The sequence below is a fragment of the Arachis hypogaea genome, chromosome 14 (genome assembly GCF_003086295.3).
Source record: "Arachis hypogaea cultivar Tifrunner chromosome 14, arahy.Tifrunner.gnm2.J5K5, whole genome shotgun sequence".
In the NCBI taxonomy this organism is placed as follows: Eukaryota; Viridiplantae; Streptophyta; class Magnoliopsida; order Fabales; family Fabaceae; genus Arachis; species Arachis hypogaea.
In genome coordinates this window covers 118,934,673-119,006,761 of record NC_092049.1, presented here as the reverse complement: position 1 = coordinate 119,006,761, position 72,089 = coordinate 118,934,673, and the positions used below count along the sequence as shown (strand labels likewise).

The following is a 72,089-nucleotide window of genomic DNA, read 5'->3' as shown; positions in this document are numbered from 1 at the left end:
AACCAACCACTTTTGAGTGCATCCCCACTTTCCACAAACCATTCTTTCCCATTTTCTTAGCTTGCCTTCCATTTATGGTCCCTAAGGGTGTGTGCTTCTCATGCCTCTTCCTTGCATGCTTAAACTACCCTTGCACCACACGAAAATAATTTGCCTTGCTCTTCACACATTATCCTAGTTACATGTTGCAGCTGTCATGTAACAAAGATACCCATATTTTATGGCATAACTTTTCATTACATAGAGCTCATGTACCTTCACTTCTTTGAGTTTGATATTTTCACTTTCTTGCTTCCACAGGATGGTCATCAAAAAGGACAACAGGAAAGGCCCCAAGAAGCCAGCTTCCAATAAAGTGCGTCAAGAACTAACGGCCAGGCCCCTCCTGAAGAAGACCAAAGGCCCCGTTGACGTTCTAGAGAAGGACAACCCTCCTAAGGATTCAAACAAGTTTCCCAACCGTTACTGCGAACTTGTTTACTCCAGAATGATTGAAAGGAATTACCATCCGGAACCCCTCCTAGTCTTACCGGCTCACCTCAGTCCGATTGTGATGCCACACATTGACCGGAGGCATTGGAGATTCCTCTTGAGGCAACCAACGGAGGCCAATCTCTCATGGGTGGTGGAATTCTACTCCAACTTCCATTCACCTCATCTCACATCAATATTTGTGCGCCGGAAACAAGTGTCGGTCACCGTGGAAACCATCCGAGAAGTCCTTGGGATTGAACCGTCAACGGATGCATATGACGCCTACCAAGAAGTCTTGGCTACATGCGTTGACTGCGCATTCGATTGGAGTGCGATCCTCCGCGTCATTGCTTTACCCGACGCATATTGGATTCGGGGGACCATAAAGCGAAGACCCAAGGGTTTAGATGTCCGCCACCTCACTCAAGAAGCCACGGCATGGGCCCAAATTCTAGCTCACTACGTGCTCCCAAGCACACATGGGTCATCCATCACCGCCGAGCTTGCCTTATTGATATGGTGCATCTTGACCGAAAAACCAGTCGACGTTCCGCGTGCCATCCGCCAATCCATGGGGCGCATTCATGCCAAGGGAAATCTACCATTCCCCGCTTTAGTGACGGCATTAGTTGCGAAAGCCGGCGTCAACCGGGAGACTAAAGATAGGCGAACCTCAATACCGGTCGATGGTGATATCATTCCGACCAAGAGATGCCTCAAGCCTCCGGAAGTCACCAAGGACATTGAACTGGCCACACCAACTGGCCACGCTACCACTTCATCTACATCACAAAAATCGGCCGCCCAACGCCTTGAGGACCTTCACAACAAATTAGACCGTTATGAGAGGCGTAACCAACGCCGCTATGCTCATGTGAAGAGGCTTCTAAGCATAATCACCACGCCTATGGAGGAACCCGATATCTCCACCTCCACCGCGACTTCAAGCGGAGATAGCAATGGCATTGGAGATGTGGCACACTCGGAGCTCAATCACCCCGTGCGCCTAACCTCTAGCACGGGGGACCGTGCCAAGTTTTAAGTGTGGGGAGGTCGGCCGACCGATCTCCGTAGGTAACATCTGAATAAATCCGAATAAATTAGAATAGGTTGCATGATTAGGTTTTAGTTGACACCATTCGCATGATAAGTCTGCTTGGTTGGAACAATGAAATTCTCTCTTAGGAAACCAACACTTTGGGACGACCATGGCATTGCAAATTTTAAATGCTTTGATGCCAAAGTTGCATGAAGAATTATATTTTGGAACATGGTTTTGAGCTAAGAACACAAGCTTGTGAGATTTGAGCCTAATGGTGTGGTTACATCTTATAACCACTTATTTTTTCTTCTTGTGTGCATTATTCTCTTTCTATGATTGTGATCCTTGATTTGTTTGATTCTTTATGTCCATTATTTGGTGTATTCATGCGTTTATATGATTGAGGCCATCATTTCATTAGCTCACTCTCCCAAATGGCCTTACCCCCTATCTTCCTTTGTTAGCCAAATTTGAGCCTACAATTAACCCACTTTGTTCTTAATTTAGCACATTACAAGCCTTAAAGCGGAAAACAATAAAAGTCCTTATTTGGATCATTGATTAGCTTAGGCTAGTGTGTGTGAGTATCATTCAAGTGTGGGAACCTTGGGACATTGGGTGAATAAGAGGGTACTTTGTATTATTATTGAAAATATTGGGAATTGGGTACATACTCATGTATTGATCAAATGTAAAACCTTATGCATTGACGCTCTTGTATATAGAAAAAAAAATGAGAAAAACAAAAGAACAAAAAAAAAAGGGGAAAAAAAACAATATGGAAAAGGAAAGAAAAAAAATAGAAAAAGAAAGAGGAAAAAATAATGAGAAGGGGACAAAATGCCCCAAAGTGAAGCTCAAGAGGAATCAATGCATAAGTATAGTGAAACGAAAAGAAAATGCATGAGTATGTGGAAAAGTAAGGAATGGGTAGTTAGGTTAGCACTTAATTGTATAGGTCATTATATAGGTTAGGTGGGAAAAGCTCAAGTTAATCAAAGATTCAAATCCTAAGCCCACTAGCCATATACGACCCTACCTTGACCCTAACCCCATTACAACCTAGGAAAAGACCTCATGATAATTGTATGCATGCATTGAATAATTGTTGATTGTTAGATGAAAAACAAATCTTGGAAAGCATGATTAGGGGAGAATTGAGAGAATGAACCCCAAACACTGAGTGATTAGAGTGCAAACACTTCCGACGAGGGTTCGATGCTCAATCCTTTGATTCCCGGCTCTCGCGAGCATTCCTCATGCAAGGTTGCGCATATTGCATTTGACGCTTAGAAAGTGGCGAGTCCTATGCTTTGACCACCATCGTATCCCATGTGCTCGCATATGTCCTAAGAAGGCTAATTTGCTCCCAACCAAGTGGATAGTGGCACTAGTCATAGTTGCATGCATATAAGTAGGTTGCACTTCATGAGTCTTATACTTTTGCAATCCCTCGGTCTTCTTGTTTCTTCGCATTTCTCTAAGCATGAGGACATGCTAGAATCTAAGTGTGGGGAGGTTGACAAACCCCAATTTGAGGGTTTATCTTGTGATGATTTCAGGGGTTTTATCAATGATTCCACACACTTTCTATATGAAAATATAAGATTTTGCATTCCTTTCCTAGTTTCGCCTCATGAATGAAAACATGCTTATTTCGCACTAAAATAGATACATTTATAATCTTCTCTTGATGCCATTCGATGCCGTGACTTGTGTGTTAAGTGGTTTCAGGATATAGAGTAGGAATGGACCGAAAGAGAGGAGGAAGACGGGTACAAAGGAAGGAAGCATGAGGATTAAGCTTTGGAAATTTCCGCATGGGCGCGTGCGCGCACCTTGCGCGCCCGCGCGGATAGGGCAACGTGGAGCCAAAGCCAAGAGCCGGCTTGAGAAGCGGCTAAGCCAGGATCTTCATGGGCGCGCACGCGTACATCACGCCTCCGCGCACATTACAAGACGCTTCAACGGCGCGTGCGCGCCGATTTGCGAATATGATTTTTTTAAGAAGTCACGTGACTTAGGCGTGGAGGCAGTTAAGGATTCCACTCTTGGAGAAACACCTTGGCAGGAAAAGCTTAAGAAGACCAAAGGAACAAGGGTTAAGGACACTTAGTTAGTTCATTTTCTAGATCTAGATATTTTAGGGAGAGAGGAGAGTTAGTTACACTTTTTGGGGAGAAGAAGAGGGAGATTCCAAGCTTCACTAGGGTTCATCCTCATCTAACTTCTGAATTTTCAATGACTTTTTGGTGAGATCCACTACAATTCTCACTCCACTTTGTTCATGTCATAGATGTTCTTCTCCAATTTCAAGTAGTAGATGCAATTGATCAATTCTCATAGATCTAGAATTCAACTTTGTAATTTTGGATTTTGTCTCTATTTTGGACTTTCATTGCTACTCTTTAAGATTTGTTGTTAGATCTTTGTGTTGCAATACTCTCAATTTGACTTTCCTTCTCATTTTACTATGACTTTCCTTATTGCTCATCACATGTTTGATAAAATGACAACACTAGCTATGGAGTAGAATTTTCACACTTGGCATAGGGTTTGGTCCTTGGAAGAAGTTGAATAGTTGTATCAATAGTTGATTTGGAATTAGGGATTGCTAGTTGGCTTGGAGTGCACTAAAGCTAGCTTCCCATGAGGTGAAGCTAGGACTTGTGACTCAAGTTGATTGCTTTCATTTGACCTCCCTCTATACCTAGGGGATAACTAAATGGAGCAAGGCCTAATTGTTGTCAACATTGAATGGACTATAAGGATAGAATTTCTAATGCCAACCCTAAGCCAAATCTTTTGATAATTGAATGTTTGTTTCTCATTACCTTGCTAAAACCTTCAAAGAATTCCAACAAGGCTTACTAAATCAATAAGATGCACACTTTGGCAATTCCTAGGGAGAACGACTCGGGAGACTAGTACTCTCGGATATAGATTGTAGATTTGTTTGATGAAGGATTTTGCGTCGGTCTAGACTATACTACGATTGATCATTTGATAATTTCTATACCGGCAAAAATTCATTTGTCATACCACACGGAGACTTGGGCGTTGGTGGAGCAGTTGCTTAGTGCCAGGCCTCCGATGGCTCCACAACAGGCAGGGCAGAAGAAGGAGTCTTTCAGAATCAAGCTTGTTTAGCTACAGGATCGTGTTAGCCAGATGCCCCTACAGACGACCCGGAGACCCTCCGACAGTACGGTAGGTGCTATATTATGTTACTGATCGGAGGATATCTAATGATGGATAAGTTGAACAACTTGGTCCACATACGTTGGCTTCATCTTCTTCGGGACTTTGGGCAGTGTCGGGCGTTGTCTTGGGGCTCGACCGTGCTGGCCTGGACGTACCAGTCACTGTGTTCGACAGCACAACGGGGCGTCACGGACATCGCCGGCTGCACTCCGCTGTTGATGTCCTGGATCTACCAGAGATTTCCTCAGTGATGTCCACCAGATAGAGGGATCTACCAGTATCCTATCGCTGCGAGGTAAGAAATGTTTATTTCTGTATTCAGTTAAATTAATTTGTAACTTCTTACGACCTGTTACTTAACGAACTGCTTATATTCTCTTGCTTGGTGTCAGGTTGGTTGGATTGCAGTAGCAGAGTAAGGATCAGCATGAGGCTAGGTTGACAAGATCTTCTTTGATGACGCCTTCCAGCTTCACACCGCCGATCCAGCCTCGATGCATCGGATCGCTGAGTTATTCCGGACTGGTAGGGAGCAGGGTATCGAACAGTTCCAACATCCCTCCGCTCCTGTGCAGACCACCTCCTGGATGCCACAGATATCACCGGCTTTTACCTCGTCGTACGAGGCGGGTCTTCGTCCGGGTAGCCAGTATGCGACCCCGCCCTCCTACGACTATGGTATGTTGCTGACGTCATCATAGCCTCAGGTGACCCCTCCATCAGCTCCACCATCTCACCCTCAGGGTCATTTACATCAGTATGCCACATTTCCACCCTCCGGAGGAGTCCAGCCATACCATGCGCAACAGCCCCAGGATCCTGTTGTCCAGCCGATGGCTATGGGAGACCTTCGGCCTCAGCGCCAGGCTCAGACTCCACCGTGTGGTACCTAGCACAGGCGCCACTAACAGGATCCCCGCCACCGATGATGTTTATATGTTTGTACTGAAGTTGTTTTTGTTACTTTGTATTCGGTTCACTTGTTTATTCTTTAGGGTATCTTGGTGCGAACTTCTGCATTGTAAACTACTGTTGTTTATTATGGTGTAGTTTTGTATAACATTATCCTCTGCTTTACGTGCAATCTCTACATAGCGAACTATCATAAAAGTACACAAACAGTTTATACGAATTTAAAACTAAAATATTACAATTACAATAAATCGAAATAGCTACAACTTTTTTGAACTAGTACAATCAAACGATAAAATACACAAACAGGAGCAAAATACATCCATACTAAAAGCACTGTCTACACTAGGCATCTCCACATATTCTTCGTCTGACTCCTCGTCGCCCTCCTCCGCCTTGTCGACTGGAATGGCGACATGAATCAGTGGTGGTGTAAGAGGTCGGTCGTCCTGGACATAGGTCGAGTGGACAGAACTACCATGACCAATATATCCAACCTCGGCAGAAAGCTCCATCACCTGTTCCACCATGATCTTCCCATGGATGTCGAATATGAGTTGAACATGCTCGACCCATAGAAGCCGAAAGAGTCAAAATCGGAAAACACCATTACGGCATTACCCATGGGTGCTAGCAACCTATACCCCACCCTGCCGACCTCCTTTGCTTCTGTACCACCGAGGTTGGTCAATATCAAATTCTTCAACTCCGACAATATACTTACACGCTGAGTGCGCAACAGTATCGAATTCTCACACTCAAATGTCGCCCCATTGTGGCCATTTCTCATACGACAATTGGGATAAACACACACAACTATGTATACGCTGTTACTGGCCATCGTTGCGTTATTTTTGTGAGAAAAACGAGACAGAAAAAGATATGAAATGTGTGTGGAGAATGTCAAAAGTTACACATCCTTTTATAGCAGCTGAAAATTTGTCTTCTTGTATCTCGTTTACACTGTAAACGAGATACGTGCAAAATTATCTCGTTTACAATGTAAACGAGATAGAAGAGGAGTATTTATTTTGATAAATATTTTTTAAATTACTTATTTTCATAATTATTATATTATTTTATTTATTAAAATAAAAAATCCCTTTAAATTTAGGTTTACTAAATATGTTCTTAACTTTTCTATATATATACACACACATTAGGTTAATTTAACGCTGTCTGTCAAAATTAGGACGGACTTTTAGGCTTAATAAGTGCTAGTATTTATGAATATATCAATAAATCATTTATTAAAAGGAATAGCAAATTTATGATCCCCTATGTTAATCTCTCAACTAATTATTATTGCTAAAGTAAAGTAAAATATGTTGAAATGATTAGATTAAAGCAAGTTCGTTGGGTGATCCCGACATTGATTAAAGTAGGAGAATTCTTGTGGCTTATAACAGTCCACTTGTATCTGTATGTCGTAGTCAGCATTTCATATTTTAATATACCGTTAATTTTTGGAATCTCACGTTTGTCACGATCTTCTTTTGTGGCTGCTGCCTAGTGTAGCAAAATATAAAGTAATAATGTTACTGATTAGACAAAGAAAATTACCCTAATTTGGTCTTTATGATATTAAAATTTTTGTAATCTTATCTTAAAACTTTAATACATTTTGTTTATCATGATGTTGATAAATTAATTAATAAAAAATTAATATATTGTTAAATCAACCTTTAATCGACAATCACCAAAAGAAAATGCTCATTAATTAACTGTTACGGATCCGGCCCACGGATCCTACACCCAGAACGGTCCCCGAACCCGGTTACCAGGGTCCGACCCCCTTCGCCCTTCTAGAAGGCCTGGAACCAGCCCACTAGAGTTCCTAACCAACTTTCGAATTCAAACGTCTCCCTTATCTTAGCCAAATAAGATAAGATAATTCAAACGTCCCTTATCTTAGCCAAATAAGATAAGATAAGATATTCACCATCACCTATAAATAGAGGACCCAGGTCCCTCCAGGTATTCATTCATTCCTCACACCTTCTACCTCTTAGATCCATTCTGACTTGAGCATCGGAGTGTCTTTGCAGGTACCACCCCCCATTGCTCCAGGCAAGTGATCTGGCATCTGCCTCAACCCGCAAGTTCTCGATCCATCTCTCAACCCGTACCAGAGACATCTTGTACATTGGCGCCGTCTGTGGGAACTTTGCAACGTTGTGGCGGCATGGCGGATAACCCAGAAGAGCAATCATCAAACTCAAATTTCTTGCGTGTAACTGAGAGCAAAAAGGAATAATGTTTCCTTAACTTGCATCACCTTTGCATGTTTATGCATCCTTTCGCCCTACTCCAACGGCGAAATCCCAAAGGAATAATGTTTCCTTAACTTACATCACCTTTGCAGCGATAACACACCTTCGCCCTATTCCAACGGCGAAATCTCAAAGGAACAATGTTACTTGCAATTACCTTCTTAGTGATAACACTCTTTATGCACCCTCGCCCTACTCCAACGGTGAAATTCCAAATCCTCTGAGCCCAAAGTCTCGCCTCCCTTTAGTGGGATACCTCCACCTCTTGGACCATCTCATTCACCACTCCCTCATCCGTCTCTCCAAGCGCCATGGCCCCATCTTCTCCCTCTACTTCGGCTCCATGCCCACCGAGGTTGCTTCTTCTTTTGAACTCTTCAAGCTCTTCCTCCAAACCCACGAGGTCACCTCTTTCAACATTAGGTTCCAAACCTCTGTCATCCGCCGCCTCACCTGTGACAACTCTGTCGCCATGACATCATGAACGACCTCCTTAAATGCTACCACCATGGCCAAGCTCAGACCTCTCAGGAGCCAATAGATCAAGAAAGTTCTCAAGGTTCTTGCACAGATACGGGGGACAGCCAAATCGTGGCGGCATGACGGAGAACCTCGAGGAGCAATCCTCCACCCGACACCCCAACTCAAACCCACAAAGCCCAACTCCCGAACTCCAAGATAACACTCCTCCCACCCACGGGAGGATAATAAACGCGGCACATCGCCAACCAACCCCAACCCAGCAACAACCAAGAGAGGACAACCGTCCTCCCACTGAAGCCTGGCCACCCGATGGCCTGGGAGAGAAGGCGGTCCAGATAATCCAAGAGTTGTGCCTCAGGGTGCAAAACCTCAAAGGCCGAGTCACACCCAAAGAACGGTACCACCCGGAGCATACAAGCCAAGCGACCTCCAGGACCTAATCTCATCGCGATACCAGGAACACCAGGCCCTCTGAGCAACAACACTGCAAACAGCACGATCGCAGCGTTTCCCTAGACCCGAAACACCGAAGCGGAGAAGACGACCGACGGCACCATCGGGAAGCCAAACGAGCAGGAAACATGCACGTGATAATGGAAGCCATCCCGTTCACAGAAAAATCCTTGAGAGCCAAACTCCTGAAAGACTTCAACAAGCCCACTGACATGAAATAGGATGGGACCAACGATCCCCGGGAACACCTAACGGCCTTCGAGGCCAGGATGAACCTAGAAGGAGCCGCCGACATGATCCGGTTGTAAGGCCTTCTCGATAACCTTAGCTGGCCCTGCGATCAAATGGTTCAACGCCCTCCCCAACGGATCCATAACTGGCTTCCACGATATCTCACGGAAGTTCATGGCCCAATTCACCACCAGAATCACCAAAGCTAAACACCACATCAGCTTATTAGGGGTCACACAGAAACAAGACGAATCCACATGAAAATACCTGGACCGCTTCAATGATGAATGCCTAACGATTGATGGACTCACGGATTCCGTCGCAAGCCTCTGTTTAACCAACTGGCTCATGAACGAAGACTTCCTCAAACACCTCACCACCAAGCCAGTATGGACCATGCACGAGATCCAAAACGTCGCCAGAGACTACATAAATGACGAGGAGGTCAGCCAGGTCGTCGCCGCCAATAAACGACAACACGACAACACCCCACACGGCAACCCGACTTCCCGCCATAATCCGATGCCCAGAGAAAGTCAAAGAGACCAATCCAAACAAACCAACACAAACCGACCACCCAGGATCGGAAAATTCTCAAACTACACTCCCTGACAGCCCCGATTACCGAGATATACCACCAGATAGCGGATCAGGGTATTATCCCGAAAGCCCGACAACTCAGAGAAAGAACGGGCGGCAACAAGACCCTTTACTGCGACTACCACCGAGGTTACGGGCACAGGACACAAGACTGTTTTGACCTTAAAGACGCCCTCAAACAAGCTATAAGAGACGGCAAACCCCCAGAGTTCGCCAAAATCATCAGAGAACTAAAACGCGCGGAAAAAGACAGGTCGCCTGAGAGGGAAGGACGCAACCTAAGAACACAAAAACAACCTCCCAAGGAAAGTCCAGAAGACGACCCGGCCATAGTAGTAAATGTCATCACAGGCAAGGATGTGTCATGCAAGTCAAGATCAACACTAAAAAAGGACCTCAAAGTCTTGGCCGTCAGAGATCAAGCCCCAGCTACCACAGCCGACAAAACGATAACTTTCTTGCCCGAGGATTGCCAGCACAGCACCTCGGCCGAAGACGCACCTTTCGTCATCTCGGCGAGAATCAGAACAGGACTAGTTCGGAGAATATTGGTGGACACCGGCGCAGACTCTAACATCCTCTTCTGAGATGCCTTCGACAAGCTCGGGCTCCGCAACGAAAATCTCCAAACACACCGCAACGGTGTCACGGGACTCGGAGACAACTTCCTCAAGCCAGACGGTTCCATCATTCTTCCCCTTACCATAGGGACGGGAAGCCAGAGGAAGACAATCCTGTCCAAGTTCGTGGTCCTCAAGAACTCCACCGCTTATAACGTCATCCTCAGAAGGAAAACAATCAACGACCTCTCCGCCGTCATCTTTACCAAATACCTTCTAATGAAGTTCACGGAAAAAGATGGCTCCGTCGGAACCATCCATGGAGACCGGGAAACCGCGGTAGAATACGACAACATCAGCCTAGCCCTACGCAAGAGATCCCGAGACGCGGCAGGAATCTTCCTTTCCGATCTCGATGCACACCAAAATCCACGCAGAACCATGGGAGGAAACGACAAAGAAGCAAAGTAGGGCCTTGCAGACAAGGTCAGGAGTATAGCACACTTACGTGAGCTAGTCCTAAAATAGAGAATAAGCCTAAGGTACAATGGCAGCACGGTACGACGAGACTTCAGACCAGGAGACCTCGTCTTATGACAACACAACATCGGTCTACCCACTCCCAATAAAATGGATATCCAAATAACAAAACGGGTATCCAAATAACAAAAATAGCGGCCCGGGGATCGATCACTCCGAGGCCAACAAAATAGATATCCAAATAATAAAACGGATATCCAAATAAGTAAACGGCTACCCGGGAATCGATCACCCCGAGGCCAACAAAACGGATATCCAAATAATAAACCGGATATCCAAATAAGCAAACGGCTACCCGGGAATCGATCATCCCGAAGCCAATAAAATGGATATCCAAATAATAAAACGGATATCCAAATAAGTAAACGGCTACCCGGGAATCGATCACCCCGAGGCCAACAAAACGGATATCCAAAGAATAAACCGGATATCCAAATAAGCAAACGGCTACCCGGGAATCGATCACCCCGAAACCAATAAAATGGATATCCAAATAATAAAACGGATATCCAAATAAGTAAACGGCTACCCGAGAATCGATCACCTCGAGGCCAACAAAACGGATATCCAAATAATAAACCGGATATCCAAATAAAAAAACAGCTACCCGGGAATTGATCACCCCGAAGCCAATAAAACGGATATCCAAATAATAAAACGGATATCCAAATAAGTAAACGGCTACCCGGGAATCAATCACCCCGAAGCCAATAAAACGGATATCCAAATAATAAAACGGATATCCAAATAAGTAAACGGCTACCCGAGAATCGATCACCCCGAGGCCAATAAAACGGATAGCCAAATAATAAACCGGATATCCAAATAAAAAAATGGCTACCCGAGAATCGATCACCCCGAAGCCAATAAAACGGATATCCAAATAAGTAAACGGCTACCCGGGAATCGATCACCCCGAAGCCAATAAAACGGATACCCAAATAATAAAATGGATATCCAAATAAGTAAACGGCTACCTGGGAATCGATCACCCCGAGGCCAACAAAACGGATATCCAAATAATAAAACGGATATCCAAATAAGTAAACGGCTACCCGGAAATCGATCACCCGAGGCCAATAAAACGGATATCCAAATAACAAAACGGATATCCAAATAACAAAAATAGTGACTCGTGAATCGATCACCCGCAAAGCCAACAAAACGGGAATCCAAATAAGCTAAATAAACAAAGTCTTGAAATCAGCCCACCAAGAGGCCTAAAATAAGTTCACAATAACGGCCCAAAAAAGGCCACACAAAACAAGCATGAGCTGACGGTCTTCCAACTCGTAGAAAGCCATATTGACCAACATCCTACCAATTGGTGCATGATGACGTCACGTCTTTTTCAGGCCCCTCACAGTCTCCCGAACTACAGAGAATCGGACTCTCCAATGACTTAACATTGAGACCAAGAAAGCATACTCTCATGCTCCGGGGGCAACTGTTCCAGACCCGATCTCCGGGCCCTTCTTCGGAACGGTCATCAAACCCGGCATGTGATGAGACGCCCAAACAACACGCTCCTGGCCTGACCATGAAACGGCTAGGAACTCCCCAAATCCTCGACCTCGATCGGAAAAACCAAACAACGATCTCCTTGCCAAACCACAATGGCGAGGAAAATGTTTCTCCAGCGATGAGACCGAGCACCCTCACTCTCTCGCTCCGGGGGCAACTGTTACGGATCCGGCCCACGGATCCTACACCCAGAACGGTCCCCGAACCCGGTTACCAGGGTCCGACCCCCTTCGCCCTTCCAGAAGGCATGGAACCAGCCCACTAGAGTTCCTAACCAACTTTCGAATTCAAACGTCTCCCTTATCTTAGCCAAATAAGATAAGATAAGATAAGATAATTCAAACGTCCCTTATCTTAGCCAAATAAGATAAGATAAGATATTCACCATCACCTATAAATAGAGGACCCAGGTCCCTCCAGGTATTCATTCATTCCTCACACCTTCTACCTCTTAGATCCATTCTGACTTGAGCGTCGGAGTGTCTTTGCAGGTACCACCCTCCATTGCTCCAGGCAAGTGATCCGGCATCTGCCTCAATCCGCAAGTTCTCGATCTATCTCTCAACCCGTACCAGAGACATCTTGTACATTAACATAACATAAAATAAATTAATATATCTTTTAAAAATTTAGCTTATGATTTTTTTTTTCAATTCTTTAAGGTCAAATGGACACTTTTTTTTTTTCAAATATTAGACTAGTGTTGGTGTTTTGATCGGGAAATGGCTCTTTTGGTGCTTAATTTGAATTAATGGAAAAAAAGATTCTGGGTCTAAATTGCTGGGTCCAACCTACAAGCCCAAATAACGGGGGCAACTTGGTTATTTGGACGACCAAGTGAGGGTAGCACTGGAATTGGATCGCTCTAAAAGCGGGCCGGCCCGCTCCAACCTGCCCCGTCCTGCCTAAGCCTGTACTATAACGGAACGGGTCGGCCCGCTCCACCAACTAAGGTGGGTTCAAAATGCTAACTCATCCCACTTTATGACGGATTGGTAGACCGGCGAGTTAGCCCGCTTGACTTTTAAAAAAAATATTAAAATTAATAAAAAAAATAATAATTAAAAAATCAAATACAAATAAAAAATAATCAAATTATAATATAATTTTTTTGCTATCTTTTTTTTAATTTTTAACTTCAATAAAATTGTTGAAAATAATATTTGTTAATAGAACTGTCTTTATTTTAAAAAATAAGTCATATAATTTAAACATATATATGAAATTATAAAATAAAATAAATAAAATTAATAAATAAAAGAAGAATAAAAATAAAAAATAAAAAAAATACTTGAAAATTATATAATTATTAATTTTGTAGCAGTAATAATTCTTTTCTTTAATAAAAAATAAAATAAAATAAAAGCCTTTGACCCGGCGGGCCGACCCACCTTGTCCTGCCAAAACCCGCAAATTTGACGGATTTTTTTATTTAGTGGATTTTAAATCCTAGTCCGATCCACCTTTTTTAGCGAGTTCGGCGGGTCAGTCCGACGGGTTCGACATGTTTTGCCATCCTTAACAAAGGGTAGTTTCATTAACTCACCAAGAAGATACTGGAAATGTCTTGTCAGGTGCAGGGGAGAATTCTTTACCCACAAGCCATGTGTCGAATATGCAGTGCGTAGAGTGGTAGAGGGGAGTTTTAAATTTTCGAATGTTGGCTCTCTCTCTCTCTCTCTCTCTCTCTCTCTCTCTCTCTCTCTCTCTCTCTCTCTCTCTCTCTCTCTCTCTCTCTCTCTCTCTCTCTCTCTCTCTCTCTCTCTCTCTCAAAATCCTAGCTCGAGCCACCTTTTTTAGCGAGTTCGGTGGGTCAATCCGACGGGTTCAATCCGTTTTGTCATCCTTAACAAAGGGTAGTTTCATTAACTCACCAAGAAGATATTGGGAATGTCTTGTCAGGTGCAGGGAAGAATTCTTTACCCACAAGCCATTTGTTGAACATGCAGTGCATTGAGTGGTAGATGGGAGTTTTAAATTTTCGAATGTTGGCTCTCTCTCTCTCACACCAAGCACTCTCCTTCCTTGCTTAGTCATTTTCATCTTCACCTTCACTATCACTTTTAATTTAACACAAAGGAGAAAAGTTTCATCTTTAGTGAGGAAGGTTGAGAGAGTTGAGAGTGAAAGTAAAAATAGTGTCACGGGAAGGGGAAGGGAGGCGCGGTAGTGATGTTGAAAAACGTGAGAAACACGACCACCACCACCACCTCTCTGACGACGAGGAGGAACATGAGACGAGGGTGAGGGCCAGGCGCGGTGAAGCGGGGCGAGGGCGAGGGCAACGACGACGGCGGCGAGGGCAAGGGCGATGGTTCCTTCTTTCCTTCTCTCTGCGTCTCTACTTCTCTCTTTTCTAAAGGTGTGAGTGAGAAGAAGGGGTTGTGATGGAGATGATCATATTGAGGGTATAATTGTCTAAATGACGATTTTAATACCAAATGAAACGTTATGAATGATTTTAGATCCAAAATAAAATTAGAGATAATTTTAATTTTGACCTTAAATTTTAGAGACTAAAACAATTCTTATCCAAAAATATTAATTATAATTTTGTATGAAAAAAGTTTTTTTTTTTTAATACAAAGAGTTAGGCATGTTTTTGGTTATGTAAAATATTAAGTACCCTTTTATATATATATATATATATATATATATATATATATATATATATATATATATATATATATACACGCGTGTGTGTGTGTGATGATCATAATAACTAATTTTATTTTTTTTTTAAAAATTGACTAAAGCTACACCAAAAAAATTTAATTAATATTTTTTAATTAAGAAATATCCTTATAAATATCTTGATAGATGCCGTATAAAGTTATAATTAATATTTTTTAAAAGATTTTTCTAATGTTATTAATATGTTTAGAATAATTATAATGATTTTTATATATTTTCATATTGAATTGTAATAATATGTGTATGGATAATTTTTTAATATATGTTATTATGTTAATAATAAATTTGGTGTAGGAAGCATTACCTTACCGAAAAGTAAAAAAATTGTTGTTTTAGAAAAATATAATTAAGTATTATTTTAGTCTTTAATGTTTGTGTCAAATTTTAATTTGGTTCATAGTATTTTAAATGTTCTATTTTTATTTTAAAAAATTTTAAACAGATTTAATATTGTTCTATCATTAAATTTGATACTAATAATTAACGGAATGAGTGATGTGAATATTATTAATGTTACTAGTTAAGTAATATCTTCTTTCATATATTAAAAAAATATAACTAAAACTTTTTTGTAACACTTCTTTTCTTCATTTTTTTTCATTCAAAACTCCAAATCCTAATAATCAATCATTAACGCTTCAAAATTAAAGAAAATTTTTTTATATTAGTGATCCTTGGTGAATCAATTTTATTTATATACTGAAATCGAATGTTATTGATTTTTCAATATGTGAATTGTTTGTATCAAATTTAATGATGCACAACTTTAAATCCGCTTAAAATTTTTTTGAAATTGAATCAGACATTTAAAATGTTAGAGATCAAATTAAGATTCGATCCAAATATTGAGAACCAAAATAATATTTCACCCAAAGTTATATAATTGTTAGTAATGTGCTTAGTTAGTATAATTGTTAAAGTGAGTTTTTGATATTGTATAGTATAAAATTATGTGATTTTGAAATGGTTAGAATTATTTATTTAAATGTTAGTTTCTATTTAGTAATTGTGCAAATGTTCATATTTTATAATATGCTGAAAATTTATTTTTTATTGTATATTTTTTTGTTTAAAATTATTAAAATTCAAATATCTAAACGTGCCAAAAATCTGTGATCTAATTGTTGTTGAACTTATAAATAAAACTGAATTTGGAGACATATTTTTTTTCAAAAGAATACAGGGACATTTGAAAATATTGATAACCTTGGTTGAAAAATAGTACTCCAATAGAATTTTCGTCTATTTTTTGATTGGTAAATGCACCATAATTTTAGAGAATGTAACAATGATTCTAGTTTCTAAAGTGATATATTTTTGTATAGCAACAATGCAATATCAGTCAAGTCTAAACTACTTTTATACCTCTTTAACTACGTTAATTTAATGAAACTTTTTTGATAATTTCTCGTTGTAGGTGCCCTTTTAAATTAATCCATGCACTCTTTCATTAAAAGGGCACCTACAACGAGAAATTATCAAAAAAGTTTCATTAAATTAACGTAGTTAAAGAGGTATAAAAGTAGTTTAGACTTGACTGATATTGCATTGTTGCTATACAAAAATATATCAAAACTCACATTATGTTGCTGTTTGGTATGATTTTATTCGATGATAAATCTGATACTGGAGTCTATTAAAATTTTTTACCATTGTTCCGTGACTTCGATCGCATAAGAGGATTTGATTGAGTTCGGCATGTCTTGCCTATCTATATTAATCACTATGTCGAGACAACGCATTTTGATTATAAAAATATAGATGATCTGTTACTTCTCTTCCAAAAATGAGTTTGGGAGCAGACGTCTTTACTAATTTTGATTTTTCGATCTCTACTGTTAGAATATAATTAGGATCAATTAGAATTATATTCTAACACCTACTATTTTCACTAGATTGTCGGTATTGTTACTTGTGTTATGTGATATACATGCGTTTTAATATTATACTTTTTAGAGTAAATGCTATTTTCGGTCTCTAATTATTTGTTCGATAGACTTTCCACCCCCTAAAAAATTTAAACACCCAAATTGGTCTCTATTTACTTTGATATATGTACGTTCCAGTCCCTAGTTAGTGATCAAAAAAGGCATTTACTCAAAGTAGATACTAGATAAAGACTAGAACGTATATATATCAAAGTAGATAAGATTCGATTTAGGTGTTTAAATTTTTTAGGAGGTGAAAAGTCTATTAAACAAATGATTAGAGACTGAAAATGATATTTACTCTACTTTTTATTTCATTTTTCTAATTTGACATAGTAACTTCGTTACTTGAGTAATGAAATTTGTATGAACAAGTGGGATGATTGGATATCTTTGTTAAATAATTATAGAAATTAGACAATAATACTGTTTAGAGAGATACTGAACACAGTAAAAGATGCTGTCAGAATACGAATTCATATATTAATTATCGCTTAATCTTTATTTACAGTATTTAACTATTTATCATCTTTTGTATTCGTAAGCTTTCTTGAAATATTTTTTTCGTGTTGATATAATTTGTCAGAGATTTATACAATCACGACAAACTATTTCATCATTTGGTTCCGGCCGATGTCCGTAATGATGGACCAATATTAAATATAATAATTTTTTTTTTATCTCATTTGAATGTCTAGAGTCATATCTCACTAATAAAATGACGAGATAATTTAGTATGTAATAAAGCATTTTAAGAGTTATAAAAAATCCTAATGGTGCGCATAACAATATCTTCACAGATTCTAAAATTTAAATTGACTCGCAGTGCATGACAAAATTGTTTTGAAAAAATCATACTGAAATTGTATTGTATTGTATTGTTGTTATGTGCGTGAACGATGCTAAACAAACTAATTGTGAATATTTAAACTTATTTTCAAAGTCACATAAAAAATATTATGTAAAAATATCATACTTATCAATATCAATTGATAAAAAAAAGGGTTAACATTTTTATAAATTGGTAAAGTTAGCAGCCTCCCCGATGCTTTTACTTTTCAAATCTTGTCATTTCTCTTTCATTTCTTTTTTAAAGATAAAATTCATCAATTAAAAACTAAAAAAATAGTTAAATTAATTTCATTTTTTACTTGAAAAAGAAAACACGAAACGTTTTAAAATTTTTATATTAATGCCTCATGTAGGGAAGAACTTTGACATGAAAATTTATTTTTCTAACAGAATAAAATATTAAAAACTATTTAATAATTAAAAGCTATTAAAAATTAAAGGCTTTTTTATTTAAATAAATTGTTTGGCTTTTTATATTACGTTATTCTCCTAAATGGTTTTCGTGAACATAAATTCTCTAAACTATATAATATATAAATTGTCTTAGACTCGTGTGTTTTAATCAATATATAAATCATTGTATCCAGGGACGATTTATACATGAATTGCATAGTTGAAGAAGGCATAAATCGTCCAAACTCCCTGTGTGTTAGAAGAAACAAGTAAATCCTCCTAGGCTAAGACGGTTAATGTCTTTTAACCTAAAATCCTCTACCCTGGCATGATTTACGTGCTGCTTCCTAACCCTCTACCCCCTAGTACGATTTACGTGCGAATCCAATCCCCATAATACCCTACCACGATTTACGTGTAATTTTTTATCCCTCAATACCCTAGGACGAGTTATGTGTTACTATGATAAGACACGTTAGTTTGGGACGATTTACGTGCATAAATACAATATCCGATACCATGAAACGATTTATGTGCTGGAAGAGCCTATAAATACAGGAGAACGATATGTGTCGAGCCATATTTCAGCTGAGGATTGCGGAAAGATGGCTGAGAGTGTGTTTTTGTTAGTTCATCATCGGAAAAAGATCGATGAAAACACAAGGGTGTAACGTTCAGTAGCAAAAAACATGTTGGAGTGTTCATAAATCCATCAACGAGTTTAGATGATTTACGAAATAGGATATTACAGAAGTTAGGTAAGTGCGGTAAAAAGCTTGTGAAGCAGATGTTCTTTAGGATCCCTATCTCACTCAGGCAAGGTTATGTGAAGTTTGGAAAATATGAGATGCTAGGCGATGACGACATTCGTGTTATATTTCACAGTCAATCCAGATTTCCAGATTTGGGGGCAATGGAGTTGTTCGCAAGAATGGCTGACGTGGAGGGTAGCTCCGGTGGATCTGCTCCAAATTCGCCCACCGTCGGGGTAGATGGTGCTTTAAGTGCCATTCCGACCCATCATGACGTCGCCGCCCACATTTCATCTCCGTCATTTGCAGCCGATCTGCCTGTTCATACCGATGATGGAGATTACCTGGGTGATGTGCGTACCTTCGAGGAGCTTGCAGCGGCAATCAGAGGGGGACCGGTATTGAATGGTGCAACTACGTTCATGGAGGTCAGAGATAGAGATCCACTTGCTGAGGCCATGGGCGATGATGAGTCAGATTCGGAACCACCCGTTATTGGTGATGAATCCGATGGTGAGGATGACACAAGACCAGTTGGGAGATTGCAAGGCCAATCAAGTTCTCAGACACTACAGTACCCTCCACACTTCTCTATATTGGATCTTGAGGCGATGAATCAACCAACATTTTCAGGTCGACAAATGCCAACTATTCACAGAGACGAGCATGGTATGCATGAGGCAGAAAAGTTTGAGGTCGGGCAGCGGTTTCAGAGTAAGGAGTAGGCAGTGTTGATGGTGAAGAGTTATAATATTCGTCGTGGTGTTCAGTATAAGGTGTTTGAGTCGGACCAGTTGAAGTATCACGGGAAGTGCGTCCAGTTTGGGAATGGGTGTAATTGGCTAATACGCGTGACTATGCGGCAGCGAAAAGGATACTGGGAAGTCCGGAAATACAATGGGCCTCACATATGTCTTGCAACCGAGCTGTCCACCGACCACAGGCAGCTTGATTATCATGTGATCTGTGCATCAATGTTGTTTCTGGTCAGGGCGGATGCAGCAACCTCGGTGAAAGTATTGCAGAATGCAGTCTCAACGAAATATGGTTTCAAACCCAGCTACCGGAAGGTGTTGATGGCTAAGTAGAAGGCGATTACACAGATTTATGGTGATTGGGAGGAATCTTACAACCTAATTCCGAGGTGGATAATCGGGGTTCAGATGTACATGCCGGGCAGTATTGTAATATTGCGTACTTCACCTGTAAGGTCTGGTAATACGGTTGATGAGTCGAGGGTGTTTTTTCATCGATTGTTTTGGACGTTTCCGCCATGCATTGAGGCCTTTCAAGTATTGCAAGCCACTGATTCTATTGATGGTACCCATCTGCATGGCAAGTACGGCGGTACCTTACTCATGGAGATTGCACAAGATGGAAAGTCGAACATACTCCCAGTTGCGTTCAGACTAGTCGAGGGTGAGAACACGGATTCATGGAAGTTCTTCCTTAGTCACCTTCGCCGGCATGTGACCCCACCTGGGCATTCTAGTTATATCTGACCGCCACAATGCAATCAAGGCCGCGTTAGTTTTTGAAGACGGTGGGTGGCTCCCACTGGCCGCCTACCATGCATATTGTGCTAGGCACATAGCTGCTAATTTTGCGCTTAACTTTAAATCTAAGGATGCACAGAAGATTCTGGTGAATGCAGCCTACGCAAAGTCTGAACAGGAGCATGAATATTACATGGAGATTCAAGCTAAATAATAAACGTTAAAAGTGATTCAAGTCTACCCCACCTGCAAGATTCATCATCGGAGCCATTATACATACGGTAAAAGTGATTCAAGCATTAATAATAAACGTTATGTTTGCAGTTAAAGTATATCAAGCTAAATAATAAGCATTATACTTAGCTCGATGAAAGCGGCCAAAGAATGACATCAACTCCTCTCGGCCTGAATGTGTAACCTCCAAAATATCCACGACTGCAGCAATGCTAGTGGTCCAGCTAAGTTCTTTACATTTCGATTGGAAACTCTGCAGAGACACCTATATAACCAAGACAACGTGGCCGAACCCTAGCTATACTTACCGAGTCCGTTGAGATCCGCAACATACGGGAGCCAGCGTAAGTGAACTCTGGCACCAGACTTGTCGCCAAAAAGCATTGTGGACAACAACATCATGATGTAACCACGCGCATAGACCTGTACCGTCAGCTCTGTAGCATCAGCCATACGACACGGTGAACTCATCGATACAGTCCTCAGGAGGAAGTTCACCGAACAACTCTTCAAACCACTGCCACGCAGGCTTTCTACCCTCGATCAACTGCTCAAAGTCACTAAGACAACCACTAACTTGAAATCCATCAACAGGGAGGCCGAACTGATATGCCACATCCTGTAAAGTAACAGTGCACTCCCCAAATGGCATGTGGAAAGTGTGAGTCTCTGGACGCCATCGCTCAACAAAGGCACTAATCAGTGGCTCATCTAGCTTAAACCAATAATCATTCAGCCTAGCAACATGCAGCAATCCGGCGCTATCTAGGTAAGGCATAATACGGTCATACAATATCATCTTTTGTTGCCTATGGATGCTCCGTACACACCGGGTTGGGTGATAACAGAATAACAAGCATAGTCACAACTCAACATCGCTTAACAATAAAAAACATGTATCAGAAATCAACCTCACCCCTAAACCAAACAAGAACCATACCAATCCTAAGCATGTTAAGCTTAAGGTTTTACAAATTTCTAACACAACAAGCATTTTTTTTTCAATAAAATCACATTATTATGACTAAACACATCAACGTCATTGACTATATCAGTTGTAAACCAAACTAACCACTAACCTCTTCGTCGATAAAACTTGCCACGTGCGCGATGTCGTTCAATTGGTACATGTCACCTTCGTTCCTCGCCATCTTGCACCGCCCCCCAACGCCACCAAACCAACCTTCAACCGCCTCCCTTATCACCTCAATCCTCCGCCGTTGGCCACCGTCAACGTTGCCGTGCACCAGAGGCCACCCCTTCTGCCGCCTAACGAACCCTCCACCGCCGCCAACTTTCCTCCACTACACCCTTCCTTCACTTTTTGGTCGTGGCTCTCCTCCACTCAAGTAAGCTCCTCACCGCTAATGGGGTCTCACGAATGAGACATTACTCGTGGAAAGGTAACTAGGGTTGGGGGGTAATACATGATTCGTCCTAGGCTGTTGACGGGTGTATATATGCACGCAAATCATGCTGGGTTGGTGGGGGTTAGGATTGCACGTAAATCGTACTAGGGGGTAGAGGGTTAGGAAGCAGCACGTAAATCGTGCCAGGATAGAGGATTTTAGGTTAAAAGGCATTAACCATCTTAGCCTAGGACGATTTACTTGTTTCTTCTAACACACTGGGGGCTGAGACAATTTATGCCTTCTTCAGCTATGCAATTCATGCATAAATCGTCTCTGGGTACAATGATTTATATATTGATTAAAACACACGAGCTTAGGACGATTTATATATTATATGATTTAAGAGATTCACGTTCACGAAAACCATTTAGGGGAATCACGTAATATGGAAAGCCAAATAATTTATTTAAATAAAAAAGCCAAAATTAAAATATCCATCAAAATTTTTAGAAACTAATTTGGTATCACTCAAATAGTTTTAAAGCGTTGCTACTACACTAGTCAACAAATCTATATAACAGGTGAATTATATCACTTGGCAATTGGCATTTACAAAATGATAGGTACTTTATTTTATCAATTTCGTTAAGTAGATAATAGAAAATATGAACAATATGAATAATAGACTAAAAATTTGGCCTAATACAAGTAAAAAATAAAAAACACTCTCCAAATTATCTAAATAAAAAATACACTCAATTATTCAAAAAATTTAACCATACTAAACCCTAATTTACCAAACCAATTTACCCAAACTGCTTCTTCTCTCCAAATCCTCTGTCACCCCACCTTTATCAATCATCCCACTTTACCGGCGTCAATCGCACCCTCACCAGCTATCATCCTCGCCCCCTGGGATCATCACGTCGTCGCCACTCAGCAAGTATCCCCCTCTCCCTCGCCGACAGCCAATATCGCCGACGGGCTCCGCCTCCCTGTCGCGCATCCGTCGTGCCCCGTGCGTCTCTCTCTCCCTCGTTGGAAGCCAATCTCGGCGTCGATTTTAACCACCGCAGGAAAGAAGGTCAGCTCCGTGATCCCCCTTGACGCGCTATTTGGCTCACCATCCACCATTACCGCGCAACGCTCACTACTCACCGGAGATACTTGTTGCCGGACTCCTTCTTACATTTGTCGTTAGTTGGCATGGCAGACACCATCATTGGTGTCGCACTCAGCCCACTCGCTACTTCAATAGGTTCGTTGATGGCCAGAGTTTTAATTTTCAAAAAGGTGTTCATGAAATGTATTTGGTTAAGTGAATGGATTTTGCCTCTCCTGTACACAAAACAACCATCCACGTAACACTTAAAATAAACATCCAGCTTCCTAAAGAACTGAACATTCTGCATTCGTTAACTGTTTATACTTAAAACCAAATCCAATAAAATAATCATCCGATTATTCATTAAAACAACCATCCAACAACAACCATCCGATTTTGTATGAAACTAGACATCTGCATCCAACATAAAACTTTAATTCATTACCTACTTGGATTGTTGTCCCTAGTACAACGCACTTGCCATCTGAAAGAATAGAATCATCAATGATTAATTAGGATGGTGCAGTAGAAATTTCTTCATCCATAGTAAACTCCATCCACAATTATGTGAGGAAAATGCAGGGGTCACTATTCACGGCGAGACTACGACGGTGTCGGCGGGTACAGCGAAAAGGGGGAGGTACAGGGTGGCTGCAGAGGGATCCGCCACAATTACAGAAGAACAGCAGCACAACTTGAGGTTCCGATGCTGTCGGCGGGAGCCTGGAGCGGCATTGGCACGGTCGGTGGGGGGAGGGGCTTGTAACAGCGCAAGTGAGACTACGACAGCGAGAGAAAAACCGGAGATGAGGAGGTTATGATGAGATTAGCAATAATCGTACGCAGTGTGAATAAGTTTAATTGCTAATCCTAGTTTTTTAAATTTTAAAATCTAAAATTAAATAATTAATTAACAATCTGATTTTCAATTATAATTTTACTTTTTTTTTTATTTATTATTTACCTTGTTTACAATTGTCATTGTTTCCTATACTTTCTCAATATACATGCTTAAAATGATCAGGCCTTTTCAATAGGTTAAATTATAAATTAATCATATATTATCATATTTACAATGTGAAAATATTAAGTTGGCCCTATTTTAAGAGAATATACATCTTAATTAGCATGCTTAGTTTTTTATTTTGAAAAAACTTTAAACCTTACTCATCTATTAAATTCCCAATAAATTTTGTATAATTACAACTCATTATTTACTTTTTAATAAATAAGAATGTGTTGGCATTTGGCAATGTCTTTTTCCCTAATAATATTTTTTCTTGTAAAATTCTTTTTTTCTTTTGTGCTTAGTAATATTATAAAATAAAATCTACAATCATCTTGGTAGGCAAACACATGCATATCAATATGCTTTTATTTGTCAAAAATACTATTTATACACTAAAATTAGATACTAAAATCAACCACTAATATATTTGTATATAATTATATATGTAATTTAATTTATTTTTAATGCATATTTATATTCTAATATGTATTTTATATTAGTAATTAATTTTAACAACTAATTTTAGTGTACATATACCATAATTATTTATTTATAAATAAAGTTAAAGACATACAAACAAAGCTTTAACTTCAAACATCTACCTTCTACTACTTATCTTATTTCAGATTGAAGTTTATAGTTTAGACCCGTTGAAAAAATCATGATACCAAACTTCCACAATAAGTGTAGGATATTCGCATATATTAATGAAAAAATATTGACAAATTAAAATACATATTGACATGTTACTCTTTCTGACGTAAACTACAAGATTATTTAAATCTAATGGTCAACAACATATATTATCTTAAAAACTACTCTGAAAATTTTCCTAGGGAATGAATGAAAGAATATTACATTTGAACAAACCCCTTTTTTTTTCCTTACCAAATTTTTGTTTGAAAAATAACATTCTAACAATTTCATATCATTTTCAAAGTGATGTCTTCAGCTAACGTCCACAAATGAGTAGAAAAATACAAGCCATGCACCATCCAATGACAAAGACATTAGTCCCTTAAAAAAATTAATAACTGATTTACTGTTAATCATTACACAATAATTAATAATATTTATCAAAACAAAGCAAATGTTCAAAAAAAAGTGTTTTAAACAATTCTATTTCTTTCTTCTTACTCTTTCCAAAAAAAAAGTCTATGAACAACATTCTATTCTATTTTGTGGAGCATGTTACATTCTTTCTAGTTGTCACCTTAGATGGTTACTCATATAAATGCACTAAAATTATATACCATAATACCATTGCAACTTTTTTCAGTTTTCATCTACACCAAAAGGGAGATTATAGGGGGGGGGGGAAGGAAAAAAAAAAAAAAAAGGTTATCACTTGATGTTAGTTTTTGGTCCTCTTTGAAGAAAACAAATGGCGAATAAAAGCGAACTTCCCTCTGTTCCGGGCGGAATACTGAGTAATGGTACCATTACTTGTCGTCGCTTCCTCAGGCTCGATTTCATCAGGCTCTTGCATGGGAGGAGACGGTGGCGAAAGCGTGAAGAGAAATGCATTGAGCATGCGAATGATCTGACTAAAACTCGGTCTCAGGTTAGGATCTTCGACCCAGCATGATTGTATGATAAAGGCAAGATCCGGGGATATATCTTCAGGCATGCTAGGCCTCTCTTGCTGCAACCTCAAACACAAACCATATCAAGATTAGCCAATATATATATTTCACTCAAGCATTTAATATATCATATGTGTAAGGATTTTACCCCGTCAATCCAATCATATATTGTCTTTGTCACATTATTCAAAATATGTGACTCCGGCAATAATTACTTCAAAAAATCATATACACGATGATTTCTAATTGGTTGAGAGACTATCAAAATTACTCTCTTACCTTTATCTTTCAACATCAGCACATATTAGAAATGTTGGAGTAGAGAACTACATGAATAAGGTAAGGGGCAACAATCATATAGAACTCCATATTTCAAATTTAATACCTTAAATGCAGCAGCATAAGCAGCCTGTAAATTCGACATCCCTTCGAAAGGCATGCGGTTTGTTAGTAGCTCCCACAAAACAATACCAAAGCTATACACATCAACCTTGTTGTTGTAGTGCTTTTTCTCTCCCTGGCGCAATGTCACGGTACTATACAACTGCGAAAAGGAGCAGGCAAAATAAAGTAAGAACTATCTATAAGAGAAAAACTCCAAAACAGCTAAAAAATCAACAGCATAGTTTTAACAATCAAAATTTAGCTCCCTAAAGGGTCTTAAATGTGTGGTTTTTATCTGTTCAGTGATTAAAATACCTTGAAATGCTTTTGAGCAATGTCCTTTCATTAGAAGATATTTGAATAAACGGGACGTCAACATGTGACACGGTAGCATTGGATTGAGTAAATTATAACGGTGATGCAATAAACAAAGGTGCTAAACACCAAAAGAAGAGCTAGCCTTATCAGCACTTCCAAGGTTACAACATACCTCTGGTGCCATCCATCGGTAAGTTCCGGTTTCTGCTGTCATCATTTCAGTCACGGATTCTTCTCTTGCGAGACCAAAATCTGCAAGTTTAACAGACTTCTGATTTGCCGTAAGCAACAGATTGTCTGCATTGTCAAAGTTTCAAAAACAAAGTTGAAGAGAACCACACTAACACAACATGGCTTCAATACATCACATATACCTATATTTTTCACTGTAGCATTAATACATAAAATCACTATCATTAAATTTTAATCTATGATTAAATAGTAGACTTTCCTGTTTTGTAACATTTTATACTACCAAATTCACAATGAAGCAAAATAAGACCCGAAATACCTAAGGATACTAAGGCCACAACATCCATGACAGACATCTAATTTCAATAAACCAAATTACAAATAATGATATTAATCAAATTACGCAAAATAGTACCGGGCTTCAGATCTCTATGTATGATCCCGTTGGCATGTAGCCAATCCATGGCCCGAGCAATATCAAGGGCAAAGTTTATAGCAACATGAAGGTCTAGTAACTTCGGACGGATACTTGTTAAGTATTTCCTCAGTGACATCCCAGGCAATAATTCTGTAACGATCACCATCAAAGGATCCTTACAAGCTCCAATAAACTGCAACCACAAAAAGAAAAATAAAAAGAAAAAAACAATCAGTGACAGCATTATCTTCTAAAGAGTGGAAATCATCACTCATACTAGTACCGAGCGAAAGAATATAACATAACTTCTCATTATCACATAAGATACAACAGATCAATACACAGAGAGAAATTATAATAGCTACAATAGAACTCACCTTAACAAGATTCTCATGGTGGACACGAGACATCATATTAACTTCCCGAGCAAACCGATTTTCAAGGGCAGCTCTTTCTTCAGAAGTGCTCCCACGATTTAAAACTTTGATTGCAACAATTCTCTCTCCATACCTGGAAAATCATTAAATCCACACCTACATAACTTGATACACATACAAATAGCTATAACAGTTGGAATGGTACTCCATGAGCAGTTCAATTTTGACCTTTCATTGGAACTTAAAAACAAAAAATCAAGAGTTTGAAGTCAATTGTTCTTAGGTAAACTCAATACCATAGACATGGTCATATTTTATAGTTAATCCTATATAAGTCAAAGCAGTGAACAGGGAAAATCCCAACATTGTTATTGAAATTTGTGACGTTAGATATTCACTGATTAAACCAACCACTTAATCATCCAATTTTTTTTTTTAAATAAAATGATCCATATGAGAAATAAAATTAATTAATTATGAAAAACTAAATTGTAGACATGCATCCCACAACTGCAGGATCAGGGTCTTACATACTTGCCCCATTACATAGAATCAGCTACATGGATTAAAAGGCGCCAAAGTATCCTATCATATAATTCATAAATCACAACTAAACATTATTCAAAACTAAATACTTAAGGCATGAAATACAATTAACATCAAAATTCAAAAGGGTTTTTGTTGCCACTAACCTTCCTTCATAGACTTTACCATGAGCTCCCTCACCAATATTGGACCCTATAAACAGAAGTTTTGGATCAACCAAAAGGCTCTCATCGATTGTTAACTGAGTATCTGTTATGAACCCATTTTGCTTCACTGATTTTGACTCAGTGCTTTCCGGAACCGATTCTTCTCTGAAACTCATGCTGCAACCTTACAAAACTATACACCCCAATTCCTCATTTCAATCATTACCCACATAATAATCAAACAATGAAAATCAAAGTATAAAAAGAAAAAGACTTTACTTTCAAAATACAAAATTCAAGACAAAAACCAACCTCCCAGAATCCTCTCCTTTCTACATGAACATCATCAACAAAATAAAGAACCAAACCCCAATTCTTCTGAGTTATATATGAAATTCAACATCAGGAACAACAAAAAAAGGCATCTAGAGCCCCACAAAGTACAAAGCTTCTTCAAACTTGAGCTCCTTTCGTCTAAAGCCACCAATAACAAAAAAGGGAGGCAAAAATATATATAATAACAACAAATAAAAAAATAGTTTTTTTTTTCTTTCCCCTCTTCTGAGATGAACCTGAAAAGAATCAATGATGTCGTTGTTGTTCTTCTTCTTCCTTCTCCTATACCCTAAAAAGTAGGCATGCCCCTTCACCCCTTTTGTTATTTTCAAACAAGTTCAAGGCTTTTGCTTCAGTGAGAAGCTGAGCTTTCGGTGCAGTTCATCTAAAAGAGGAAGGAAAAGAGAAGTGAGATAAGATAATAAACATTAAATAAAAAAAAAAAGAAAGAGAAAAAGAAGATCAAAAGCAACTTACAACAGAAGTTAAAAAAAATACCAACATTTTTTTCCTCCTTTTCTATTTTAAAACAAAATTAAAATTGTGAACGAGAGAGAGAGAAGTGAAAGTACGAAGGAATTTACTGAGTGAGAAAGTGAGAGAGTAGATGATCAAGTTGATGAGGTTTAGAGGAAGAAGAAGAAGAAGAAGAAGAAGAAGATATTCTGATTTCTGAGTGTGTGTTGGGTTGGGTTGGGACGGAGAGAGAGAAAGGTTTCAACTTTCAACTTCAAAAGTGGGAGGAGAGAGAAAGTGTGTAGTGTGTCAGAGAGGGAAAAAAACAAAATAGAAAAATATCGGAAAACTATTTCTTGTGTATGTTAATATAATTAATTTTTGCATATTAAAAGTCTCTTATAAGAAAATGAATTCGTATTTGGAAATTAGAATTAATTTTTAATTAATTAATATTAAATTCAAATTTATTAGCGTTTGACTTATAGAAATTTTTATTTTTTGAATAATTTATAATTTATAATTTAAACTTTATGATATAAAACTTTAAGATAAAAAATATCACTTTCAAAAAAAATTAGCTAATATTAGTTTAAAAAATTGATTCTTTAATTAAACTCTAAAAAATCATTATTGGTAAATAATGAAGCCTAATGAAAAATAAAAATTGTAGCTAAATGTTTTTAAAAATTTTCTATTGCATTTGCAAAAAAGTAAAATTCTATTATATTTGTATTTGTTATTTTTATTTTCATTATGAAAAAGATCATTTATACTCTTTATTAAAAGTCTTATACTCCATAACATAACCATTGTTATAATTGTTAATAGTATTGAATTTTTCATATGACATAAACAATCAATAAAATTCTACATCTAAGTCATAATTATAATCAAGTCTATCTAAGTATTTTAAATTTATGCACTTTTTTTTTTATCTTTCTACCATCACCTCATTCTTCTTGTTTTTTCATTTGAATTTTTTCTTCTTCCTCTTTTTTCTTCTCCTCCTCCATCGTCATCATGATTATCATCATTATCGTTATCATAATCTTCTTCTTATACATATCATCGTTATTGTTATTGTTATTGTTATTGTTGAATTTTTCCATGTTGATGATGTTGTCTGATTCAAAATTGGTTTTTGATATGTTTTTGTTCATTATTCAATCTTATTTATGTGATTGTTTTCAAACTAAGTTAATTGTGTCGCAATTTGATTTAGATGAGTTTCATGAAAAATAGATTAAGTGAAAAAATAATAGTTAAGATGAGAGATTCAAGGTAATTATACTTGTGAGGAAAACACTTCTATTAATGACGAATAAGTAATATAGGAACTAATAATGAGGAATAGAGGTGGAGAACAAGTGTTGAGACCTCCACTAATGTCACAAGAGGATGAATGAGCTTTGTTTAAAGTGGACAAGGGTGGGTTAATGGTTGTCAAGTGTTCTGGTGGATCAACCAAATGCCAGTTTTTACTAGTGAAGATGATGAATGAAAACGATGAACAAGGAGAGGAATTTTGAGGAGAGGAAAAGATGGGTTTTTTAGCTTCTCAACTTCAGAAATAAAAAAGAAGGTAAAAGGTTTTCAGAAAAGAAGCTCTGCTTTAAAGAGGTGGTTTGAGATCCTTTTATAGTGTAAAACCAGAAGAAATCTATTGTCCAATAGTTTTAGTCTGATATTTGATTTACTCCTTTTTCCAAAATATTTTTAGGTATACCTGTCACTTTAAGTCTTTTCAACTGTTCAATGAAGGAAGTTGATTCTCACACGTTAAACTAAAGCTCATGACATGTGACATCAGTGAAGGGACATTTAGTTTGGTTTTCTTTCAACTAGATGACGCTCTTTACACTCCAAATCCAACCAATCCACTTTCACCAATTTAGTTCCCACGGAAAAGAAATTCAACTGCTCAATGTGTTCTTTTGGGTTTCATCATTTTACCCAATACCTTTAGGAGGAACTTGACTCTTGTTTGACCATATTTGTAGGTCATTATAAAAATTATTTATGTACAAAAAGGTTTATATTTTTTAGTACACAATCACAATTATTATATAATTTTAGTTCAGTACTGAGTTAATTGTGTCGCAATCATTATATAATTTCGATTCATTTTTGAGTGAATTAATGTGTATTTGGACTTGTTGTCCTGCACAATTCAAAACTCTTTCTCCTCATCTTCTACTGCTTCTTCTTCTTTTTCATCTTTTTCTTCTTCATCTTCACCTTCTTATTTCATTTTCTCAAAATTCTTTTTTATTTACTCTCTTAAGAGGAATAAAACCAAGAAAAAGAGAAAAAAAATATCAAATAAAAAAAGAAGAAACATATTAATGATGTTGTCTGATCCAAAATTGATTTTGGATGTGTTTTTGTTCATGATTTAGTCTTGTTTGTGTGCTTGTTTTCAAACTGAGTTTATGTGTCGCAATCATTATGGTAATTTTTGGTTCATTTCTGAATTAATTGTGTTGCAATTGTTATGTAATTTCTGTTCATTTCTGAGTTAATTGTGTCGCAATCCATTATATAATTTCGATTCATTTCTGAGTGAATTAAGGTGCATTTGGACTTGTTGTCCTGCACAATTCAAAACTCTTTCTCCTCTTCCTCCTCATCTTTTTCTGTTTCTTCTTCTTTTTCATCTTTTTCTTCTTCATATTTTCCTTCTTATTTTATTTTTTCAAAATTCTTCTTGATTTACTCAAACTTAACACTTTTTTTAGTTTATGTGTTAAATTTGAGTTTATCTCTTGGATAGACCTTAGAAAATCAGTAAAATTGAATAAAAAAAAAAACATAACAAAAAATAATGTATACAATGAATATTTTTCAAGTATTCTACAAAGATAGAGAAAAAAAAGCATTTCATTAATCTTCACAATCCCAGAAAATGAAATCTCCCAAACAGTATTGATATGAATTATGAATTTAATATAAGATACCATGAATATACTCATTTTTTTCTAAAAGGCCTTTTTTTTAAATCTTTTTCTCTGTTGTAGCTAAATTCTCCTCAGTTCAACTTGAAATCTACATGCGAAAATCTCTAAGTTCATATTGAAAATCTTTTATTATTAACATACATTGCTTCTCAAACCTGCAGATTCTTTATTATTGTTCTCCGCTTCTCTTTCTTTCTGAGTTAATTGTGTCACAATCATTATGTAATTTCGGTTCATTTCTGAGTTAATTATGTCGCAATCATTATATAATTTCGATTCATTTCTGAGTGAATTAAGGTGCATTATTTAGGACTAATTATCCTGCACAATTCAAAACTTTTTCTCCTCACCTTCTACTGCAATAACAACAGTAACAGCAGCAACAAAAAAATGACGATGAGGAGAAAACACGCATAGAAAAAGAAGGAGAAGGAGAAGGAGAAGGAGCAAGAGGAGAAGGAGGAGGAGGAACGCAAAGAAAAAGACGACGACGATGATAACGTGAAGCCCTAAATGACTTGATTGGAAGAATGATGTGTGCGTGTCACGCTCTTTTTAATAAGAGTAATTTTTATTAGTGTTAAATTTACTTAGTTGGATTTAGAAAAAAATATTGTTTAGATGTATAATCGATCTAATAAATAATAATTCCTAACATAACAAGTATAAAATTTTAAACTGAATTTGTCAAATTTGTAATAATAAAATTTTAATAATAATTTAAACAAAGAAGTATTCGTGTGATAATAAAGACTTAGAGATAGATTTTAAGGAAGATAATTCTCTTAAAAAAAATTATTTATTAAGATCACAAGTTATTAGCAATTGTTCAGTGGTAAAAAATTTTAGTAATATGTATAAAATTTTAGGATTGAATAGTGATTTATTAAACACTATATTGTGAAGTGGCATTTTTATCAAGTAAAAGCTAAGAGATAAGAATACAAAATACAGTGACATGAAAAATAGCGAAAGATAAGATAATGGTGCAGCTACATAGCCTACACTTGGTGAAAATAAACTGCAATAAAATATTTTCACACTTTTGGCCGTAGTAACAAGTTGTTAATTATGTTATTAAAAAAAAAAAGGATTGGACAACCAAACTATTGAATCCCTTTCAATAATGGTAGGCATAATCAAAATCTGTCCTTTTCTCTTTTAAAATTTAGTAAAACTCAAATTTTAAACAAGAGCTTTTGACCAAGTTAAAATAATTTTCCATCTGCATATACATGTTTATTAGGTTATCAAATAATTTAAATTAAAATATTTAGCCCAATAAGATATTTTTAAAATTCAAAAGTGATTTGGGATTAAAAATAAGTTGATTATTTTATTTACAATTTTAGTTTTCCAAATTTTTAGTTATTTTTAATTCAATCTCATTTTAGGGTTTATTTAATGAGTTTTAACTAACTGTTGGATTAAAAACTAAAAATAAAAAGTTTAATTTTTTCTCAAGGCATTTAATATATAATAAACTTAAAAGTATACATTTAGTTTATATATTTTTTCGAATTTCCTAATTATAGTATCTTTAAAAATATATTTAAATCACTTGTTAGAAAAAAATTCAAAATTTTAATAAAAAATTTATATATAGACCAAAATTAATCACCATATATTTATATGTAAATACATATATTACGTTACATATATTTTAATATATAAATAATTAATTTTTTTTATGTATATAAGATGGTTAAAAATTTAATACTTTATCATAATTAATACCACGGCCCACGGGTATCAATTTACAAAATCTAATATATTTTAAAATAAACTTTAAAATGAAAAAAAAATTAAAGCATGTGACAAATTAAAAAAAGACACGTGGAAGACGTGAGAGTGAAGGTTGGAAGGTTATATATAGCAGCAGCATCAGCGATTGCCGATTGGGACGTTGTTGGTCGAGGATGTTTCACATATATCATCTCTTTATCATACTCCATCTTATTAAGCTCCACTCATGGTCCTTACCTTATTCACCGTTCGATTACCTTTAATTGGAAGATTTTCTTATTCAACGGTCAAAAAATTAGCGACTACCAATGGACTCTATATTAATGGTATGTCTTAAAAAACCCTTCAGATATGTATGAATATTATTATAATGATAATGGGACACCGGACACTATTCCTTCATGTACGGACATATCTCACCGTTTACTCGGCTCGGCTTAAACGGCTGGCTCACTTTAATTTTGCCTCGTGCGGAAATATATAGGTGGAACGGTCAATCGATACATTTTTTAATACATCAATATGAATAATAATAAATAAATAATTGTTTTCCCAAAATAATCGTGTTAACTTGATGGATCAGGGGTGTTCATACATCACTTTCGTATTCGATTAAAGTTTTAAATAATGGTCGAAGAATCAATCATATGCCAACAAATAAGAGTTTCAATTGTCTTATTGGTGATATTATCAGGTTGCAAAGAGGAGGAAGAGGACGAGAATATTTGTGATTTAAAGAAAATAATGATATTTAACTCGTGTTTTTGTGTTCATCATCAAAATTTAATTAGTCATCTTGTATGATAATAAAATTTACGAGTCTTGTAATATAATGTTAATAGTTTAAAATTTTGGTGTTTATATACTAACACTCACAAGCATGGAGTATATTTACGGATGCACGGATTGAATTTAGGATGGAATTACGTATTAGTATTTTTTGTTTAAGTAATTCGATCCAATTTTATGAAGTATTTAACGAGCCTTGTAAATTATAGTAGATTATGTATAGATGTTCATTGTGAAAGACTTTTTGGTGGTTATGTAGTAATCACCCACTATTTAGAAAATGACTAACTATAATCATAGTAACTACCCTTTATGGTAAGAATGTTCTCGGTTCTGTTCAAATCGATTTTGAAAATAAAATCAATTCAATCATGTTAAGGCCTACGGGCCAGTCCATAATTAGAGTTGTATGCCATAATCTAAAAGCACTCTCGCAGGAGCATCTTGACACACAAGAAAATCCATCCAAATCACGTCCCTAGAGATTCGACTTGTATCTGGGAAGGAAAATGCAAATTCTCTCAAATTCACCCACCTCAATATTAGTTTGGATAAGTAATTTAAGAAGAATGTTAGAAGATCAGTAAATTTTGTAATTTGTAGTTATTAATTAGTCATTATTAATATTTTTAATATATAAAATTGTATTTGAATGCACTACAAAGACAAAAACAAAAGACAATATCATATTTTATAATATATTTAGTTTAAAAAATAAAGACAAAAATATATTTTTATATATGTCTTTTAGTCAAATTTTTGTATCAACCTCCACTTAAAATATATGGAAATATGAAATTTAGCGACTATTTTAATGATTTTTCTTTTTCTTCTTTTTAGCTGTCGTCTCTTTATCTTAACTTCGTCGTCCCTGAAGTTCTCTAATCTTTATTGGTATCATAATAACAAAAAGCAAGAGTGAAGAAGATGAATGGACAAAAAAAATGAAGAAAGAGTATCAAGGTGAAATAAAGAAAATGAAGAGTTAAAAAGATGAAAAAAGAGTATGAATGTGAAGTGAAAAAAAATAAATATTGAACTAACTGGGATTTAATTAAAAGAAATCAAGAAGACATAGAAAAGAGTTTTCTTTTATTATAAGATGGGATTTGATTAAAAAATATTATAGGTTCTTAAAAAAAAATCAAAAGGGATATAATGTTTTTTTTTTATCTATTTATTTAACTGTATCTATATTTTTAACTACAAAACAAAGACATTTGATAAATTTTTGTTTACTATTTTCAAATATAATATAAAAGCATAAAAATATTAGAGATCTCTGTCTTTATATCTTTGTTTTTATATCTTTGTATTAAATACAACATTCAAACATAATCTGAAGATTTATATTATAAGTAATTTATAAATAAATTATTTTGTATTTAATTTTTTAATTACAAAAATGTTTGTTTTAAAGTAGTAGCAAGGTTTTGAAAACCGGACCGGTCATTGAACCGCTCTAGTCACTGGTTTACTGGTTTATTGGTTTGACCGGTCTAACCGTGGTTCAACCGGAAAAACCGTTCCTTAATAAAATAATAAATAAATTATAAATAAACATCCTAAAGTATCTTTCTAATTTAAAACCCTATATAAAATATCACCAACTAAATGTAATTAATCATCAAAATACTCAAATTTACAGCAAATATGTTGACATTTAACATAATTATACTTTCTTTAAAAATAGTTGGATTGAATTGCAGTGCACAAGTTAAAAATAGAGAATATAACCTTAATGTAGCTAAGTCAAAAAGTAAAACAAAACAGGATTCTTACGCTTGTAGGCTTCAATATAATCATTACCATACAGAAGAACTTTCTTGAAGGGATTTATGGCAACCAAAATTGTACAAGATATGATTAACAAGGTTAAATTAAAAGAACACTTTCCAGTTGTCTCACTGAGTCCAGCTAGATGGAACAAACATCACTGTGTACTATGGTAATTCTAGATCAAATCTTACTTTTCCATCAGGCAGTAAAACAACAGACTCAGTTCCAGACGATGTTATTATCTTCACCAGCTCCCAATTCCCATTTGAAAGTTGAAGCCAACACTAAACCTTCTGAAACAATGAACTTTAGAAGTAAGGGAAAGAAATAGAAAATTCTAAACTATCCATGTCTTACTAATAATGAGAACAGAAAAACTCAATCTCTTGAACTCAATAATTACATCAGTTATTCAACTAAATAATTGCATCGGTTATCATAAACTGATTTCAAAGCCTAGAAGCAGAGTGAAATTAAAAACATGAGGCATATAATCAATCAAAAGATCAATTGCAAATTTTTTAACAAGAACAGCAGTTAAGAACAATGAAATTAATAAATCATTCACGAAATTAAAAACAGCAGCAGCATTCAGCAACAAACACTTAGCATTCAGCACAAACAGCATTCAGCAACAAGACCATATCTGAACTCAACAATCAACATTCAGCAACAAACATTACAAAACATTAACCAATAATCACACTAAACCTCCAACCAGCAACCAGCAATGACAAAATAGCAACAAACATGTAAACACTCTAAAATAGTGATGACACTAAACCTGCACCCAGCAACCAGCAATTACAAAACAGCAACATTATCAAACATTACAAAACATTACACACAAATTTGAACAAAAATTCCAGAAATTAAAAAGAACAAGAAGAACAAAGCATTCAGAAATTAAACAGAGCCATCACTTATCAGTAAACAGAGCAAATTAAAAGGAAGAAGCGAATGCGAAGCAAAATTAAACAAACCCATCAGTAACCAGAAACAAAATTAAACAGAGCCATCACTCATCACTCATCAGTAACCACTAACCATGGCAAAATTAAAAGGAAGGAGCGGATGCGAAGCAAAATTAAACAAACTAACAGAGCCAGGGATGGGGGCAAGGAGAAGGAGAGAAGGGGGCAAGGGGCTCTCAGCGCTACCGAAGCTTTGTTTATTTTTTCTGGGTTGTAAACGAAACGGCGACGAGACGACGGCGAGCTGCTCCAAGGCTTGAACAGAGAAGCCAGGGATGGGGATGACGTGCCGCGCTAGAATAGAGGTCCTGGGTTTTGGCTCGGGAAAGGGGGAAGGAGGAACCCACGGAGGCGCCGACAACCACGCACGGCGGTAGTAGAATCGTTGAGGAGGAGGCTAGGGTTTTGGTTTGTCCGTATTGTGAACTTTGATTTAGAAGGGGATGAGATGAGTGTGGCATTCACGAATGAGAGAGGGGTGTTGGGGGAAGGGGGTGACCGGGTGAGAGTGACGCGTTGCTTTTCCTTTTTTTCTTTTTTCCAAAAAACTCCAAACGGCGTCGTTTTTAAGGAACCGGTCGGTTTCCGGTTCGGTCCAACCGGCCGATTTTTGGCCGGTTCAACGGTTTTTAAACAGTTCTTGACAGAACGGTTATAGACAGCGGACCGGACCATTTTTGTTGCCGGTTCCCGGTTAAACCGGTTCGACCGGCCGGTCCGGTCCGGTTTTCAGAACATTGAGTAGTAGTGATATAACGGCTTTTAAAAAAGAAAGTTTTTTTTTTTACTTTTTTTAATATTTTAAATAATTTTTTAAAAATTTATAAGTTAATTTTAAAAATATTATCAAACAATAATATTTTAATTTTTTATAATTTAAAAATAAAAAAAAATAACTTTTAAATTTTTCCAAACAAATTCTTAACATGAAATTATTAACTTGAACATCTGAATTCTTTGCACGTATCCTCCACCAACTAGTTAAAAATTCTACGTCTGAAAGAAGTTAAATTTTCATCGCCTCAAAAAGAGTTTAACTAAGCAATTCCTAATTGAATATATCCGATATATAATTTGTTATCATTCGTTGAGAATGAGATCCATCTAAATTATTTTACTTTTTATTTGATAGCCAATTTGTTTGAATTGGTTTGAATTTTAGTTCGCATCCAGTTCCTCTTGGGGTAACTTAGTCCTCCTCTTTGCCCATTTCTTCCTCTCAAAATCATCTTCTGTGTTGAATTCCATTTTTTTAAATTGGTGCTGGCACAAATAATTCTACCTACTGTAAACTCTATTCATTTTAAACGAATACTTATATTTGATAAAAAGAAATTATGACTTATCTTATTGGTTTTTCTCTTTACGATTTTTTTATAATTCATGAATACGTTGATTTATAGTGTCCAAATATTTATATTCTTTTAAAATCATTATATCCTTTTCATTTGTTCGGTATATTAAATCTAGTTTGATGGACAATCTCTTTGTTGGAAAAAAAAAATCTAGTATTTTGTATTTTTTATCTAATATTTTAATTAACTAAATAAGTGGATTTTAGTATTTTCATATTTTGTATGATTATGGTAATTATATAAATGTTATTAAAATTAAAATAATCTTTTTATATATTTTAATAATATTTTTTAATAATACTTTTTAAAAAATTATTACTAAAATATTATTTTAAATTTAGTAATATTTTTTAAAATATTATAATTACCATAATTATCTTAATGTAGGTATATTAAAATGATCCAACTAAATAATATATAAATATTTGTAGGGTAGGAAGAATGCATGCACGTTTATGGCGCTTGGCTTACTAAAAATGTTCATATATCATTATTTGATTTGATAACTAAATAATGTCATATATGGAATTCAGGGTACAACATTTAACAGTACTAATTGTAGTCTTCAATGGCATTATGCCAAATTCTGAGTTGATGACCTAGCTAGGGCTGCTACGCTAGTTGGAATTTCAATTTCAACATCTCTAGCTTCTCACTTACTTTTGCGACTTTGTCCCCACGTTTTCTTTTTTACACTGTTGCCATTGACAATTTTAATTTTTCTCAATTTTTGTTTCAATTGACCTTAAATTATACCAATAACTTTTGTAATCACATGTTCGGCAGATGTAATAATGGAAATCCTACTTAGTTCTGTTTGTGGTATTTCTTGTGACCAATATTGTTATTTTTATTTGGATACATTGAGTTTTTTTACTTGAATTCTTATAGAGTGATTTTGGTAATATTTATGTCTTTTTCTCTAGCTAAATCGTGATTCTAAACAATAATTTAAGATATACATGTAAATTGTAAAACACAACCATGAATTTGATATATAAAATTCTTGTTTAAATTATATAACAAAATCACTATTTATATATGTTTATTGTGGTAAATTGTGGATAAGAAGATGATTAATTAGTGAGTATAAATTGTAAATTAGAACCATGATTTTGAATAAAAACTGTAATTTAGATACTCATGGGACGAAAAATTTTTTCCTAAGCTAAAGAGAGGGGGGTAAATGAGAGAAAATTTTGGTAAAAAATGATTTAATTATTTTGTCGGTTTCTAATTTTATTAAATTTTAAATTAGGTTTTTATATATTTTTTTAATTGAGTCCTTGTATTATATCAAATTTTGTAATTAAGTTTTTACTGTGACAAAAAAATTAGAATTAACACAATATTTTGTTAAATAAAATAGAATATTCCGTCAAGTATGAGGTATATTCATTTTGTTTAACAAAATATTCTGTTAATTTTAATGTTTTTGTCGTAATAGAGACTTAATTACAAAATCAGATATGTTATAAAAATTCAATTGAAAAGAAAAAAGTATAATGACTAAATTAAAAATTCAATAAAACTAAAGGACTAATAAAATAATTAAACTAAAAAAAATCTTATCACAAAAATGTCTGTTATCTCAGTTTCAATTGAATGATATTACTTACATGAAAAACTTTATTTAACAACAACAACAACAACAACAACAATATATCATTTACTTAAATATGTAGGAAGAAACATAATAAAAAAAATTATTAATTTTTGTCTTTTGGTATACTATACAAAATTCATATCTTAATTTAGTATTTAAGTCTGATTCATTGTTAAAACATAGTTATTTTACGGGATAATTTTTTTTAAAAACGTTAGTTGAATAAACATAGCAAACCATACAAGAATAACTAACAACAAAAATATAACTAAGGCTATCAAAATATTCACAACTCATATCATACATCAAAAGGTAATTTGTCATCATTAACATGCATATAGATCCAGTTAATCTACAGTCTACACTCCATATATTAAATATGTACATATATGAACATACGGCACCTAGAAACTAACCCATATAAAAAGTCTCTAAACTGACATCCGGACTAATATCTCTAAACTTACCGAATCTCTTTGGTTTACTAACAAAAGTGAGAGACTACTCAATGTCTATGCTAAGTAAAAAAACTGGTGTTTTTGCCTACCAACAGAGGTCCGTTGGCGTAGACCAGCACTAGAGCCTCACCTAGTAATCGGTATTGGGATTGTAGTTGCTCCGCAGGAAAAAGTGGTGCATGTGGCTCTGGAGGTATAATCACCTCAGGAGGAAGCTCAGGTACGTACACGTCATCATAATCAGGTACAAGTGCCACTTGATTACCTGGCTAAGCTGGAATGAACTGAGCGGAAAAAGGCTGAGTAGGTGCATCAGGATGTAACTATGAGAGGGAAAAATCATGGTATATCTGGATCAAAGTTCGGGCTATCGAGCGGGTGTAGAAATAGTCTGTCTCGTAGTACGTATAGTCTGATGCGAGGCTCCTCGCATTATACATAGTAGCTACCGAAGCCAGGATCCTTGTACACATAGGGCTGCGACGTCTCATAGAATAGTACGCCCGTCTCCATCTGAAGGAAAAAAGTTGGGGTAAGAACTTGGGAGTTTTTAGTAAGGTCGGTTTACCGAAACCTTACCGAAAACTCCCAAGTTCTTACTCCAATCATTTTCCTTCATATGGAGACGGGAATAATGTTCTATGAGATGTCACAGTCCCATGTGTACGAAAATTTCAGCTTGAATAGCTACTATGTATACTACGGGGAGTCTTGCATCAGACTATACGTATTACGAGACAAACCATTTCTATACTTTCTTGATAGCTCGTACTTTGATCCGGATATGCTGTATGACTTTCTCCTTTCATGGTTACATCCCGGATGTACCTACTCAGCCTTTTCCCACTCGGATCATTCCAGCTGAGCCAGTAATCAGGCGGCACCTGTGCCTGATTATGATGATATGTACATACCTGAGCTTCCTCTTGAGGTGATTATACTTCTAGAGTCACAGGCACCACTTTCTCCCGCGGAGCAGCTACAGGCCCAATACGAACCACTGGGTGAGGCTCTAGTGCTAGTCCACACCAACAGACCTCTGCTAGTAAGCGAAAATGACAGTAGCAGTTCTTTTGGAGGGACAGAGGTCCCATAGGATTCTGAGGAGGAGGATTCGGAGGAGATAGAACTGCCTTCTTCTGGGAGCAACCAGTCTGCGGGTGGGCTACACATGGATTTGCTTAATGGAGACAAAATCACCATCCCTGCCAGACATACAATTATACAATTCTCAAATATTTAGGGCAATCAATCACAATCTTACATCCATCAAATTTAAGATCAAGGCATTTAGTCTATAAATATTTAAACCCTTAACATTTAATCAGGATAAGATCTCCTTTTGCATCACAATCACGAAGTAAGACAAAACCTACATCCTTGCCAAATTGATAATCATATCACAGTTAACCATAAACCTTACAAACCAATAATTTCACCTTTTCTATAATCTAAAAATTAATAGTCAATTATCTTTTCTCAAAGAGTCATTTAAGTTTTTACATTGATTCTTATATTAGTACTTTCAAAATATTTAGCAATAATGTCGAAATCCTTTTTTTAAATTCCATACCCAAGGCTGTCACCAAAACAGTCTTGACAGTCCATTTTTTTCCTACCTTAAAAATATCAAACGACCTCGGAATCGCGCAAACTTTATATTCACACGGCCATCTCGGACTAAGATTTCTGTCAATCTAAAGATTATAATTTTCTAACCATTCTTGCTCCAAAAATGAAGGAATAACCGTGGCTTCCCTATTTCACAATAGCACTACACCTTGTTCCTTTACAAGGTTCCTATACGTCATGTAACGATTACGTACTAATCCGTTTTTATAATATAGGTATCTTAGAAACACTAGACTTTGTTTTAGTTTTAGTCCCAATGTATTCTGATCTAATTTAGATTTTACATAATTTTTACAAAAAGACTATTCTACATTTTCAAAAACCAAAAAAGACAGCAGCAGTATCCAATTCAAAAACCAATATAAATTTCAGTTTAAATCCAATAACTCTCAAAATTAACATGGTTCAACTAGACTCATTTAGGTTCCTTTTTCAATTAATTCCAGGTCAATATCATTCCTAATGAAAGAGTATGTAGCTTGGAAATTAGTTCTTTTTTTGCACAATTCTGTTTTAAAAACTAACGAATACAACTTCTTCCAAGTAGCATAATTTACTCATTAAAGCTTAGATCACCCTAAAATTTGGACTGAACACACTAGATATACCAAGCTTTCATTTACATTTGGTTGAAATGCAATAGGTGTTCAATTCTAGGAGTTGAGTACTGGAAGTTACTGACATAAGTGCTGGAAAACTGTTTTCTCTGCTTCAGACAATAATTTTCAGGAAAATAAACTAGATTCATCAAACTTTCAAACAAAATTAGTTTCACCTCAAAATTCAATTTGTGGCAATCGTGGCAAGGCAAAAATTGTTATCCCACTCGAAATTCTGCAGCAAAAAAAGTTTCAACAACCATACTTCAAAAATTTACCATAATTCACATAGTTAACGAACTACCCCACAATTCTCCAATCTAACTCTAGACATCCCAGGTTCACCCTAAACTTTATCCTGCATGATTCTGATCATTGTGGAAATAGTTATAATCATTTAAAGTTGCTGCACTTTCCATAATGATGTAGAAAAACAGATTTAGCATTCTAATTTCGTAAATTTATAACTAAATCCACATAGGGATAACAAAAATCCATGGCAGGGTGGCTACCTGTGGGATTTACCCACCAGGGGGGGTATGGGGCTTGGGGATGGGAGACGGGGATGGGGCCCCGTATAAACGGGGTAGGGGTAGAGATCCCGACCCCGTGGAGACTGGTTTAACCTCCGTTTATATGAAAAGACTAAAAGGTCCCTATATATATATATATAATGAGAATGAGACCTAGCCATAAATGAAAATTCAAAAGCTTCAAAGCCTCTCCTCAGATTTCTCTCCTCTCCTCTCCTCAGACGGTCAAACGCTCAGCCTCTCTTCTCCCGATTCACAACGCACGGTCATCACCGCCAACCGCCACCTCCCACCCCCTAGGTTCCTCAGCACCACTTCCCACCCTCTCGCTCCCTCAGTGCCACCTCTCACCCCTTTAGTCCCTTACCGCACGTCTCCAGCTCACCGTCACGCTCACCTCGCTGTCTTGCAGTGCTCGTCGTCTTCTCCTTGTCGAGGTAGAGCAGCGTCTTCTCCTCATCGTGTCATCGCCAGTCGTCACATCTTCGCTCTATCGCGTCTTCGCCAGTCTTGGCGGGTGGTCTGCCACTCTTTTCCATCGAGTAAGTTAGCTCTGTGATGTGTGAACTCTGAGATTTTCATTATTTTTATGCTAATTTTGATTTTTAGGGTTTATATTTCTGATGCTGATTCTAATTTCTAGGGTTTATGGGATTCAATCTTTGTAGATTTTGTTGTTATAATGTCTGGAGTTAGGTTAATTATAGTTTATATTTCTGATGCTGATTCTGATTTCTAGGGTTTATATGATTTAATCTTTGTGGATTCTGATTTTATAATGCCTGGAGTTAGGTTAATTATAATTTATATTTCTGATGCTGATTATGATTTCTAAGGTTTATGTCATTCAATCTTCGTGGATTCTGTGATTTATGTGTTTACGTTATAATTTTTTATTCTGGTTCTTTGTTAATATATTAGAAGTGTTATAATTTCTGTAAGTTAGATTAATTATAATTTAATTTATTAATTTACATTTAACTGTGATTTTTGTAATTTATGTGTGGTTTTATGATGTCTGTGATTTAAGTTTTGTGATTTTCTGCGAATTGTTCTCTATAATTTAATTTATGTGATTTATTGTGGATTGTTGTGTGTATGTGATTGTAGTTTTATTGTTATGTGATTTTATAGAATGTCTTTCTCTGATGATTGAGTAATACTCTTAAGAAAAGTATTTCATCGGAAGAATCTATAGCCACTAATATTCAAACTACTCAAGAGGTATGTGTGAGACGGAGGCATGTGTTGTAATTGATCAAGTGAAAATGTTAGTATAAGATTTAGTTTTAGAATATACAACTAAGGAGAGAGAGAGAGAGAGAGAGAGAGAGAGAGAGAGAGAGAGAGAGAGAGTTTAGTCACAAATATGCCACCGCCACCACCAATGCCTTCAGGTTCAAGGGGGAAGAAAGTTTAGTCACAAATCTTAGCAAGTTGACTTCGTTATCCATGTAAGTGAGGAATCTGTATTTATTGATACAAAAAACGAGTTGGATTATTATCTTGAAGAGTGATCAATGCCACAAATTGAAGATGACTTTGATATCTTAAATTGGTGGAAATCAAATGGAGCAAAATTTTCTACTTTGCAAACGATTGCTAAGAATTTTTTGTCGATTCCTATATTTACAGTTGCCTATGAGTCTTCGTTTAGTATTGGTGGTTGATTTTGTTACCCCATATGGCAGTAAGTTGCGTCTAGATACGTTAGAGGCTTTAATGTGTAACCAAGATTAGCTTTCGAATGAGCTTGGAACCACAGTTAACATAGTGTTTGAGTGCTACACAATTAATAGCATTGAAGCAGATGTTGATGTAAAAAAACTACTAAATTATATACAATACTATTTTTTCATATTATTGACTTATTCTTGATTTATTTTACGATTTTAACTTTTAATTGTATTCTTTCTTTTGATGTAGGATCCAAACAAATCGAAATCTACCATCACTACCATTACATCATGAAAAAAGGCTTGAGAATTCTACCGTATGATAAATTATGCTTTGTAGATTTTGATATGTTTGGTACTTTGGTTGTTTTATGGATATGTTTGATATTGAATATTTGTTATTGTTAATGTCTTTAGAGACTATGAATATGTTGTTAATGTCTTTGTTGTTGTCAATGTTTGTGGAGATTATAAACATGATGCTTGATATGTTTTTTTCACTTTTTCTATTTTTTTATTTTTTAAAAATCCGCAGATATTGTGGAGTCCCTGATCCTCGGTGGATATGGGGTCCTCGATACCCATTGCGAAAACGGGGCGAGGACGGGGACTAAATATGGAGGCGGGGGCGGGGGCATGTTTCCGCCCCCGTGGGTACCCGTTATTGCCATGCCTATTCCACATTTAATTTAGAAATCCTCTCAAGTTTGGACTCAATCAACTACACTCACTCTATTTTTCTCCTAATTTAGCACCACGCAATTTCAGTCATCATAGAATTACTTAATTTATTTATGAGGTTACTGCATCGAATTTCAAGAAATCGGTTTAACAATCAACTTCAATCCTTCAACAATTCTCAAGTCGAATCCTAGCTTCTCATAATTCAATTCAACAACCAACACAATATCATCAAGCCAAATCAGAATTTTCAGCCGCCATTAGTTTCCAAACAAGTTCGCAAAAGTGTACATTACCATCAAACAAACTTGTATTTACACACATACAATCAATTTCACAATAACATCAACACCATCCACATTCACAGCTCCAAACAAGATTCCAAACATGCAAATCAAACAATTAATAACCCTATCTCCAATTATTTACTAAACTTTATAGTCATTCAAGAATTAAAATCTTTAATTTTAAAAATATATCTCCTACCTCAATTTGTCGAAATTAAAAGAAATCGGAGATGGAATCGTGGCAGTAGCGGCTAGCTAGAATGTACCATCAACATAGCAACTTCATCATTCCACTATCAATCAGTCAGCAGCAACCTCCAAGCAGAACCAGTAGCAGAGTTTCAGGAATGGAGGAATTGGAACCAGAACAGGGAGGATGGTGCTTTCGGAGACAACAGCAGTGGCATCTCCTTTCAAAGTCGACAGTGACAGAACGGCGACTCCAATGGCGGCATACGACTCCTCGGCGACCGTGGCAGCGATGGAGGACCCCTTTCTCCTCTCTTATTCCTGTTGAAACCCATTCTCGTTCTCCCACAAGTTCGGTTTTCTCCTCCCTTTTGCAACTCTTTCAACGCGGTCCCGGCGGTGACAACGGCGGCGAAGGAGACCGCCGCACCCTCGTCCATCTTCATTCCCTCACCTTTTGTCGTTCCCCTCAATCCGCATCTCTGTCTCTCTATCTCTCATCCTTTCTCTCTTTCTCTTTCTGGACTTAACAATGGCAGCGGCGACAAGGGAAGCCGCTGCACCCTCCTCCTTCCTCTCTTCTCCCTTTCTTCTTTTTCTTCTTCTTCCTCTCTCTACGATTCTCGCGTCACTTCCTCTATGCTTCTTTTTCCTTCGTGAGTGAGTGAGGATAAGTACAACAAGGACGCATGTGTTAGAGTGCAAATTCCTCTATGCTTCTTTTTCCTTCGTGAGTGAGTGAGGATAAGTGGAACAAGGACGCGTATGTTAGAGTGCAGAAAGTATGTACACGTGTTTTGGTAAGTGTTGAGTGCCTATGTGTGTGCGTGCGTTTGAGTGAGTGAAAAACTAAAATAAAGAATTTAATGTTAGAGTTATATATATATATATATATATATATATTATCAGAGCCTGCGCAAAGGAAAGGTGTCTGATAATACTTTATAAAGAATATATATATATATATATATATATATATATATATATGATTATAAAGTATTATCAGACACCTTTCCTTTAGGCATCAGACACCTTTCCTTTAGGCAGGCTCTAATATATATATATATATATATATATATATATATATATATATATATATATATATATATATCAGAGCCTGCCCAAAGGAAAGGTGTCTGATAATACTTTATAAAGGATTATATATATATAATCCTTTATAAAGTATTATCAGACACCTTCTCTTTGAGCAAGCTCTGATACCACTTGTATCTCTTAACATTAATAATATTAGAATATTTATTCTTATTCTAAAATTAGGTTTTACTGATACTTGTATTAATCCTATATGAATAAAATTATATCCTTGATTACTATGTGCTTTTAATCTATTCTCTTCTAAAAATAGCAATTGTCTTATTGTTACTTGTCTCACGATAACTATATTCTAGCATGTGAACTTCATAATCTTTTTCTTTTCAGAAATATCTCTTTTTATATACTTTATTTTTATCTATTATATGTATACTCTAATTATAAAAACTTTCTTTTAACTTAGCTATTTTCTCATTTTTAGTTCTGAAGGTTGATGCTTTACTGTTATCTATTTTTACTATTAAAAAATTATTTCTATCTAGATTTAAATTACTCATCGTTCTTAAGAATCTAGCCATTTTATAGTTAAAACTTTGCGAATTACGGAATTATCCTTGCTGACCAACGAATTTACTGTCTAAATAGGACTTACAACCAGGACCACAATTTAGGATGACCAATGTATTAACAGTTTTCACTACTATTTCAAAGTTTTTGCTATAAAATTTTTTTATTAACAAGAAGATAGTATGTAAATCTAAAGAAAAAAAATTCTTTTTTAAATTCTTATTTCTTCTCGAAGTGAGTTAAAGAAGACTTTCTCTCGTGGGTTTTTAAAATGGTTATAAATTTTTTTTATTTTTGTTGGTTTTATTTCATCCTTATTTTTTTTTCTTTCTTAATTAGTTTTGTTAGCTGATTTGTAAATTCATATTTTAGAGGTGTATCTTCTGATTTGTCAATTATATTTATTAAGGTAGAAGTTTGTTCTTTTGTTAGAATATTTACAGTTTTTTTTCACAATTTTTGCAATTACACAATTCTTAAATAATTATTTTGCTAATCTTTTTTACTTTTTACTATTGAGGTTTCTTCATCTGATGACATAAGGTCTAATTGATATATGAAGTAATTCTTAAATTAAGAGGAGCTTTCATAAAATAATTCTTTCTCTGATTCTGAATTAATTAATAAAGCTGTCAACACTTGTTTAACTTCTTTATTTTTTATTTTATTTATCTTTTATATATTCTGTTGTACATTTATTAGTATAATGACCTTGCTTTTTACGTTTTCAACATGTTATTTATTTTCTTTTATTAAAAGACTTGGTTTTTCCTTTAGGAATTTTATAATATTTTTTATATAATTTTTTCTCATAGTAAAGAATTCTTTCTGTATTATATTTATTTTGTCTTTTGTAATTTTATTTTATTTTATTTTGACTATTTGGTGCCATTTCAGAGATTATTTCATATTGGTAACAGAATGTTCTTAATTCTCTTTTTCCAATAATAGTTTTTTGTTTTATTTTTTGTTGTATTTTAGTATTTGTACATATTTTTATACTTGTTTTTAGTATTATGTTATGTAATTATCTAAAGGTTAATGAATTATAAAGAATTTGTGTTCCAAACTGTGTTTGTAATTTTTGTAAAGCTGTTATGAATCTTTCTTTCTAGAAAGATGTAGAGGCATCATCTCTAATCATTACTTTTGCCATGAAAATATCTTTATACTATCTATAATCAGACATGGTTAGATATCTTAAATTCATTAATTGGGTTGCTATCCTATCTTTAAAAGTACTTAGATCTCCAACAAAATTTTTAACAATTGTATATATTAATGTAGATGTAACATCTTATGACTGATTTTTTTGTTTAACGTTGTTAATAATTAATTCTTTTTCTTGGATACTGAGAAAGTTATCCCATCATACTTTTAATTGGCCTGTAAACCCTTGGATTAACATAATTGTGGCATCTTTATTGAGGCTTTTTTCATTTTATAAGCAATTGCTGCCATTGTCATATTACACATTTGATATAGAATTTCTTATTCACTTAATCAATCTATGTTCCATTTTGCTACTAAATCTGATCCAAAAAAGTTATTTTGTATTAATTATGTTCTTTTTTCTAGGCCTATATCTACTGGTGATGGTTTGGAATAATAATTTCTAGTTTTAGAGTAATTTATTTTCTGAGTTATTTTATTTATTTCTAATCTTTCTTCTACTTTTAATATATTAATCGTCATTTTTTCAAACTAATACTTTTAAGTTTTTCTTTTAATTCATCCACTTCTGCTTCCACTTTTGATTTTAAATTGATATTATCTAAACTTTGTAATTTATATATTGGTTTTTCTATCTTAATTGATTTTTTCATATTTTTCATTCTTTTTAATTATTTTTTTATTATATCTAACATAGTATTAGTAAAGTTTAGTTGTTGATGCAATTTTTTAATATCTCTTTTTTCTATATTTCCTTTTGCGTTGTTATCTTTATAGGGGGCTGCTTCAACTTCTAAATCTTTTTTAACTGGTATTTTAATAGTTTCTTTAGGAGGATACTCAAACTCTATTATTGATCTTGAACTGATTTTTCATATAACGGTTTTTTTTGTTAATAGACATGATTTCTTGTTATTTTAAGAATAATAATTAATGTATCAATCGAAGAAATATAGATTAATTCTATTTTATTTCATATAATTATAAAATAATTTTCTAATCCTAATAGCCTCATTTTCAGAATAATTTGTGAAATACCAATATCTTAATAGTCTATTATATTCATCATTAAAATCTTATTTTATCCGTTCTTTATTAATCTCAAATGGTTCTTCTCTAATAATTACTCCTAATACTTGTAATCTAGTTGGAGAGTAATTTGAATCTATTTTATACACAGGAGTGGCTATACGAGGCCTTATATTATTAATTCCTACAATATTATCCATATTTTTTAATGACGAGTTATCTATAGAATTTTTATGACTAATAGTTTCTGTAATATTAAAAATTCTTAAAGACGGTGATCTCCTCATCCTAATTCTAATATTGTTCCTTCTTTTATTATTTCTCTTAATTTTATATTTTTTATTTGTAGTTCTTCAATAATATAAAAAATTATCCATTCTTCAGGTATCTTTTTTAACAATTCTTCATGTCTTAAAAAAAAGCTCAACTAATAATTAAAGTGTGTTATTTTTAAGAATTGTAACAAATATAAAAATCTTAAAAGATCTTAAATGGTACTTAAAAAAATTAAATAGATTACATTCCAGTAATACCTAATTAAGTGGATTTGAGTATGCTTATAAATTACACAAAATAATCGGTATCTTTATATTAAATGTTATGTTAATAGTTAAACTTATTATTTTTTTAAACTACTTTTAGAATTTATAAAACTAATAATCAAGTTTTAGGAGTACCAATATCTAAATAATATGTATCTTAATACAAATAAGTATAATATAACAAATCTCCTAATACAAACATACTCTCTGCCATGATTTTCAGGTAATTTCTTCTTATAATAAATTGTAGAACACAACCGTAATTTATATCTCCTCCTAAATCGTAATACAAAATCACGGTTTACTCTTTCGTTGTTTGGGTATAAATCATTATTTTATAACCACGATTTATGTTCACCGTTTTTTCGTTGTTTTACCAAGCTTTATACATAATAAGAGGACATAAATGTAACTGTTCCAGCGCGTACTTAGAACCGGAGGGTAGTTGGGCCTGTTTGTAAGGTCCAAGCACTAGAGGAGGAGCCTCCATCCGACTTGTGTATGAGAAAGAATGGGGGTGGTACCTGCAAAAACACTTCGATGCCTGAGTTAGCAAGGGGTTAAGCAGGTTTAGAGTATATTGGAACTTAGTTTTACCTGAGTATTTCAGTGTATTCATAGATGGTGAGCCAATAATCACCGTTGGAGTAGTTTCACTTAAGCCCGCTAAGGTCCTAACTTCCGTCTTATTTGTTGAACAGGTGGGATCCCGGATGAACAGCCAATCTGTGAGACATGAGTTCGGGATTTATTCCTGGCATGTCAGAAGCTTTTCAGGTGAAGATATCGGAATTTTACTGTAGGAGTTGTATCAGCTTCTGCTTCAACCCTTCCGTTAGACTAGCTCCCTCCTATGTTGGTATTCATTCCGACCTCTTGCTTGATCTGCACTTCTTCGGTCTTTCTTCCAGGCCGTGGTCGTAGCTCTTCTTTAACTCGGACTCCTCCGAACTCGATGGTATTGACTTCTTTGCCTTTACCTCTCAGGCTAAGGCTTTCATTATAACACTTTCTCGCCAACTTCTGATCTCCTCTGATGGTGGATGGCGATCCCTTCTTGTGTTGGAAACTTCATACAAAGGTGGGGGTAGAAACCACCGCTCCAAGCCGATTTAGGGTTGTTCTGCCTATTAAGGCGTTGTATGCAGAAGCTACATCGACGATAATGAAGTCGACGCTCAAAGTTTTGGATTTAGTCCCCTTTTCGAAAGTAGTGTGCATGGAGATGAAGCCCAGTGGCTTAATAGGAGTGTCTCCTAACCTGAAGAGAGTGTCAGGGTAGGCTCTTAACTCCTTCTCGTCCAATCCCAACTTATCAAATGCTGTTTTGAACAGGATGTCCGTCGAGTTTCCTTGGTCCACCAGAGTTCTGTGTAGATGAGCGTTGGTGAGAATCATGGTGATCACTACTGGGTCGTCATGCCCAGGTACGGTGCTTTGTCCGTCTTCTTTGGTGAAGAAAATGGTTGGAAGGTTGGGTCCTTCATTCCCGACTTGGTAAACTTCTTTCAGATGTCTTTTTCGAGATGATTTGGTAACCCCTCCTCCTACAAAGCCTCCCGATGTCATATGAATGTGTCGTTCGGGGGTTTGTGGGGGGCGGACTTCTTCGTCCGTGACCTTCATCGTGTCTTTTTCTCTTCCCATGATTGTCCGACCTTTCCATGAGATATCTGTCTAACCGACCTTCTCTAGCTAGTTTTTCTGTCACATTTTTCAGGTCGTAGCAATCATTAGTGGAATGTCCATACAACTTATGGTACTCACAGTATTCATTGCGGCTCCCGCCCCTTTTGTTCTTAATTGGTCGCGGGGGAGGCAACTTTTCAGTATGGCAAATTTCTATGTAAACATCGACCAGGAAAACTCGTAGGGGAGTGTAGGAATGATATCTTTGGGGCCTTTCAGACCCGATCTTTTCCTTTTTCTTGGGCTCCCTCTCTTTTTCTTTTGATTGGTTGGGATGCCCTAGTCGACAGTTAGGTTCTCGTAACCTGGTGTTTTCTTCCATATTGATGTACTTTCTGCTTGTTCCTGTACATCACTTAAAGAAGTTGAGTGTCTCTTTGAGATGGACTGGGAGAATAGTCCTTCTCGAAGTCCGTTAATGAGACCAATTATTACTGCTTCAGTAGGTAAATCTTGGATTTCCAAGCACACTTTGTTGAACCTCTCCATGTAGTCCCTCAGGGGTTCTCCGACCTCTTGCTTTACTCCCAGCGGGCTAGGAGTGTGCTTGACCTTGTCCTTTTGGAATGAAAATCGCGTGAGGAACTTGCGCGAAAGATCATCAAAGCTGGTTACCAACCTTGGGGGGAGGCCGTCAAACCGCCACCTTTGTTAGAGTCGTCGGAAAAGCCTTACAACGAGTGGCGTCCGACGCGTCGGCTAAGTACATCCGACTTTTGAAATTACTGAGGTGGTGCTTCGGATCAGTCGTCCCGTCATACAGGTCCATATTAGGGCTCTTAAAGTTTCTGGGAACTTTAGCCCTCATGATATCTTCAATGAATGGGTCCTCTTCTCCTACCGGGGTGTCTTCTCGATCTCTACGAAAATCCTTATTTCGGAGGTTGGATTTCAGCCTTGAGAGCTTTTCTTCAAGCTCTCTTCTTCGTTCAATCTCTCTCCTTAGGCTTCTCTCTGTCTCACGCTGTCGTTCTAGCTCTTTCTTTAGTTGCTCGAGTCGACCTTGGTGGCCATGCAGTAACTCCATTAAGTCAACGAAGTGAGGTTGTCCATCTTTTCCAGGCTGATGAACTTCGGAGGAGATTCTTTTTTATCCCTGGGTGTTGGAGGGACCTTCGCCATGTTGTCCTTCCATTCCTTGTAGGGATATTATTGCCGTGTCGTTGTTGACCACGTCTTGGTGTTCTTGCTCAAACTCTGATGCGGTGTGTCCATCTTCTTGTTGGTCGTCTACCATCACTGGTTGATCTTCCTGTTTCCCCAACAACGACGCCAATGTTTCGGGGCGTACCTAGAACCGGAGGGTGGTTGGGCTTGTTTGTAAGGCCCAAGCACTAGAGGAGGGTAGTCTCCGAATTGTTTTATGTCTGGGAGCTTCCGTCCGAATTGTGTATGAGAAAGAATATGGGGAGGTACCTGCAAAGAGACTCCGATGCCTGAGTTAGCAAAGAGTTAAGCAAGTTTAGAGTATATTGGAACTTAGTTTTACTTGAGTGCTTCAGTGTATTATAGATGGTGAATCAATAACCACCGTTGGAGTAGTTTCACTTCTGATGGTGGATAACCGTCCCTTTATCTTAGGGTTGTTGAGATATATTTTCTAGAAATGGATGAGAGATTTAGGAGACATTTACTTATTTGAATAAGTGTCATCTGCCAGTTCATGTCGAATCCGACTTCTTCTGGAAAAGTCGAGTGATCAGTGAAGGCCAACCCTTTGGATTGGACCTTTTTAACTTGATTGGGCCTGACTATTGTATTGGGTAAGAGTAGAAAGAGTAACCAAAATAACTTTAGAAAAATAGCATAATTTTATTTTATGTAAAAGTTATGATATTTTTTTATCTTAAATTTTAGGGTTCATTTGTGTGTTTGTTTCGGGCTGCAACATCTGAGAAATGAGGAGTTATTGCTATGTCACCTAGATTTGTATTCATTTTCTTATAAGTAAACATTTAAATTAGTTCCTAACAAAATTTAGAATGAACATTTGTAAGCTGCATGAGGAAGACTCCATTTTTGTCTTCATATATTTTTCTTTTATCAGATGGATTAGACAATCCCAATCTATAGGTATTACATAACACACTCACATACAATCCGGATCTATAGGTATTACATAACACACTCACATACTTACCACACATTGCAGCAACAGCTAGAAATTTTTTTTGATCAATTGCAACAGATAAAACTCGAACCCGAAACCTCTAGATGGAAAGAGACTATACCATTTGAGGTATAACTCATTGGCGTTTTCAGATGGCGCACATGCAGAATTTCATCAACTCTTGCGATAATTTATGAGATGGTATGGTGCCACAACACAAATAAAGCTTTAAAGATGCAGGGGTGGTAATCTTTGCTTGTTGGGGGAATAAGGGCATTGGCCGATGATGGTATGCAACTATGCATACATGCCGTATATATTTTCTTTCCATTTATATGGTTTCTATTGGGCAGTGGTTTTGGTTCTTTATTTATTTATTTATTTCATTTTATATGTTCTTAATAGTTGTTGTGCTTGGAGTTTGGGTCTCTGGGAAATGGAATCATGCTACTGTACTAAAGGTTACCACTCCGGTGAATATTTAAAAAAATTTTCGACCAGTGAAAAATGTGATAAATATCTCAAGAAATGGATCAAATTGGGCAGTCACCTCACTATTATATCCTACATTTAAATTTGTTCTTGTACATGCTTTCCCACAGCTGAGATTAACAAAATATTACAATATACATCCTTATATTAAGGATAAAAAGGGAACTCACTCGTCCATCATTCAACTTTGGCTATCACCTCACCAGGCATGTTGCTTTCTACAACAGTCTCCCTTACAAATCTGGGATTCAATGAGAAAATATTAAAGCAGAAAATACAAAATAAACACATGAGAAAAGTTTTTCACTTATTTCAAACCAAGGATCACGTACCTTTCCAATTTTTCCCGTGATGATTGCAATATATAGATTGAGAGGATGAAAGATAACATGAGCCCTGAAACATCCATGGAAGTAGCAGCAAAAATGTACTTAGTGAAACTAACTTGACAAAGTTATCAGCAAAACTTGGAAACAGGACATTCCGTTTTCTTTTTCTTTTTTTTTTTGGTATTTTTGTAGAAGGTATTTCAATTAATTTCAGTCCTCAGCTCTGTGTGTGTGTGAGAGAGAGAGGGTGATTCTTGCAATCCTATGTCAAATTCTCAGCCAGGGATATTTGTGAGGTACCGAGATACTAACTCAATTTTCAATGGATTGGTCACAGAAATAAGTTGACGATCCTTACTAACAGTAGTTCTGTGTTTAATATGATATTACTTTCAATTTTAAAAAACAAAATAGTGAAAAAAGACATTTTATTTACCTGAACCAAACAGAACGTAAAATCCAGAAGCTACATCTATATCTGAATGCTCCTTCCTGAAATAATCCATAATGCATCTCTAATAATTTGTTTTCACAAAAATGATGAAAGAATGGCATATTTCTCATACAAACTAATGAAATTCTGAAAGAATAATTACTTGATATTATGTTACAATGTGATATGTGCAACAATACTAACTTTTTTGAGCTTGGAGTGGCAAAATATACAGAGTATGAATATATTTAGCCGCAAATCAAATAATACCAACCATGTATATCTCACAAGTATATGCTTTGGCCAATGCTGCGAATCCCAGAATTGTTTCCGAATCTCAGGATGAATTTCAACATCTGAAAATTCATAACAAAAGCTATGAGCATAACAAAACTTTATTTAATCATGTACAGCAATCTTTGACTTAAATACATATAGGTAATAGCATATTAGCTTCTTTTATCTTTCTTGTCCCCTTGTATACAGAAATATTCCAAATCACAATTGAAATTGTACAAGCTTTGGAAAATGTAGAAGTGGAGTGATCATGCAAAATAGTGCGCCAAATTCTATTCATATATAAAAAAATTAACAACCTTCAATGAAAACATGAGAGAAAATTATCACCAAAAATGTCTATCTGTTGGCAGTTTTAAATAAACCTTAGAAACATCGAAGTAAAAGGCTTTTAAGACTTGAAAAAGTTTTCAAGGCCATTCCATGACATTTCCAACACATAGGACGAACCATGGAAGGCACATACCTAAGAGTAATACTTTTCATTTACACAAAGTATAATTAGAGAGGAACTACGTACAGTGATGAGGCATATCGACAACTTTTGCAGTGACACCATGGAAATCGTTACCTGAATACCTCTGCATGACACAAAAAATTCCAGTAAATTCATTTTCTAGTTAGAAAACATATGCTTTATAACAAGTCTTTGCTGTTTTGCATCCATGAACTCATGATCCACTTGATGACTAGAATAATTAGATAAACTCAATAAGTTCCTGTCAGAACTATCTTAAACACATTACCAGCTCTACTTCGATCATCGGGACCTCTGTACTTTTCCGATTTACAATCAGAAGCCATGGGATTAAGAATTTTTCTCTTCCAACTTGAAATGATCTGGCAGATTAAAAAAAAAAATCAGAATCACCTCTTCACAAAGTTTTTAAGTCCACTTACTGACACATTGTTCACTACTACTACACATCACCTCAATTCTTACATCAATAAAATTCCAACGTCTCCTCAATCATACAATCTCTCGGTTTTTTTGTTTCAATTCTTTATTATTATTACAAAACAGAAAACCACAAGATCCCTAATTAGGATAAGAAAAACAACGTATTCCAATAAGCTACTGCTGTCTTCAAACAATCCCTAACTAAAATTTAAAATAATAATAATAATAATAATAACAGAAAATACTTACATTTTATAAGGATCAGCTCCTGTATAACCCGTTGGCTTGGGTATAGGCATCAAAACCTGCAAACCGAATACAAATATCCAAATACATAAACTAATAAAATCAATTACTAATCAGGTTTAAAAACTTTCATAGAGCCCTAATTATTATCTAATTGGGAAGAAGAAGCAGACCTCGCGATTGACGGCAAAGATGGGGCAGTGGCGGCCAATGAGATCGTGCCAAACCGTTCTAGACTGCAATCACCAGATAAAAGAAAAGAGAGTAACCAAACGGCGTCGTTTGGAAGAAGAAGTAGAAGAATGAGTAAATGAAAATGGGAACGAACGGAGTGGTATTGACCCATGCGGCTCATGGGAACGATGTCGCCAGGTCTATAAGCGACGGCGAAGGTTGAGAAAACCGACGGAAACAGCAACATGAATAGCAATTGCCACGCTGAAAGGAGCCATGGTTTCGACCAAGTACTGGTAGATGCAGCCATGGATTCTATGAACTCACAACTACCTTCCAATAACTCAAAGCTTCTTTTGCTACTGCGTTTTGATGTTTTTTTTTTTTTTTTTTGGAGAATGAATACTAGTTTTTCTGTCATAGGCTCGTAGATAAGCTGATTTATTATTTGGGCCAAGTTAGATAAGTGGTTTTTTCAAATGAGGCCCAATGTTAGAGTTTGTAATGGAGGCCCAAGACTGATCCATTAGTAAGACAGAAAAAGTAGACTTTCCAAAATCTAGCCCCAAAAAAAAAGAACAATAACTGCAGCCCCAAAAAGATTAAATCAAGAGAAATAATATTTCGGTATAGTGTCAACATAAAACAAAATTGTATTTACTAAAACAATAAAAACATAAAATAATGTTGTGCTCTTCGTCATAATCGAACTGATAATTAATTCGGTCATACCACTAAATCATCAGGTCATTAGTTTAACTGTTAAGTTACTGGTTCACCCAATTAACTCAATCATAATTAAATAGAATTATAAAATTATAAAAATAAATTAAAAATTAAAAATACATACCTTTACAAATATGTTAACAATAATCAAGTATTAATTCTTAAATATAATTAATAATACAAAAAATTATAATAAACTAATCATTAGTACAAAATATTTTTTCAATTTAAATGAATAAGAACAAAAAAAGATAACACAATTAATAAATCAAATCTAAAAGTTGATCTCAAAATTGACATCTATATTTTCATAAGACAAATTTAGAACTTGACTAATATTTTTTCTCATTTTAATTTGCATCTATATCTTCTACAATATTATTAATAGGTCCATCATTATCTTAATCATCTTTCAAATTTAATTGATCTACGTTTGAATATTTTTTACAAATCAATATTAAGAATAATTCATAATAGCAACTAACAATTAAAATATTCAAGCAATTGAAAAACATACTAAGATCATCTAAAGTTGGTTGAATGGACATATTTACCAAATTATTTCATAGAGCATCAACCTCTTCAAGAGTTAAAATCAGTGATGAATCTTCTAATATCCAATCCGAGTAGTCATCAAATGTATTGAGATAAATTGGATCATAACTTTGCTTTCTCATTTGGTTCCTATGTTATCAATTTATTTAGTTATTAAACTAATTAAAAATTAAAATTTAATGAATGATTAAATAATTAAAAAATACCTTTATTGTAGTCTCAAGTTATAATGAACGAAAACAAGATCATTAAACTTTTGATGTTCTAACTAATTCTTTTTCTGTGTCGACGATGTGTTAAAAAATACTCCAATTTCGCTCATATCCGAAGAACTACAAATTTGACTTAAAATACGAATGGCTAACTTTTGCAAATTTAGTGTTTCAGTTTCATAAGATTTCCACCATTAATCTTAAAATAAAAATAGACAATGCATTACAATCAGAATTTTCAAATAAATAAAGAAAAATAAAACTAAATAAAATATTTACCTGACATTACTGTGCTTCGTTTTTGTATTGCAGATTGTCTTCCAAAATCTTTTTCAACATTCTTATATATATTCTTGTAACAGTCCAGACTACTTGCTAGCATGATATTGTCCGCTTTGGCACACAAGGCCTCACGATTTTGCCTTTGACGACAGGGATGATAGCCGAAGTCCCCCACACTCACTTGTCAAAACGCGTCATGCTAGGGAGAGGTATCCACACCGTTATAAGGCATACTTCGTTCCCCTCCCCAACCGATGTGGAACCTTACAATCCACCCCCTAAGGGAGTCTAGCGCCCTCGTTGGCACATCGATCCGGGCTCCGGCTCTGTAACAGCTCAGACCACCCGCTAGTACGATATTGTCCGCTTTGGCACATAAGGCCTCACGTTTGTCTTTGACGATAGGGATGATAGCCGAAGTTCCCCACACTCACTCGTCAAAACGCGTCATGCTAGGGAGATGTATACACACCCTTATAAGGCATGCTTCGTTCCCCTCCCCAACCGATGTGGGACCTTATAAGGGGAACAATGCATGCCTTATAAGAGTGTGTATACATCTCCCTAGCATGACGCGTTTTGACGAGTGAGTGTGGGGGACTTCGGGTATCATCCCTATCGTCAAAGGCAAAACCGTGAGGCCTTGTGTGTCAAAGCGGACAATATCGTGCTAGCGGGTGGTTTGGGCTGTTACAGATGGTATCAGAGCTGGAGCCCGGATCGATGTGCCAGCGAGGGCGCTAGGCTCCCTTAGAGAGGGTGGATTGTAAGGTTCCACATCGGTTGGGGAGGGGAACGAAGCATGCCTTATAAGGGTGTGGATACCTCTCCCTAACATGACGCATTTTGATAAGTGAGTGTGGGAGACTTCGGCTATCATCCCTATCGTCAAAGGCAAAATTGTGAGGCATTGTGTGCCAAAGCGGATAATATCGTGCTAGCGGGTAGTTTGGACTGTTACAATTCTCATCTCACTTGTTAGCTTAGAATTCAAATTTGGATCACTATAAGTACATTTCTCAATGACATCTAGTAGGCCCAAAGCCATTTGCTTATGTTTTTTAAATTCATCAACATTGAATCGAAATGTAGAATTTAACTAATACTCTGTAGCATGAAGATTTTTGCGAAGTTGTGAATCCTAACGAATATCCAAAATCTTCAAGTAAGGCTCCATAGTCTTCTTTCTTATTTGAAACCTCTTCACCATCTCTTCTCTAACTTTATAAATAGCTTAGTAAAAAAAATTCATTGCAGCTTTAATTTCACTATTCACAATACGTAGCATACGAACAAATAGCTCAGTAAACTTGACAATATCAGTAAATTGACTCCAAATTTTAGAGTCTAAAACTTGATCCACAAATTTTTTAGTTTTAGCTTATTTAGAATAAGTTGAGAAGGTCCATTTTTTACAAGTTATCATAACTCTCAATACATCTTTTTAAGTCAGAATATTCTATAAAGCTATAAAATTGGTAGCAAAGCAAGTTGGAACTAGACGAAGTATTTCTCGCCCACTTGTAAACTTTCTCATCAAATACAATGGATAACAATGATTATATGTATTTCGTAATCTTTAAAGCATGTGAACTAGTCTCACTTACTTTCTTTAACTTTTTAATATCTTACAACATGAGATTAATATAATGCACAGTACAAGAATACCATTATAACCTAGGAAATTTGGCTTCTAATAACCTTTCACCAGCAACATAATTTATACTTTATAGCATTATCTGTCACTATATAAACAATATTTTTAAAATTGATAAATATGACAATATTTTTAAAAAACTTAAAAATAAATCAACAATCTGTGAGATATGAGACAACTCACTTTAAAAAAAAAAATAATTTTTTTAGGATAATAAACTAATAAGTTAATTAAAATGTGTTTACAATTATCAGTCTATTTATTGGCTATAATAATACATTTAATTTGCTTTCAAATTTCATGATAACACTCTATTATTTTTTTATATCCTCCACCAACTTGCTCAACAAATACTCACGAAAAAAGATTATGGTGGACAATAATTATTAACATATTATAATTGATATAAATTTAGCATGATTTGATATTTTTTTTCCTGAATTTCTAACTGGTTGGCTGTAACATCATAGTTGTAAGAACCGGACCGGTAATCGAACCGGTCAGGTCACTGGTTCACTGGTTTATTGGTTCAACCGATAAACCGCTGGTTGAACCGATAAAACCGGTTTCACATAAATAAAAAATATAAAATACTAAAAATAGTCATAAAATTAATAAATTCAAAATACATATCGTTAGTTCTTCACCAACATTTTAAAAACAAACAAGTTTCAAAGTCTAAATATAACTAATACAAAGATAAACATGAAAGTAGTTAATACTAGTACATTAGTATCTTAATTAAACACAATATGGATAACAATTCATAAACTAAATCCAAGGAGTGATTTCAAAGTCGGCAAGTTGCTCTTCATCTGACAAATGTGGAGCTACATCCTGATTGGTTTCATTTTGATTTGGATAACAATATGGATAACAATTCAACAGTTTCATATTTCCAGTACAAATCAACAAAACAAGTCAACAACAAATTTACAACTTACAAGTCAGCAAGGATATTCAGCTTAACAATTTCAATAAGCATATTCAACAATTTCATATTTCAATCTTTCAACAAGGATATTCAGCTTAACAATTTCAACAAGCATATTCATATTCATAACAGCAAGTCAGCAAGAAGTGTAGAAACAAAGTAAGTTTTTCACAGAACAGAGTGGGTGTAATGCATTTTTCATAGAACAATCATTAAACTTCTAGTGCAGAACAGAGCAGAAGCAGACTGCAGATTACAGAACTGGTCAACTGGAGCTTACCTGTTTCACAGAGTCACAGAGCAGAAGGGCGAGGCAACGGCGAGTTCGACCGGAAAAGCAACGGCGACTGGGCGAGGGCGACGGCGCTGGAACGGCGAGTTCGACTGGGCGAGGGCGACGGCGCTGGAACGGCGAGTTCGACTGGGCGAGGGCGACGGCGCTGGAACGGCGAGTTCGACTGGGCGAGGGCGACGGCGATGGAACGGCGACTTCGACTGGGCGGCAACGGCGACTTCGCGGCAACGGCGAGTTCGCGGGTCTGTATCTGTCTGTCCTGTTCCTACTCCCTTGGTTGAGTTGGTTCCTTCAGAGTTCAGACCGGCGCTCGGCGGTGAGACGAAGAGGATGACGGCGGCGGCTGGGGGCTGGGTGAGTGAGGTGAGGGACTGGTCTGAGGGGGGCTTAGGCGCCGTTAGGGTTGGGGCCTTGGGGGGAAAAGGGGAAAGTGAAAACTGAAAACTGGGGTGGGGGGCTTAGGCGCCGTAGGACTTTTCTTTTTTTTTTTTTTTTTTTTAAAAATAAACCAAAACGACGTCGTTTTGGAAAAAAAAAAAAAAACATTTCCGAACCGGTCGGTTAACCAGAAACCGCCGGTTTTCCGGTTTTCATCAAAACCGGCCGGTTCAACCCGGTTCGAAACGGCTCTCTTCCTTATCCGGTTACAGCACTCAACCGGACCGGTTATGGGTCCGGTTCACCGGTTTTCTGGTCGAACCGGCCAATCCGGTCCGGTTCTTACAACTATGTGTAACATTATCTGGCAACTAATCATTTTGGAGTGAAGACATCAACTAATTAATTCTATGTTTTTCTTTGGTAAAAATAAAGTTTAACCAGTTAAATGTTTGTTATGCATTAAAGATTGAAGAACAGCAAACAATTTAATGTAATGTTTTGTATCTATCTCTAGATTACTAAACACATTTTTGTGTTTGTGTTACCTAAACCAACTAACGGAAAACAAAGGACTTCAAAGGAACCAAACAAATTAGTACGTACTATATATCTAGCCATACATTACTAATAATAATAATAATAATAATAATAATAATAATAATAATAATAATAAGAGAAAATACTATTTTCCTTCCCTGCGAAATATTAAAATGATACTTCTTTCCCTTCTATTTATAAAATGTATATTTTTCTTTCTTATAATTTTTAAAAAACTTCATCTTTAATCTATTTTATTTTTTTTGTATTAACTAATGTTAACTTTATCCATTTTCAAGAAAAAATAAATTATTTTTTACAAAAATTATCCTTTAACAAAAATTTTATTTTTTTGTTATTAAATTTTGCTTAACAAAATACTCTTTAATAAATTATTTTTTTATTAATTAAATTGTATTTTTATCAAAATATTTTTTTTAATTAATAATTAAATTATTTTTTTAAGATATCCTTCAATAATTTTTTAATTATTAAATTATAATTTTACCAAAACTTTTATTAACAATTATTTTTATATTTTACTATTAATTTTTTGCTAGCAATATATATTATTTTAACATTAAATAAAAAATTTTTACTATTGTTAATATGTATAACAATTAATATATATTTATATTGAAAAATAATCTTACTAAGATTTTTTATTTAATGTTAAAATAATATATATTGATATCAAAAAATTAATAATAAAATATAAAAAAATATTAACGAAAATTTTGGTAAGATTATAATTTAATAATTAAAAAATTATTAAAGAGTATCTTAGAAAAAAATTAATTATTAATTTTTTTTAAAAATATTTTGATAAAAATACAATTTAATTAATAAAAAATAATTTATCAAAGAGTATTTTGGGAAACAAAATTTAATAATAAAAAATAAAATTTTTGCTAAAGGATATTTTTATAAAAAATAATTTATTTTTTCTTGAAAAATGAATAAAGTTAACATTAATTAATACAAAAATTTAAAACGGATTAAAGAAGAAATTTTTTAAAAGTTATAAGGGAGGGGAATATACATTTTATAAATAGAGGAGAAGAGAGTGTCATTTTAGTGTCTCACAGGAGAGAAAAATGGTATTTTCTCTAATAATAAAGTAATATTTTGACAAATATTCATAATTCTTAACGGTAATATTAGAAAATAATAATTAAAAATTATCTTATTTAATTTAATATTTATAATTTTAAGTATATATTTATTAATCTAATACTATTTAATTATTTCAAACATAATTGAAAAATATAAATTAAGATAATTTTAAATTATTTTAGACTAATTTATTTATTGTCTTCTAAATTTTTTTATTATTCTTAGTTATCAAGGTGTGTTTTAGTTGTTCCCATACTACTCGATCCTTTATTAAGTGGTGTCTGATTTTCTTACTATTATGAATAGAGAGCATTATATATTTTATTATCCTCGTTAGAAATATAATTATTTATATATTCTTTTATATCAGTTTAAATTTAAAAAGAATTAATTCCATGGCAATTCTTAATTTAATATTTAAATATCAAAATAATTAGTGACTACTATCAACCACAGATACCAAAAAAATCGAGAAACAGAACTAATAGTATCATCATATCATAACATACTTGTGCTTATGAACAAAAAAGCGTGTTGGAGTTGAATACACAAGTGGGATGAGGATTTAATATAATATCAAAAGAATACACTTTGAATGGTTAATATGAAGTATAGAGATTGTCCTAGAGGATCACATATTCACATACCTATATTGCATTGTAAAGTCTTCTATCTGATCCCATGGACATGGTGTGCTACACCATCAATACTGTCACTGAAATTAAGCAAATAGGTAAAGAGCAATTCAACATTAAATTTTGTTGACAATGACAAATGCAGTGATAAAGATTAAAGGGTTTGCATGCACAACTAATTCTTGTCTTCCATTATTACATGGATATCATTGGCTTTGTTATTGCCACAAGTCAGCAAAAAGCACTGGATAAGCGATTTGGTGCCTAGCTGGAGATCACAGAGTTCTTCTGATAATTTGATTGGTCACTCAAAAGAAAATTTTCATATTATTCTTTTCTCATATTGAAATTAAACATATTTAATATATATATATATATATATATATATATATATATTTTATAGTTACATATATATAATTATTTATTTTAATGTATGATTTTGAGAATTATGTAAAATATAATAAATAATTAAATATATTCTATGAGTGTATGATAAAAATTATCAGATCAAAATATGGACATGTGAAGTAACATTAATTTGTGTTTTTCTGGTCATTATATTATTCATTTAAGTTATTAGTATATATAACTTATATATCCACACATCTGGCTAAATAATTCTAGTAAATATATTTACCTGAAAAAAATTGACTAGTAGTGTGGGAAGTCTATATGGGTGGAAAATGTCTAATTATCTCATTTAATAGAAAAACATTTTCATATTAATGGAAGCATATTTGGAATGTATTATAGAAATATAATTATTTATATAATTTTTCTTATCAGTTTAAATTTGAGAGAAATAAATTCATAATAGAGGCATTTCAGAAATATTTAAAAGTATTAATTTTAAATTTTATATGCAATTTCTAGACATTACAAATAAGATGATGAAAAAATGATAATTTTGTAAGATAAAATTTAATATAACTTTTAATATTGTGAATAAAAAAAATAAAAAATACAAGGTAAATTCTACCATACATACCCTTTATGAATTACATGTAAATTACTCTTTATGATGTGTCATTTTATAATTGAATATTATCTTAACTATAATTAGGCCATTTTGTAATTAAAAAATTATTTAAAAGGGGTGAATGTATAATTTGATAAAATATTAAAAATTAAATTCTGATTTATTTTTTTTAAATCAATCTGTCAGAAAACATACCCAACTCTTTCTAATGGCTATCGTTTCTCCCTCATTCCTTATTCGTTATTGTTCATCCCTAATACTCCACCAAAAAAAAAAGCCCAAAACCACTGCTTCCCACAGGTACGTTAGTTAGTTCAATTTTAGAATTGAAATTCTCAGTTATCTTAACTCCAAACGATAAATTCATTAGTTTCATGCACTATTTTTGCGATTCCCTGCACTGCGTGGGCATAATGCTGATGCAAGAACCGGAGCGAGATGTCCTTATCCAAGATGCTCTAAAGCAGAGGGATGCTGTCCATGCTTACTTCCAAATAAGAAGGTAGCATGGTGTTGAGGCATGTAAGTGTTTCTTTTGCATGGTCGTTTATTAAGGGGGTGGGCAATAAGAATATCTTGCAAACGACGTTGCAGAACCCAATTCTTTCAGCCAGAGTTACATCCCCATTTTAAAAATTCAATTCCGCTACGTTACCAACAGCATTTCTGTCAATTTCTGCCAACTCTTATTTAGAACTGTGTTTAATGAAAGTGTCTTTGTGGATGTGTCTAATAAAAATATCTTTTTTATAATTGTGTTTAATAGAAGTATCTTTATAGATATATTTTTTAGATGTGTCTCTTTATATATATGTTTAAAATATAATAATTAACTATTATTAGTAATAAGTTGGCAGATAATATGTTGATATCCTATACTTTTTCTTAAAATTTATTTAATTATAAAATGATCTTATTTTAATTAAGATGTTAACTCTCATTAGGTTAAATTAATTCAAATTAAAAGTAAACGTTCAATTAAAATATGTCACGTCTATGGATGATAATTTACATGTTATTTAAGAAAAGAATGAGTAACTTTTTTCCAATCACCCACCTGTGCCAAAAAAAAATCTAAATTATTGATATAGTCCTTAAATATTTGGTGAGATAATTTATTCTATTGTGAGGTTGAAAATAATTTTAACACACATTGTTTAGCTACAGGAGCTTTCATGCATATTTCTTTTTCTATTTTCAACCTTGTGTTGTCAGCGTGCAGATACATCTTTGGAAAGAAAATGATCAATGATAGTGTCAGAAACAATTTTTCTTTTCTTATTTTCTTTAAAGGCAGAAGTTAGCTGTATAGGTTTTATCAAGATATTCATTTGGTTTATTTAATCCCCAGTTACTTCTAATTTCTTACTAAATTAATTAATAAAAAATCGTCTTTTATGGCTGAGTTTATATATCATAGTTATCAAATTCGGTTTGATTGGATTAATTGAATAAAAAATTCAATTATTTAGTCATTAATTCAAATTGAATCATTATTTAAATTAATTAAATAATTAATATAATTCGATCAAATTTAATCAAATTCGATAAAATTAGATAAATTAATTCGGTCAAACTAGACAAAGTTATTATTTTCCATCCATGATATTTTTTATTAAATATATTAAATAAATAAAATTAAATTATATTTATAAAATTAAAAGAAAAAATAAACCTTTTAAATTATTATATATTTTTATGTTCATAATTATGATTTTTGTTTTCTATTTCTACTTATATATACTTAAATAGTATAATAAATATAAATTAATTGATAAATTATTAAAATTTAAAAATAATAATTAATTTAATATATAAAATAAAAAATAAAATAAAATTTTATATAATTATTTAATTATAATAAGATTAATTAGTCCAATCTATAATTCACTAATTAAATCAATTTCAATAATCAAATAACTCAATAAAATGATCAATTTAATTACTGGTTCTCTTTGGTAATTATGCTATATATAACAACTTATAGAAATTAAAGTTCTGCACTCAGTTAGTCACTAACTATTATCATCACCACATTCAAAAAGACACGAATCTCGTGAGATATTCCCTTTTATCAATTTCGATCCAAATTTTGTAAAAAAAAAATAATAATAATAAATAAATAAAAAAAATCAAAAGTCAAAAATAAAAAAGGTGACCTATAGCAACTGTTTATGGAAGACTCTTGAAAAAGACATCCAAAATTCCCAACTTATGATGTAGTCCACACATTATTGTAATTAAGTTGAGTTCTGTTGCATTACTTGTATACTTAAAAAGAGATATTTCTTGACACCTGTCCTTAATTTAATAATAAAAATAAGACTTCAAATTAAAATTAAAGTATATGTCACATGCATTAAAATTTAACAAAAGATAACATGTAACAACACTATGTAGAAAAGTGTTACATTACACCCATCGCACACTCTTGTTGTACATTCCACAGAGATCACATAACTAAAAAGATAATGGTGATCCTACAACTAAAAGTTGAAAGCAACCAACAACTACTGCCATTGTATATACCAAATATTAGGAAAGTAAAAATATACTATTATTTTTTTTTTCTAGTAGTGTGTTTAATATACAAGAGTAGTAGTGTAATTATTGGTTGTTTCCAACTTCCTAATTGTGGTAGAATTAGCATTATTGTAACCAAAACTCTTTTAAGACCTTTCTTTTTTGTATCACTAACATCAAAGAAAATTTTACAATCCTATTTGTCCTTATATATGTCTATTTATCTAATCCATCTATTATATATTATTAAATACAAATTTCTTTATTAATAAATATCACAGCTAACGTGATATATTCTTGAAAATAATTTTTTTATTCATTTAAATGTATTAATTAATTAATTAATTATTTAATTTGATTGAAATAAATATCAAATTATTTAATATTTTAGTTGATCATATTAATTATTAATTATTTAATCTGACTAAAATAAATGAATTGATTTTATTTTAATTTTTATTAATTTTTTTGTGTATTTTGATTAATAATTTTTAAAAGTATTATAATTAATCATTTATTTGATTTAATTAAGATTAATATCAAATTATTTTATATTTGTTTGACCATATTAACTATAACTAATCAATTATATTAATTAGTTAATTTGACTGAAATATATTATTAAAATCAAATTTTTTCAATTAATAACATAACTGACGTAGCATATTTTTAAAGGTATTTTTATATTTATTTTATTTCATTTAGTTAAATGTATTAATCAATTAAATTAAAATAAATATAAAATTTTTTAATATTTTATTTGATTATATTAACTATAAATAATCAATTACATTAGTTATTTAATTTGACTTGAATAAATAAATTAATTTTGTTTTAATTTTAATGAATCTTTCATCTTATTTATTTTGATTAATGATTTTTTAAAAGTGTTATAATTGATCATTTATTTAATTTGATTGAGATAAATATCAAATTATTTAATATTTTATTTGACCATATTAATTATATAATTTGACTGAAATAAATAAATTAATTTTATTTTAATTTTATTAATTTTTTGTCTATGTATTTTGATTATTTAAAAGTATTATAATTTTTACATGTATATTTATAAGATATTATTTATTTATTTAAATTATTTTATTGAATCAAATAATTATAATTAATTTATTATATTAATTATTTAATTTAATTAATTCAAATATATCTTATTTGATTCAATTTATTATCACATTAATATTTGAGTTGTTGTTTACTAAAAAATTCTCTTTATTTTTTTTAAATATTTTAATTTTAAATTTTAAATTTTTATTTATTATTTATATTTTTTATTTTAATATCAAACCTAATATTTTTTTTTATATTTTCTTGTAATATAAAAAAGTTTCTAATAACTTTTAGCTCTATAATTTAATGTTATATACACTATAAAATTTTATTATTATTGTCCACTTTATTAGAAAAATATTTTATATGAATATGTAATTACCTCATAAATGTATTAAAAATAAATTTTAGCGAATATTTTTTTAAATGCTAAAGATTTTATTACCAGTGACTTTTTTTAAATATTGGAAGAAAATATATGAATTTTCAAAATATAAGAACAACAAGAGTAATGCTTCATATAGCTGCATGTCTCACTCTTTTATTAATACAGGAGGATAGAAAATTTATTGATGTCATTAAAGAAGTAAGTATATAGGTCTTAATATCATATATAAAGAGGTTGTTTGTTATTTGACTATTTTTCAACAATATCTCAAGATCAAAATACGTATAGAATAGCTATTAGCATAACCTCAATGATATTTTATACCAATAAAAAATAGTATTAAATATAAAAGATGAGTTTTATTAGCTACAATAATATATATATTTTAATTATTGATCATTTTAAGTTGATTGAATTTAACACTATTATGTATCATGTGTAGAATTAACTATGTAACATAATGAAATTAAACAATTGTGCTTATTTTATTTAGATGAAATTTTACAATCTTGTGATAAAATTTTAAAAGATTATCTTAACAACTGAAGTAGATAGTTCTTTGTTAACTAAAAAAATAGTTATAGAAAAACTAAACTTTGAAAGGAATGAGTTAAAACAAATAATATTAACCACATTACTCTTTATGACACATCTAAGAAGAAAAAAAATATATTTGATAAAGTTATTTCTGTTGTGTATTATGGAGAAGGGGTTTTGACTTTGTTTATGGTCATGGGGTATGATAACGGTATTTATGTGGAGCTTGCTTTTTTGGTTGAAATTCACTTAAAAGAGTGAAAGTACTAAATTTTATTTTAAATGACATTGCATCTTTACTCTTTCATAATAAAAGAATGAAGTACTCTTAAGATTTAAAATATTACCAAATATAATTGAGGATTTTATATTTAAGATTTAATTCGATTATTCTCAAGCAATGTTATTAGTGAGAGCCAAACTCATAATTTAAAAAAAAAACTTATTAGTTAGTAGGTACTATAATAAAACACTTGATAAATATTTGAGAAATTATCTTGATTTTTTTTTACATATGACAAAGATTTGACTTTTGAAAAAAAAAAATAGTTGTACTAGACAGATAAATTGACTTCGGTTCATGAATAATCAATATCACTTCTATTTTTATCGTAACAATTTATTTTTTTGTAGAAAGGGTCTGTATATCATAACTATTATTTTATATATGGACAATTTAAGACTTTAGACATAAATCTTTTTTATTATTCTACAAAAGTTAAGACAAGATATTGTATATTCATCTTATCTTTAGCATATTTGGTAGGTGTTTAGACTAATAAAAAAATATAAAACTATTTTTAAGAACAAATATAGCTACTTTTAACTCAAGAATAGACAAAATATGTTGTTAAGTTTCAATAAATAATAATATTAGTCATATTACCTTAATTTCAAAAATGAATATGAGATACTAGAATATAAAACAGTTCTAGATAGATGTTAAAAAAAAAAACAGTTCTCTATAATAGTTTCTTTTACTATAATAATAAAGAATGTAATTTAAGAAATTTTTTATTTCATGTTAGATTGTATTTGCTTAAATCAATTTTAATATAAGAATAAAAAGATTTTAAAATTTTACTCATAAATCATGAAAAAATGTTTATAAATTCAAGCACTAATGTTATTTAAAGAAACATTTTAAAAAGATAAGATTCTAATATAAATATTTTAATTTAATCACAAACTATATATTGTAATACTCTACCATACAAAGTCTTATGCTTAAGTCATAATTCAGAGATGGCAAGATATTACGACCTCTAAAACAAAAATTTAGTACGTATAGTAGTATGAATGATTGATATTAACTAGGAGCTTTTGTAGGAAAAGGGGTAAACAAAAACCGTAACTCGAAAGCGCAACACTCCGATCGATAACAAAACGAGCAAAGGATAAGCTAACGCGAGATTATATATATATACAAGGGAGTGTCAAAAACAGGAATATCAAGACTCAAAATCCGGTTGCGAAGATAACCGGTCCGAGCATAGCAATATATACATATAATAAAATAAGAAAAACCCCAAAGGAAACCCAAAGGGACACAAATACAGAACCCTACTCTCCAAAAATCTCCTATAAGAGGAGTCATCACAGTTTGTATTATTTAATAGAGATAAAAGTATCTAAACAAGATATATAAACCAAAACAGAGTCCCGAGAACAAGGATCTTCGCTAATCCAGAAGTCTCCAGCATGCCTCAACGAGAAGCCTCGCGTCCTGCATCTGAAAACCACAAAATCCGCATGGGTGAGAACCAGAGGTCCCCAGCACGGTAACAGCTTCCACATATATAATACATAATAATAGAGGAAAGCCGAAGGCAATCCTAGAACTTCCTCCAGATAATATCAAAGCTTATAAACGAGCTAAACCATAAGTGGCAACTGACTAAATATTCTTCAGTCTAACTAATACTTCCCTTTCCAATTCCTTCAGACCTCCCAACCACCAGCAGGAGTATAATATAGCAAACACAGTTATATCAGACAAGAGATTTACGAATAGGAACAGATAAGGCATTTAGACAATTAGCAAGTAATATGCAGTCAAATAGGCAATCTCAAACAATTCATGTAGTATGCTTAT

At 34.1% G+C, this 72,089-nt stretch overlaps 3 protein-coding genes and 1 long non-coding RNA gene across 18 annotated transcripts; 1 reads left to right on the top strand and 3 right to left on the bottom strand.

Moving 5' to 3' along the window:
• Window positions 1-20,084: 20,084 nt before the first annotated feature.
• LOC112743014 (uncharacterized) lies at window positions 20,085-20,625 on the top strand. Its single transcript, XM_025792248.1, has 2 exons — window positions 20,085-20,334; window positions 20,408-20,625. The coding sequence occupies exons 1-2, from the start codon at window positions 20,085-20,087 to the stop codon at window positions 20,623-20,625; spliced, it is 468 nt and encodes a 155-aa protein (XP_025648033.1).
• A 4,496-nt stretch (window positions 20,626-25,121) lies between these two features.
• Window positions 25,122-29,245, bottom strand: LOC112743832 (serine/threonine-protein kinase STY13). 15 transcript variants are annotated; one of them, XM_072214720.1, is made up of 8 exons: window positions 28,892-29,242; window positions 28,391-28,799; window positions 28,079-28,271; window positions 27,387-27,519; window positions 27,007-27,202; window positions 26,572-26,696; window positions 26,083-26,241; window positions 25,122-25,763 (listed from the first exon to the last, which is right to left on the bottom strand). In XM_072214720.1, exons 3-8 carry the CDS (start codon window positions 28,252-28,254, stop codon window positions 25,743-25,745), a joined length of 810 nt encoding a protein of 269 aa, XP_072070821.1. In that variant the 5' UTR covers window positions 28,255-28,271; window positions 28,391-28,799; window positions 28,892-29,242; the 3' UTR covers window positions 25,122-25,742. The 15 variants fall into 15 exon arrangements, with proteins under 15 accessions (XP_072070821.1, XP_072070814.1, XP_072070817.1 ...); XM_072214713.1 differs by having other exon boundaries at window positions 25,122-25,756; XM_072214716.1 differs by having other exon boundaries at window positions 25,122-25,756; window positions 28,651-28,799.
• A 6,844-nt stretch (window positions 29,246-36,089) lies between these two features.
• LOC112743831 (uncharacterized) lies at window positions 36,090-37,618 on the bottom strand. Its single transcript, XR_003172454.2, has 2 exons — window positions 37,192-37,618; window positions 36,090-36,437 (listed from the first exon to the last, which is right to left on the bottom strand). It is a non-coding gene; the product is annotated as an uncharacterized lncRNA (long non-coding RNA).
• A 17,208-nt stretch (window positions 37,619-54,826) lies between these two features.
• LOC112743830 (uncharacterized) lies at window positions 54,827-57,579 on the bottom strand. Its single transcript, XM_025793188.3, has 9 exons — window positions 57,324-57,579; window positions 57,169-57,231; window positions 56,999-57,054; window positions 56,595-56,688; window positions 56,369-56,429; window positions 55,826-55,907; window positions 55,555-55,610; window positions 55,122-55,185; window positions 54,827-55,030 (listed from the first exon to the last, which is right to left on the bottom strand). The coding sequence occupies exons 1-9, from the start codon at window positions 57,477-57,479 to the stop codon at window positions 54,967-54,969; spliced, it is 696 nt and encodes a 231-aa protein (XP_025648973.1). The 5' UTR covers window positions 57,480-57,579; the 3' UTR covers window positions 54,827-54,966.
• Between the last annotated feature and the right edge of the window lie 14,510 nt (window positions 57,580-72,089).

What these genes read in the sequence shown, in the direction of transcription:
- LOC112743830 (XM_025793188.3), bottom strand. Translation starts at nt 57,479, where the DNA reads ATGGCTGCATCTACCAGTACTTGGTCGAAACCATGGCTCCTTTCAGCG. An exon ending in TCTTTGCCGTCAATCGCGAG is followed by an intron (nt 57,055 to 57,168) that starts GTCTGCTTCTTC and finishes TTCGGTTTGCAG; the next exon opens with GTTTTGATGCCTATACCCAA. An exon ending in TTACGTTCTGTTTGGTTCAG is followed by an intron (nt 55,186 to 55,554) that starts GTAAATAAAATG and finishes TGGATGTTTCAG; the next exon opens with GGCTCATGTTATCTTTCATC.
- LOC112743832 (XM_072214712.1), bottom strand. Translation starts at nt 28,254, where the DNA reads ATGAGTTTCAGAGAAGAATCGGTTCCGGAAAGCACTGAGTCAAAATCA. An exon ending in GGTAAAGTCTATGAAGGAAG is followed by an intron (nt 27,520 to 28,078) that starts GTTAGTGGCAAC and finishes ATGATTTTCCAG; the next exon opens with GTATGGAGAGAGAATTGTTG. An exon ending in CTTATGCTGCTGCATTTAAG is followed by an intron (nt 25,757 to 26,082) that starts GTATTAAATTTG and finishes TTGAGGTTGCAG; the next exon opens with CAAGAGAGGCCTAGCATGCC.
- LOC112743014 (XM_025792248.1), top strand. Translation starts at nt 20,085, where the DNA reads ATGCCGGGCAGTATTGTAATATTGCGTACTTCACCTGTAAGGTCTGGT. An exon ending in TGCGTTCAGACTAGTCGAGG is followed by an intron (nt 20,335 to 20,407) that starts GTGAGAACACGG and finishes TGGGCATTCTAG; the next exon opens with TTATATCTGACCGCCACAAT.